The sequence below is a fragment of the Pinus tabuliformis genome, chromosome 7, assembly GCF_031772625.1.
Source record: "Pinus tabuliformis cultivar Carrire ecotype Pingquan chromosome 7, CPIR1, whole genome shotgun sequence".
NCBI lineage: Eukaryota > Viridiplantae > Streptophyta > Pinopsida > Pinales > Pinaceae > Pinus > Pinus tabuliformis.
In genome coordinates, this window is record NC_142293.1 from 2,023,421,109 (window position 1) to 2,023,493,197 (window position 72,089).

Genomic DNA, 72,089 nt, shown 5'->3' on the forward strand with positions numbered 1-72,089 from the left:
TCACCAGGGCTGTTACAGAACCCTCCCCCTTGGGGGAACATTGTCCTCGGTGTTTAATACACCTATAACCAACATGACTACTGAAAATAAAACATACTTCCCATGGAACTTTATAACACAACTTGTTGCAGTATTTACAATGAATGACCTACTCAAAAGCAAAACATCATGACAACATGACCATATAAAAACCATATTACATATTGGAGATTTATAACACAGCTCAGTATGGTATTTACAATGATATACACATATAGACATATACACATTTGCTTAACCAACAAATAAATGATATGATGTCATATCAATCAACAAGGGAATCCAGAGGCTCACACTTCCACCCTAAAAGTAATACCAAGATTCACCTCCTTCTGAGGAAGTCCACAATCCACTGCAAAGTCACATATGCATCCAATGTCCAATACTATAATCCTACACCACTTATCCTCTCAATGAACAATTATTGGCTCATTGTCCCAGGGCACACTCCCAATGTGCATCTAATTCCATCTGGCAATGCTAATGACCAAAACAAATCTATTTGTGACCTGCCCTTCTCTGCTACACAATCCCATGAGAATCCGGTCACCTCTTTCATGCAGTCAGTCACCTTCCAAGTTCTGCTGGCAACCCCATCCCAGGCAGTCCATCTCTTGGCAAGGCTTCCTCGCATCAGAAGATTCAAAGACCAAGGCATATACCTGCCTCAAAACTACCATACCAGTCATAGCATGCTCATGGAAATCAATAGACACTCTTGGGTACTAGTGCCCCACAATGGCCCTGCTCCTGAAGTGCTTTACCAACATACTACTGCATGTTCCAATTTCTTTCGTTGTTGCTACTAATTCTTGCAGTCGATTTCAACCACCCAATTGGGCATTTCATGCATTCCTGTACCAAGTACATAACTTCCATTAGATTTTAAATAAATTGAAATAAATTCACATCATACCTCATTGGTAGGTCGTCAATAAGGTGCATTTCCAACCCTGTTTGCTTCTTGTGACAAGAAGTCAAACTAGCATATTTGACCAAATCAACATATATAAAGATATCACATCAGGGTAGCTCAAGCATAATCATCATAGATCAAAATCATAAATCAACCAAAATCATAGATCATATATAATCATCATATAACATAGTCATAAATCACATGCATCGTAAAACTGAAATAAAATGTTGATACTCATGCTTTCATCAATCCTTAGCTTCTACCTTCATATTTATTCCATACGCACTCCAGCTCGGTTTCTACACCCGAAAAACACTCAGTTCCTTCTCATCAACCATGTGCATAGACACATAGTGTGCATCACAGACATAGAGCCACATCTAACACACAACACCATGCAATACATGCACCTACACTTGGCGTACAACTCATACACCTATAGCCAGTGTACAACACAGTGCATCATCTATACCCAGTGTGAAATACCACCCAATACATGTAACTACACATAGTACAACACAACGAGTACGCATGTCATAATATCACGACTACATGATGCACATACATAATATCGCATGCCCATAATACAACATGGATGACATGCACACAATACCACATGTGCACTAGTACCATATGTACAACATATACACAGTACCACCGGTACACCACACCACATGCACAACGTGTGCACAACATCACATGTACATGGCACCACCTGCACAACGTGTACACAATGCCACATGTACACTACACCACTATACAATGCATACACAATACCACATGTACATAGTACCACACGCACGACATGTACGCGACACCACATGTACACAATGCCTCATGCATGACATGTACATAGCACCACATGCACACATTGCCACTTGTACAATATGTACACAGCACCACACGCACACGGAACCACTTGTACAATCATGCACACCACACCATATGTACATAGTACCAATGTACCACATGCACGCAAAACCACTTGTGCATAGCACTGCATATCCAACATGTGCATACCACCATATGCACACCACCACATATCCATCATGCACACAATACAATATGTACACAATACCGCATATCCAACATGTACATAGCACCATCTATACCTAGTACTAAATATGCAATATTCGTACAACACTATTTATACTAACATTCAGTACATAAACAATACGTACACACGCTATATATGCACAACACCACATGTGCACACATCATAGATGCAACATGTACAACATATACAGTGTATGCACAACAATAGTACCACACGTCCAAAACCACACTGTCCTTACCAAGAAACCTTGCTTCCAATGTCTTATCCATGCTTATCATAGCATGCCATAGACCACATTGCTTTCACTTTTTTGATGTATCCTTCAACATTACCTGTCATAATATAAGCATAGGCATAATACAAGCATATAAATTCATATTCACATGACACTAACCTCATATATTTGTCATGACTACTCTTCCACTTGATTCCTTGCGAGACCAGGAACCTTTTCATGCCATTCGCCTGTATAAGCAATCATTCCTCCACAAGAATGATCCCTGACAATCCCTATCAGATAGTGACATAGATACATACATACGTACATACATAATCATTACCATAAAACAATCATCACCTTGTCAGACAACGACATACATACATTCATGTATACATATATAAACATCAACATAATCATGACCATAACATAATTACCAGATAACATAAGGTCTAGGTTAAGATAAATTCCTTTATTCATGAAACACATGCGCAACATTGAGAACAATAGTTCCCAACATAACCAAGGCACATGACTACTCAAATCCATTTACTTTACCTTTTCCTGTTACCTTTCTCATGACTATACTGCTATCGTCCATTTAACACAATGAACCCATCTAGTCCAACCGACTGCCATAGCCTTACCTTCCGCTACGCTTACTCATGAACTGAGCTTCATGTGAATCTTACATTACCTTTTGGTTACCACACAGCTCTCCCCAAGTTCCATCAACTTTCCTCTTTCCCAATCAATTCCCAAGACTTAAAACAATAAAATAGAAGACAAGAAAAAACAAAGAAGAAGACCACGAAAGCCCATAACTATATGACACTACAAAAAAGTGGCAAGACCTTGCACTAGACATAAACAAAACCACAAATCAAGCTCAAAAGACCAAAAGCACAATACTAACAACAAACACCATGACTCAATCCCCATGGTTCCCAAGGAAAGCTCAACTTGAGCCATCTTCATGATTTCATGGCAACCTATCTTGCCATGCAACTCCCTGCATCATGCTACCATACACACATAATTGTCAAAGTATAATTAAGCATAATAATAACCAGTTACCTCATCTTATTGTGCCAAGAACGTTGCTTGCAATTTAACACATCCACGCCATCTCTCAAAGGACTCCAATCCTTGAACAAATCCACCTCTAGCTAAAGACTAGCTAATATACCTCGCAAGTGCATGTTCATGACTATAGCACATATCCACATAATGTCAGACAAAATCAAGGTTAAGAAGACTTCCTGTGTGCAAAGCACTCATTCATTCGAAATTAGGGTTTCCAAACATAGCCAAAGGAATTATTTCCCAATTCCTTTCTTTTACCTTTTTACCTTGTTGGAATTCGAGGCTTACTATATGTTGTCACACCACCCAACTATTAGTTATATAGACACATCAACTATTACCTTGTTATGTTAATACCAAGCATGTTACCCTACAACTACTCACACATGTCAGCCACATGTTCCAAATATCAAGACAATCATATCTATTAATTTGAAATCAATGGTTACCAAGACCCACAATCATGTCATAATACATAGTCATTAGACATAATGATACAACTATCAACTACATTCAAGTACTTATCAATTGTCTCAATACATACATGTTAGTACAATCATCTTAAAACAAAATCATTTTAACGCATACTCATATTAAGCAATTCATCAATCATTCAACCACTTGCAAACATACCATGTTAAATAAATCAATTAGATGACATAATAGGCACCAAACACTCAAATATCAAATAGACAACATAATCAACTATGAAACACCAAGTATGATACATAAGCAAACTCATACCTTAGTGTACCTCAGGGGAGGCTATCTTGTCTGCATAATCAATCTAGTTAGTGAGATATAACTTTACAACATGTCAAGATAAATCATGATATCTATAATAGCACCTAACTAACATGTTCATATTACAAGCTCATAAGCATCCGTCGTTCATGCATAATAATCACATATGTATGATCAGTCTAAATTAGTACGACACCACATCACAAATATGTCATCTCATACCTGAGTATCGCAACCATAACCATCTCCATAGGTCAAACCAGGTTAACACAATACATATAACATCAAGATCTTCAATGCAATGAACATAACCATCACACATATGACCAATCCAAATTACAGCATCAAGATCTCAATGAAATAACTCTAATCATCAAGTTAATAACATATAACAACAATAATCTCTATATCATGCTCATCAACAACATAAAACTGAATCGTCAAGTTAACTGTCATATAACAATCAACAAGTTAACCTATAACATACTCATCAACAACATATAGCATAATCATCGGGTTATCTAATATAAAACAACAATAGCAATGCATACAACTACAGGTTACTATCATTCTTGACTATCTGACACATGTGCATATAACCACACTAATCATCTAACATATATCATGAATGTAACCATAACATCAAATACATGTTCATAAACATGATGTATATAACCTTAATGCATATAATAATCCTTAACTTACATACCTGCATGCCAAACATAGACTACCTGTATGACGATCTGCTCTTATCCCAAAGTATAATGCTACAACCTCATTATGATGATCTACATCCCTTTCTCTATCTCAACTAGCTCATTAGCATCATAACAACTAATAGCATCATGATGACCTAAATTGCATACAATGACTTCACAAGGCATGTTTGACCTATTTTACATGCATAATCATAACCAAGACCATACACGCATAATAACTGCATATACATACATAAAAAATGAGTACCAAACCATATACACATCATTACACCTAGAGTTCAGTCATCAATGCATGACCATATCAACTATACAAACCATGACCTCGTGCATGACAACAACCATTACTCCATTGTACACATTGCCACATGCAACCAAAAGTATGCATAAGCAATGCCAAACTAGCTACCAATAAGCATAATCATATGTAGTCAAACATAAGAAATCAATTCTTGTAATCAACCTACAATACTGATACATGTAATCAAAATATTCAAAAGTGTAACCTAACATACAAGGATGTAAGTAGGTATCATGAAATCAACATGTAAGCGACATATAATTCATATACAATCAGTCACATGTTCCAAAAATCAAGACATTGTGTCTATTAATTTGAAATCAGCATTCACCAATACTAACAATCCTATAAGCATACCCCCTTACAATCCATGGTCCACACTAAGGTAGAAGGAGGAAGCTACTATAATGGCCCAATCTCCAATGTCCAATTATGGAAATTGGATCTCCAAAGCTCTACTAAATTTAACCACACATGAAAAGAAAATGAATTTTATTTCTCATACATTTTGTATGAGATTAAGTCAAAACATTTCACTTATTCCACTTGTAACATAATAACTAAAATCATGCCACTTTTCCATTTCCTTAATGCAACTTTTCAACTTCCTTGCATGCAACCTTTCAAATTCCCTACATGAAACTCTTCAAATTCTTTGCATGCAAATAGGCATAGATTAGCTACATCCATATTATCATACTACAATACTATCCCATCCAAAAAATAACATTTTCTTCAAGAAATTACCATACTGTTACATTTTTCTTCAAACAACTACTATACTATTACATTTGCATGTAAGCATTTCTTCAAACACTTTACATGCAAACTAATATAGAAAACTATTTGCATACAAGTAAGCATATATCAAATACAAAAATACTATTACACATAAATATTATCCCCAACCAAAAACAACATACTCATTGGGGCATTTTATCAAATAGTTTGTATGCAATTAATCATTGAACCATTTAAGCATTTCATCAAACACTTTGCATGCAAACTAATATAGTGAATGATTCAATGCATATATCCTAAACTGTAGTAGTACAATTTATGGAAACTGAACCATATGATCAGTGGTATTTTCCCTCACTATGGTTCAAGTTTCAACTTCTGAGATTTCATAGGTGAAAATTTATAACAAAATACCAACACAATCATATTTGGTGTGAAATTCTAGGAGCATCTAGAAAGCTTGACTTCGATTGGTCATATCTCCTAAAATATAACGAATAAATTTCTGAAATTTTTGTCACAATATCAATGGGATTTACCTTCAATATGGACAAATTTTCAACTTCTAATATGTCACAAAAGAAAAGTTATAACGGATATGACAAAAAACTCTAAAATTTAACCTTTGTTCTTCATTTCACCTAAGATAGAGCCCATCTAGTCCAAGTGTTCGAACCATGCTCTGATACCACTCTGTAACAACCTCCGGGGTAAATGTGCATATAAACAACATAATAGGAACAAAAATACAATAAACATATCAGCCATCAAAATCCATATATACATCAGTACATTTGCACATGAAAATCAAGGGAATGAATTTTTCATTAATAAATGCAATGAACCAACCGATGATGGGACTACCACGTTCCACCTGACCATAGATTGGCTGAGCCAAGTCTCTCTTTAGCTAATCACCCCCGTTCCATATTCCAAGCATGAATGTGGGACTCATAGAACACATCAAAAACACCAGTCAATGTGGATGCCACCAGAGTTCTCTGCCTACACTGTGAGGAATTTGGGTGCCTCCTAGTCTCTCAGGCTTTACCGTGCATCCGCAGTTTGATCCAGGGATCACTAGGCCCTACATCGAGAAATACTCTCCAAGATTTATGGTGCATTTCATCCCAGAATCACTAGGCCCAACGGAGAGAAAATCCACCTCTTGGCTTTACCGTATATCCCGCCATTCACTGGCAAGGATTCCTAGGCCCACCAAGGCACATAATCTGGCTTTATCTCAACCCACAGTCTGGTTCAGGGGTTACTACGCCAGTGGCTTTGTGCATCCTCAGTCTGGTTCAGGGACCACTACCACCATGTGTTTGTCAATTCGAAGATCCACCCCACTCAGCTTCAAATCCAATCTAGCCATCCCCCACAAAATGCATGAGAGAACCCATATCATTAAAGCTATCAGGAAATGGCAAGGCTAGGCTGAAAATGTTGTCACGCCTGGCAAGACCCATGCCATGGTAGAAAATAAACACATTCAATCGCATGCATGCCAAATCTAGTAAGGAAAATACACATGCAAGTTGATACCTTCAATGAAGACTATTGTAGCTCCTTGGTCCTGCCTTTCCCTACTTGATCCTTGCTTCCTCTTGCCTTCTTTGCTTTTCTTGCTCCAATGCCAAAGTGCTCCAAGAAATCTCTAAGTGTCCAAGAGTATGAAAGAGAGAGAGAATAATGAGAGAGCTCCAAAACTGAATTGACCAAGTCTTTCCCACTGATCCTCATAAGCCTTTTTATTAATGAGGTATCTATTTTCTTCATTTTCTATTATTTTCCTTCAATTTCCTCCTCACATGCAACATGTGACCTTTCACCTTCCTTTTCTCCTAATTTCCATTATTTTCGTAAATAAATGTGCCAAAAATGCATGTTTGCCTCTTTAATGCCTTATCCATTGCCTTTGCCAGTTTCCTTAGCCATAAACAATCAAATGAACATCCCCTAGGATGTCTTGCCCATCATTCAGCTTGGAATACGTGTCCCATCATCCGTGGTATTTATATGTTTTTACATGGAATTTTCACCAGGGTTGTTATAAAAATCTCCTATTCTATAATGTTTTTTGCAAACTTTCTTATTGTGATTCAACAGTTCGCTCAGAAGGGGAAGATGGAGCTTTTGGGTGCAGGGCACGCTACCAGGAGGCAAGTGATTATATGTTGATCACTTGATCTGAATGGAAATTCACGCACAATGTTTAACCATGGTAATGTAACTAAAGGCTATAAATAACTCACCCGTGGTATTATCCACCCATGGTATTTTCCCACACATGGTATTTACCCATGGTAATGTAAATAAAAAAGGCTATAAATAACAAGCCTCTTTTTGTAAGAGGGTGGATTGTCTAGCACACTGTAGTTGCAACAGTTGCAACTGTCATTTTCTGATCTAATAAAAGTTGGTTCCTGATTTATTTCCTGGTTTGATTTACTTTTTTTCTTTTCCTAGTGTGGCAATTACTCAAATCTCCCCCAAATATTTGGATCAGTGGTATCAAAGTAGGTGATTCCTGCCTTGCTAAATTCTTTTTTGAAGTTTCACAAAAAAATTAATGATATGAATGGAGTTTTTGTGAGTTCTCAAAATTTCTTATTCTGGATCTACAAATCTTTCTGATTGATGACAGGCTCGATCTAATGGATTCTAATTGTTGTGATGGAGTTGTGGCTTGTGGAGAGACAAATTGAAGTTATGTTTTAGATCACGGCCAGGATTAATAATTCGCATGTAGAGCCATCTTTCGGTAACAATTGGATCGATCTATCTTCATACCAGGTGGTCATGTCTCTATAGTATTCATGTCAGAGGAGGTGGGAATCATATTCCTCCCATTCAAGTTGATAACTAGCGTTATTTCGAGTTATGATCCCTATCCTTCTTTCCTGACATTGTGTTCATTCATGTATTTCTCCTTCTCCTCAACGGAGAGATCATTTCCTCCTGTCTCTAATAGGAAGCAAGTTCACTTGAGCAAAGAAGTGATCTATATGCATCAATGTTCTAGAAAATGGGACAATATTTTGAGCCAATGCTTGATAATACATCTTGTCGACAAATCACACTGCTCCTCTCAGCCTACATATTTCCTCAGCTACATGGTATCATATCTCAAGTCATCTTCCAGTATTTTGAACTCGATGGTTAAATTGCTGCCTATGTGAATGTTTGAATTATCTCCTACATCTCCATCCTACATCCCACACAACCACAATCTCTCTGGTGGCACGGGATTTCATGAGCTATTTTCGAATAGAATAAATAAATAATTGTTTATTCCTTAATTCCTCCAAACAGTCACAGATCACAAATTCAATCTCAACTTCAAGCTCTAACTTGATCCCTAGCTTAGATACGTCGACTTGTTGTGAGAGTTGTGGCAAAAAAAAATTCCTTCGATCAAGGTTCCCCCTGTTACATTGTAGGTAGGCATTGAAATATTGACTCAGTTATTTTATGGAATGTTGGACCTGTGTTCAAGGCATAAGGCATAGTAATGATTAGTAATTGAACTCTCATGGAGACTTAGCAAAGTCTAGTACAGAGTAAATGATGCCACAAATTGGGCTTTTGGGCTTGGATATTTATTTTTCTCGAATAGGGCAACAATACGCATGAGATGCTAGTAAGAGGATCATCAATCTAGCTCTATTTCCCACCAAAATATTGTCATGAGGCCTAATAGTGTCATCCACGAGATCGAATGAATGTTGATATCCAAGAGTGTCTATGATGATTTCAACAAATGGAGAAGCAGTGTGGCTCTGGTCGTTATTCCAAAGGGGGCTCTAGTTCTGGAACTAACTAAGAAATTGTGAAAATCAGTTCTTGATTCATCTCTTTCTACCAAGTTTTTTCCCATTCACTCAATATACTATGCCATAGATCAGCTTCATCCCTAGCACCGACACTCACTTCAGGGCCCTCTACTAGCCACTACTGGTTCAATAGTGTAAGCCAAGTGAAGAATTTCATACACATAATGGTGCTCTATGGTGGCTACAATGAAATGGCTGACATTCTAGTAAATCTCATATTTATAGCCTCCAATCTCATCTCTGAGGGCTATAAATTCATGGTCCTCGCACCCAACGATGAGGCTATGGCTGAGCTCATCATGAAGTAGCTCAACAAACCTAGATCTGTCAGTAGCTTTTGCTTCTTAACATTGGAGTCTATATGGAAGATCATTGGATACAGTTTTTTCCAATCAAATGTCTCTATCTTTATCACAACTTTCTCATTACGATGGATTTTTGTCATGTTAATTGGAGCCAACTTTCCAACAATATTTTTTTTTATGCATTAATTGCAAATTGGTTGAGGAGGAGAAACAAGATTTTACATTTTGGATTTCTTATTTACTAGCGCAAATATTGTTTCATGGCACAATCTCACTAGAAAAATAGTGTATGTTGGAGCTTTGTATTATGCTTTTCTAGCAGCTAGGGTTGCCTAGGATGATAAGGCTATCTTCGCTTATTATCTCAAAGCATATTTCTATCTATGACAAAAGAACCCTAATGATGCCAAGGTAATGTCATGGTGGGTCTATCGAAGCACAACAATGGGAATCACAAATGTGAAACTTGAGTACTTGGAAGAATTGTTTACAACATCTCATTAGATGGTGAGAATCTACAAAGATACGCCACCAAATCTCTATCAGATAGATCAACAAGTGATCTCAATCTTCATTACAAGCTATCTCTATCCTCGAACCCTCGTTTATCATGGGTATGGGTAAACTAGACAAAACCCTTTTCCAATTAAGTCCATTTTCTCGGCCACACATTGTCCACCTCATAATTGTCCCACCAACATTACATGGTATCTCTATCCTCAGCTCTTCATTCATCATGGTTATTGGTCAACCACTCAAAACCATTTCCATCGAAATCCATTTTCTTAGCCACACACTATCAATATCACAGTTGGATCACAAGCATTACATGGTATCTCTATCCTCGAATATTTGTGCGTCATGGTTACAGGTCATCCACAAACCCTCGGTTATGGGTCAACCACACAAAACCCTTGTCTTCAAAAGCACTTGGTCATCTACAACTCATCTTCGACAAAGTATTCTCCTTAGGGAACTTCATGCAATGGGGACCATTGCTTCCTAAGTGGGGAGGAATGATCTGAATCGAAATTCACCCATGGTGTTGAACTATGGTAATGTAATTAAAGGCTATAAATGACTCACCTATGGTATTTACCCATGGTAATGCAACTAAAAAGGGTTAAAAATAACAAGCCTCTTTTTGTAATAGGGTAGATTGTCCAGCACAATGTAGTTACAACTGTCATTTTTTGATCTAATAAAAGTTGGTTCATGATTTATTTTCTAGTTTGGTTTACTTTAGTTCTTTTCCTAGTGCATAAATTACTCAGATCTCCCCCCCCCCCCCCCAAGATCCAGATTATCACTAAAAGTGCGTTGTGCACTTTGTTGAGAAGAGGAGGCTTGATGGAGGGCACAAGATGCAGTCACAAGACAAGGCAACTCATTATTGAATTTTAATGTGCTATGCAGTCAACTCAGAAGGATTGAGCCACAAGGATGGAGCAGGGAACACTATCAAGGCTCAAGGAAGGCTTGATTGACCAATGATGGTGTGCTATGTGCTCAACTGGGAAAGAGGGCAAGCCTGGTGCAGTTCAGAAGAAGGAGGGTTTAATGCTTAAGAGTGAGTTGTGTGTTGGAGTGGGAGGAACAGCTTATATTGGATACAAGGAATAGTCTTAATAAAAAATGGGTCTACAAATAAGCCTTAAGAGTGTGTAGTGTGCTCTCCCTAGCCTAGTGGGTAGGCTTGTGAAGTCGAAAAATTGTTTAAGTCTGGAAGATGAAACATGGGAAAACACAATGAATTAGAAGAAAAATCAAGTGCAACACATACCAAATCCTCAGTAAAACTTAGATAGAACCCAATATTGAAAAGTATACATTAAAACACCAATTCACAAACACTCTCCAATTATAACAAGCAAGGCGTGTTCAATTGCGACCAAAAGTGTCATTTTGTGACTAGAAAGCATGCTACAATTATGAAGTACATTATAAATGTTCTTAATGACCCAATGGCACTTGGGAAAGAATAATGACACGTGAAACATCTATAATAACATGAAATGACACTTGATGACTGAAAGCAACACTTGGTATGATGATAGGTAGGCTCCAAAAATTCAATGTAGCAAAATTGTGGAGGGTGTTGTAGCAACAACAACACTTGGTGACACACTAGGAAAACTTCAACTTCTCTACCTAGGAATAGATTTAAGTAATGGTTTACCCCTTTAGGAACTATTGATTCATCAATCGAATTACCTTAGATTTCCCACTCAACCTGGTTATATGTGTAGTACCCACCATTCCTTTCCTTAGTTCGACACACAAGAGATTATGCTATATCACAATTATTTCAATATAGGAAAGGGTAATATTGCGACTTTGAGATATTCAGTCTTATTTTTCAACTCTGGTGTTGACCCACTACCAACAGGCATGTTCAGTACCCTAGAAAAGTCACTACAAAAACACAAGCATCACTTCACTGCCAGCAGGCATGTTCAGTACCCCGACGAAGTTACTTGCTTCACTTCCCTGCGAAGGAAGCCTTTCTTCTTCACCCTTTATTTATTTAATGTATTTTAACTATGCTTTGGAACTTATTATTTCAATGGGGCGTAAGAGGGATCTTGACTTATTAGGATCATAAGAGGTTTTTGCTTCAGAGACAGGTGTAATTACCTTTGATATAGGTTTGCTCGTTATTGTCCTTTGTAGACAATTCTAAGCTAAGGAATTGTGTCAAAGCATCTAAAATGTTATTTAATTTTGGTTTGGATGACCAATGCTTTAGATTGTTAAAGAGATGAAAATCCTAATTATTTCTAATATAATAGAAGGGTTGATTCTTCACCTTTAACAGAATTAAGCTTTAAAATTTTTTGAAAGGTAGAATTTTAAGAGGATATATGATTCGTTAAAAATTAAAATAGAACTTTTAATTTGTCATATATAGATTATGCGTGTAAAAGTCTTTTACAACCAAACAAAACATATTTAAAGATAATAGAAAGCAACAATTAAATTATGTAGAGGAATTAACTAAAACATATAGTTCCAGTTAATTAATATCTTTAATTGATTATAACTTTGCAAGGGATTTCAAAAAGATTAATCTGCAATCTTATCTTACCCATATTTCTATTAACTTTAAATATGTGTAGAAATAAATAAAGATGGAAACATGACAAGTAACTAGAAAAACTCACAAAGATTAATCTGCAATCTTATCTTACCCATATTTCTATTAACTTTAAATATGTGTAGAAATAAATAAAGATGGAAACATGACAAGTAACTAGAAAAACTCACAGGAAAACACAAGCTACTTCAAAATGAGCCCAGGATCGTTCTATTAGTCTCAAAAATAATTCAACAAATTACAGTCACGTTCAATAGCTTATCACAAGGGTTCAACCTTGTGTTCTTCGAATAACAAAGTAATTATAGAGTTTCATTCAAAATATATGGATTTTGAATCAAAATTTATTACAAAATAACTCATCCAAACTAATTTGGATTTTTTATAAAAATAGAACTACAAAAAAGGAAATATGAACTGATTTGACATCTTTAGAAAAATTTGAGGACTGTTGCTGGTGACTAGAGTAGTAAAATTATTGTTATGCTTCTTGTTCCTAGAAATTTGTTCTTTGTCCCTAAAAACTTGATATTCTGCTACTGCAAATCTGTTGTTTCTCATTCGATGAGCTCAGACAATTTGTCCCATCTTCTTTTGTCTTGATTTTCGGAACCTTGATTATTCTTGTAGCTTCTCTTGGTTTGTGGTCGAGGTCTTCCTTTACTTATGCCATTGCTTCTTTTGATCTCTATAACAACTCTTCTTGTTCAAAAATAATCTCAATTGAAGGCCACAATTCAGTCATTGATTCATTAATATTAAGCGAAATATTTTCTTTGGCCTGAGCAATTACAGATTCATTTTCATAAGTTGATATTTTCTAAGTTAACTTATAATTTTTTTGCATCTCGTCCAAGTATGTGTTATCAGTCTTAATCTTTTGCTCATAAAGCTTATGGAGTTGCAATTTTAATTTCTCAATCTTCTGATGTCTTAGTGTCAGATCTCCCATGGCCTTTGATAAGTTTATTGCTACATCATTGGACTGTGTATCCATTGTAATAGTTGTTGTTGTAAATGTCCATGTTGTTGAAGTACATGCAGTAGATGTTGTTCCTATGGGAATGGCAGTTGAAACACTAATTTGTTGTTCTTTTCCCTTTAACAATGTCTCCATTTCAGCTTCCATTTTTTGTATCTGGATATTTTGTTCAATTATCATTTTGAACATATTTTATTTTTCTATCTCCAATTGACTAATTTCTTTGGCCTGTGGATGTTCTGTAGTAGGAAGTTTCAGTTGTTTCCTTAACGCTTAAATATCAGTATTCTTGTTCTTGATCATTTCTTCAGCTCCTATAACATAATTAGGATCATATCCTAATTTTATTACCAGATCTTCCAATGATTTAATTCAGGTATCTTTGGCCAAGGATGACATTTTATCCATCTTTAATTGTCAATGAATGTTATTCAGTGAAGCTTGCAGTTTGGAGGTTGCCATAGCTGAACTGGTCAAAGTAGAATATATCATTTCTCCATTCGGCTTATGTAGGTCAATTTGATAAGTGGCATGAATTTGTTTGGTGTCAAAAGAAAAAATTGATGTCTTATAGTCTTCTGCACTTTTAGGGACAGTATCAAGTGCAGACAGAGGTTTGTGCTAGGTAGCAGAAGTTTGTTTCCAGAATTTGGAATGTGTTGTGGCCTTCAATGCTTTATTCTTTCTTTTAATCTCTTTGTACCTAGAAAAAATGTTATGTTATTTTATACCTTTAGAAACAAATGATATAGGAGAATCTGTGGCGATTTCCTCAATCCTTAGAAAGGTATAAGTATGAGAACCTGTTAACACCATTGTTGCCTACTCATGTGTACTTAAAGGTATAAGTATGAGAACCTGTTAACACCATTGTTGCCTACTCATGTGTACTTTCTCCTTGAAATGGCTCTTCATGAGTATTGGTCTTCTTTCTTCTCTTAAAAACTGTGAACTCTGTCTCTTGAATTTCTGAAATTGTAGGAGAAAAACTTTCACTTGACCTCTTAGTCTCTTTCTCTTGAGGAACTAGAGTTTGTGAAGTTGTTTGAATAACAATTTATTTATTTTCCTCTTGCAATGTGTTCTCCTATCACTCCTCTTCATTTCATATTGTTCTACTTCTAACCTAGGTGTATGTGCGTAAGATTTAGTCCTTTGTTCAACTCTCATCTTCGAAATAATCCCCAAGGGATCATAGGACCAGGTGAAGCTAAATTTGAACTTCATTTGTTTTAATAGAGGACTGCCTCCTTTGCTGCTACTCTGGTGTTGACAATAAAAGGGCCAATTTGTGCTTTTAATTTAAATTGATATTTCTTCTTGCTAGATACAAAATTCAGATCATCCATGTTCATCATTTGTTTGACGTATTCCAATGAAAAAATCTTGATTGGTATAAATTTTGGCAACCTATAGGGAGGAAGCTCACATCCCTAGATCCTAATTTCTGTGTAATTCTGATAGAGGTACCAATATCCAATATTAGTTTTCTTAGTGAGGTGACTGATTCTTTTTATTTCAAGTGAAATTCTAGGTATAACATCACTGCTGTGAAGACACAATGCCATATGTAAAAAATTGATTTACATAATCACTGAAAGAATACTCTTCTGTGTTCTTCCTTACCAATTCTAATGAATAACAGACTGAGGATTTCACTATGCATCTAATTTATGTAGTGGAAATTTCAATCTATATGCCTAATAAAATAGAAGTAAATACATAAGGATTGTTTGATGCTTAAAAGCACCTTTAGTAGAAAACTTCAAAAACTGATCATGAATGTTGTCTGCCAAAAACTGACTATAATTGAAAATTTATGATGGTTTATCACCTGCTGAGAATACTGATAACAATCCTAGAATTACCTCATCAACCCACTGATCACTATGCTATCCTAATAGACATGAAACCATGCAAATGACTTTCCTACACATTTCTAGGAATATTGAAGAAGAGTAGGGTGGATTAGTTCTTGGTAACTCAAAATTCTTAGGTAAAAATGATTCAAATATTTTGGCTCGTTGAGAAAATGTAGAATAAAGGGTGCATAGGGGCTTGTTGGTGGTGCTAGACCCACAAACATGTCAAGGGTATCTCCCCGTTATGAAGTCCCAATTAGACCTCAAGCCGTTTGGTGTAGGAGTCCTAGCAGTGGGTCGTAAGGTAATGCCTTGACCACGATGTCGCATAGAGGCAAGTAAGATAACTCTGTCAGTAGCAAGGGTGTGATTGATCCAGTGATTCAAGGAATAAGTATGAGAGGTTTTAACACTTCAAAGGTAGAGGAAGGTGAAGGTGAGTTCCAGGTTGAAAGGGATCAGTCCCAACTCAACTAGGAACACACAACACAAAGGACATGCACAGCTTCTGGCAGAGTAGTCAACACAGATGCAGCAATCACAACCTGCAAGGTAAGATAACACGAAAATCACTCACTAATCATTCCGACACCAGTGTGACAATTGATATAACAAGGTTCAGAGAAAGGTCTGTCTGATGTTCGGCAGAGCAGTTGACACAGATGGTGACAACATTAACAACATATGCAACACATTAACAACAAGATTCATATAATTGCATACAAATCATTTCATATACAAGTATGTAAGTTAAACAACATATATCATTAAGGCAACCAGAGTAGTCCAACTACAATAACAACATATGCATGAAAATGTGCTGGCTTTTATTATATAAAAAGGTGTAAGTCACAATCATACAATACACCATGTAAACCTGCTAGCCCCATTAGTGGAACATTATAGCCACATCCTCTTGCTCCTCCAATGAGATGTACTAGCTCTGTGCAATGGAGAAGCCAAGGTGTGTTACAATATTGTCCAAGCCTTCTTCAAGATAGTCTTAGTAGAAGCTTGGCTAACCAAAAGTCTACACAATGGGTCATGAGGGACTATTTATAGCAAAGGGTGGGGTGACCCTTGACATTCCCCTTTGTGACTGTTCAACTACCCTCATGACTCTTCACCTACTCTATGACTGTTACTTCCAACTGTTGACACTCGACTTACACTTGACATGACTCAACATTACAATGCACATGTACCCATGTAAGACAACATGGCTTGAGCAAGCCTTGCAAGACATCACAAACACTCGGTCCGTTGTGGTGAGACCAACTCTTTGACATGCTTGTGATGGTGAAGCTAATGAGCTAATGCCAAACTTGGTCATCCGTGATGGTGTGCATGCACCTCATGGTGACATCTTGCTGAAGCAAACTCTTTCCTCCGTTGCAATCAGTGCATTGGTTCAGCCCCTTCATCCAACTTGTCTGCTAACATGCACATGGTATTCTTGAGTATGGTTGAACAGGAAACACACTAATGCATAGTGACAGTGCTGATCTTCAAGTGTGTGTTGGTGGTCATGCGCATCAACTTGCCGAAGTGCATGTTCAGCCCTAGTTGGACTTGCTTCTTGTCTTCGCCTTGGTCAGTGTGTTGAATGGGTTGGATTGCATGCGTGTGCTCAAGGACATGCATGTTGTTGGATCTTTTGCATGTGATCAACAACACTGCTTACCATGTTTGATCTATGTCAGCTACTAGGATGGATCCTTAACTTGTACTAGTGCAGTTTCATCCGTGAGTACATGTTGCACCCACTTTTGTTCCTATTCCTACTGCAACTCATTGAATTGTCTGCGCAGCTTCATGTTCTTCTTGAGTTGCTGCTTCAGCACATGCAACTCCTTCTTTGTTCCATCTTCTGTCTTTGCATGATCTTCATGTCGCACCATCACTTCATAGCCTAAGTCTCCAAAGTTTCTTTCGTTATCAGTGGATCTGCTTGATCTTACAACTTTGCTCCGCCTCTATGTTGTCAACAACTTCCCTCTTGCATTTGTTGTGTTCACTTCATTTACTGCATTCGGTATGATGCCTTCAGTTTCTTTTCATGATGTTGCTCGTTTTGATGATGTTGCTTGATTTCCTTATTCTTGAACAACTTGATGTCTTCATGAGTAGGCAAGCTCATAGACACTTGATCGATTGCATCCCCAAGTGTGCTTTGAACGATGTCTTCATCTCTGCTCTCATGGAAGCCATTATACATGTACTGTTGAGAGGCAAATGAACACCTACGATACCTAGAGACATGGAAACACTCATAGCAAGCAATTTGTTAGACGAAAACCAAAATGAACATGAGAACTAACTTGCAACATACGTGGGTGAATGATCATGAAGGTTGTGCAATTTTGGCCAGGAGGTCGGGAGGCCAACAGTCAAGACTGCACAAGGCACAGTCTGGGTTGTTGGGAGACTTACTGACTGTTGGAACTGTGCAATGCATAGTCCAGTCAGGCAATTGGCTGTTGGGATTGCGTAATGAGCAATCCCAGCTAGGAAGGACTACTAGACCAGGGGTAGATTTTCACAAATTTTTGGGCCAAGTAGGCACTGACCTCCAGAAATGCGCAATTTAGTCCAAGAGGCCAGTGTTGGGCCAAAATGTGAAAATCTGGAGAGGAAGGTGAGCCTTCCTTCTCCAAATTGTGAAATTCAACCTTGGTGAAGGCAGACACCGGGTCAAGGTTGCCTGGCTTGCCGACGGGCAACTAAAAGAAAGTAAGTCGATAAAATGCATGGCGACACTAAGTGATAGTAGAATTGATAAACATTGCATGCAAAACATGAATAGAAGATTGAGAAAACAGATCAACATGCATGTGGGTGAGGCCGTTCGCTGGTTGGGCAAACGTCCATGCAAAAAAGTTTCATGCATGCGACAATAGTGAGATAGATATGAAAATTGAAACAAATCTAGGAAAAGCTATAATATATGTAAACAATAGCAAGCGTTCAAAGAAAACAAGCAAACAAAACTCACGCAAGCGAATACACAAAAAGTGACAGAAATGCAGCACAAGGCATGGGAAGCGAGTGATCCAGGTGGCTCCAAAGACACACACAGGACAAAGAGGGCTTATGGAAGCTCGAAAATCAAAGTGATCAGAATGATTTCGAACTAGGACCAAAGCATAGATCTCATCGTCCTGATCGCAGTGGTGTGAATGGTTCGTCAAACCAAGTCCGTATGCGAAAGTTAGGAGCAGTCAAAGTTCAGGTTGACTTTGGTGACTCGGCAGGCTTAAGGAGGCCACAATTTGGACAAAATCTGGCCACCGGATTCCAACCAACCTAGGCCAGATTCCGGGCGAAATTGTTGCCTCGTTAAAAAGACTCCTTCAGTCCAAATTTCGGATTTTCAAAAACGACCATCTTGTTTTTTAAAACAAAATAACTAAATATATATATATATATATATATATATATATATATATATATATTGGGATGGTGGGCCACCAACCCCGCCACCCCCACATATCCAAATATTAAAATATATTAATTATGGGCCGACAAGTGATGACCACCATCGGCTCTCCCTCAACTACCAAAATATATATATATTGGGATGGCGGGCCACCAACCCCGCCACCCCCACATATCCAAATATTAAAATATATTAATTATGGGCCGACGGGCAATGACCCCCATCGGCTCTCCCTCAACTACCAAACAAAATATGAGCTAATGGGTGGGCAGCCATGACCCCGCCACCCCTAGAGCCCTTCAACCACATAACAATAAACATTTAAATGGGGTGGGTGTGGGCCACCTCCGATGGACTCGGTCCACACCCCCCCAACCTTAACCATGTACCATGTATGGAGTGCGAGGCAGCGGGAATCGAACCGCCTGGCCCACGTGGGCTGGCCCCCACCGAGCGGCCTCATGTAATGCGCCACCACCAAAATGGTACCAACGTACCAGCCACAACTAAATGTGCCCTCCATGTGTACAACAATAAAGAAAGGCGGAAATGGGGCGTGGGCAACAAAGTAAATGTGGACCCGCCGTCATACTTAAAACACAAAACCATAATGTGTTAAAATAGGGAGGGGCGGGATTTGATCCCCCAACCCCTCCTCAACGAATTTCCTTACTTGCCAACGCACCAAACGGCCACCATTGGTAGATCTGCCCGCAAAACATTACATCAACCCTTTTGCACAATGCACCAGGGGAAAATGGAGGAACCAGGAGAAGGCACAGAAAATGAGGTAGAGTTAATTTTTTAATTAATTTTTATGCAAGTGGAACCATGATTGAACAAAATTTCCAAGAGGGTGAAATTTTTGCAGTGTCCAAATTGGACAAACTCTATGTCAATCTTACACCTCTCGGCAACACGAACCCAATGGTGCAGTCAGTTTCTTGATCTGAGCAGCCGATTTGCAAAGGACCCGAAGTAGGGAATCTTTGAGGAATCTAGAGGGAATCTAAAAGATTCCTTAATCCCCATATTCTCACTTTCTCATAATTCAGAAATTTGACAGTCGATTTTGCACTATTCGACACGACAAATCTGGTGGTGCGTTCAAATTTTCCATCTTCTCATTCTATTTTTCGGTCAGTTTTCTAAGTGGAGTGCAGGTGTCATCGTTCATGTGTGAGCAGTCATTTCCATGAGATTCGACACTATGGGATTCGACGTGCGACCGGCTTCAGCAGTTTGACATCCTCTTCTTCAATGGCCCGTAGATGTGAGGTATATGCCATGTGCTCATGTACTTCTTTTTCTATGCCTTGTGCTGCACATATCCCTATTTGATGCTTGATGTGGGATCTTGTTTTCATACCTATTTCATGATTCCTACTTGATGTGATGCAGAATCATTTGTGGGATGTACTCGTTGTCATGATTCGCCATGTTTCGTTTGAGATCCCTTTGTCATCATGTTGATGGGATACTCCTGTTGTCACCATGTATGTTTCCATTGAGATCCCTTTTATGCCATGTTGGCGGGATGATCACCATGCATGAGTTTTGTGTCATACTGATAGGAGTCTTTTGACTGAGAGTTCCTGTAGTGGAACATCTCTTGGAGTGACTCCTACGTGAGGGCATTTTCCTTGTATGATAGAAACATCACCTCTTATGTACATCATCACTATTGAAAGAACTTAATGTAGCGGCCTACACCATCTTGACACTGGGGCCTGGAGACGTAGTCCCTCCTGGACAAACTCTGTTATCAACGTCTTGTTATTTCATGTGTTGATGATTGTCATGTTGCTTCTTCTTTAAAGCATGCAGATGTATTCATTTATGTTATTTTAAAAATGCAATTTAACACATCACGAAAGTAAAAGGTCTTGGAAGGGTCCTTTGTCACACCTGGACCTTGATCAAATGGTATCAAAGCAGTCTTTGTGTGGAAGTGAATTGCAGCGTGAATAATGGAACGTGCAGAGACAGAGGATGAAAAAGCGATGTACGAGACCATGCTAAAAATTTCCAAAAGGGTGGAAATAATATATGTAACTCTACAGAAAGAGACATAGGAAAAGGATCGTTTGCAACTTCAGTTGCAAGCCACGGAAGAGGCCTTGGAAGAACTGAAGCACAACAACCAAAGTTTTCAAACAGAGAACCCTGAATTGAAGATGCATCTACATGAAGAGAAAGAGGAGAAACATAGTTTGCAACGACAACTGCAAGTAAAGGACGAGGCCTTGGAAAAGCTGCAGCGTGACCCATGTGAGGTAAAATGTAACTCTCTGAATTCATGTATGTGTCCTGATGACGATTTCGTTGTTTTTGAAAATCATACCACAGAAATTGGCTCCAAACTATTGAAGATAATGGGGTATGAAGGAAAAGGCTTGGGTATTAATGGCCAAGGCATTGTCAACCCCATCAATGTAGAAGAATTACCTCATCAAGTAGGACTTGGGTATGTCAGAAGGTAAGTTGGGGAATGTGCTGAGACAGCTAGTGAACCACCAATAACAGATGAAGAGAAGCCCTCATTAGTTCGTTCCAAATCGACAAAGGAGGTAAAATATGTTAATTTCCTTTCAGTTTCGTCATCACATAGTATGATTTCTATTGGAGATTTGGAGATCCCAATTACAGGGACAAACATGAGTCTCCTTACAAGGACGAGGCATGAGGAGGAAGAATAACTTGGTGTTAATAACCAAGGCATAACTCAACCATTGGAGGTTATGCAAAGACCTCAATTTGCAGGCTCGAAGGTTTTAGATTATTTCGAGACATCATCGAAATCGTCGAGGAAAGAGAATGATGGGAACACATCCCCATCATCCCATGGAAGCACCCATTGCAGGGAAAGAGCTAAGGCAAGCTCTCATCACCATACTTACACCAGAGACAGCGAGTAAAGGTATAGCCACTCTCGACATTCGAATGTTCATTTCTATTATAATCATGTTGTTAAAGGTGAATGTAAATCATGGAATTGAAAAACATGTACCTTTTGTGGATTACATAACCATACATTTTCTAAGTGTTGGAAAAGAATAGCAGTACAAACAAAGAAGAGGCGTGAAAGACCCTCTCAACAGCAGGTAAAGAAACATGTTAAGAAGATCTAGAGGAAGAAGACCTATTGTAGTCATTGTGACAGAAGTGGCCATCAAAGATCCACATGTTGGAAGCCCCATCCAGAGCAATGCCTTAAAGAAAAAGTGCTAGTGCATGAACCAAGTGAAACGATGGTTTGACAAGCAAATCCACCACAAGTAGGTGACCCATTCACAATGATAAGTGAAAAATGGTTTCTAGATATGTTAGTGTTTAATGGTCGTTCTTTTGTAAATCATTTGTTGCATTTTAAAATGTAAAAGTGATGATGTGTTTTCCATCACTTGTTCAACAACAATGATGTTTGGTATTATTTTGAGTTGCATTTTAAACGTTGAAAGTGATGTCATGTTTCCATCACTTGTCAGATCAAAAAGAGTGAAGGTGTCAGCTCATTGCTTAAGGCTCTGAAGACCAAAATTGAAGGAGATGGAAGCGAGACCTTTTGAGGATGCTTGTGATGCAGACAAGGTATAGAGAAGTTGCAGATTATTTTTCATGCTTTTGGAGGACCAAAAGCTCCTCAGTGGGGAGGATTGATCCAAGTTGCTCCAGAGACACACAAAGAACAAAGAGGGCTTATGGAAGCTCGAAAATCAAAGTGATTAGAATGATTTCAAACTAGGACCAAAGAGTAGATCTCGTCATCCTGATTGTGGTGGTGTGAACGGTTCCTCAAATCGAGTCCGTATGCGAAAGTTAGGAGCAATAAAAGTTTAGGTTGACTTTCGTGACTAGGCAGGCTTAAGGAGGTCGCAATTTGGACAAAATTCGGCCAACCTAGGCTAGATTTCGGGTGAAAGTGTTGCCTCGTTAAAAATACTCCTTCATTCCAAATTTCGGATTTTAAAAAACGACCATCTTGTTTTAAAATATATATATATATATATAATATTTGGGTGGCGGGCCACCAACCCCGCCACCCCCACATATCCAAATATTAAAATATATTAATTATGGGCCGATGGGCCATGACCCCCGCCGGCCCTCCCTCAACTACCAAACAAAAATATCAGTTAAGGGGTGGGCGCCTTGACCCCGCCACCCCCAGAGCCCTTCAACCACATAATAATAAACATTTAAATGGGGTGGGTGTGGGCCACCTCTGGTGGACCCGGCCCACACCCCCTCCCAACCTTAACCATGTACCGTGTATGGAGTGCGAGGCCAGCAGGGATCGAACCCGCCCGAACCACGTGGGCCAGCCCCCACCGGCGGCCTCATGTAATGCACCACCACCAAAATGGTACCAACATACCAACCACAAATAAATGCACCCTTCATGCGTACAACCAAAAAAAAGGCTGATATGGGGTGCGGGCAACAAAAAAAATGTGGACCCGTCACCCAATTTAAAACACAAAACCATAATATGTTAAAATAGGGAGGGGCGGAATTTGATCCCTTGACCCCTCCTCAATGATTTTCCTTACTTGCCAATGCACCAAACGGCCACCATTGGTAGATTCCCCCGCAAAACATTATATCAACCTTTTTTCACAATACGCCGGGGGCAGATGGAGGAATCAAGAGTGGGCACGGAAAATTAGGCAAAGTTAATTTTTTAATTAATTTTTATGCAGGTGGAATCACGACTAAGCAAAATTTCCAGGAGGGTGAAATTTTTGCAGTGTACAAATTGGACAAACTTTATGTCGATCTTACACCTCTCGGTGACATGAACCTGATGGTGCAGTTAGTTTCCTGATTTGAATAGCCGATTTTCAGAGGAACCGGAGGAGGGAATCTTTGAGGAATCTAGGGGGAATCTAAAAGATTCCTTAAGCCCCAGACTCTCACTTTCTCAAAATTTAGAAATTTGACAGTCGATTTTTCACTATTCGACGCCACAAATCTAATGGTGCATTCAAATTTTCCATTTGCTCATTCTATTTTTCAGCCACTTTTCTAAGTGGAGTGCAGGTGTCAACATTCATGTGTGAGAAGTCATTTCCATGAGATTCGACGCTATGGGATTTGATGTGCGACAAGCTTCAGCAGTTTGACATCCTCTTCTTCAGATGGCCCCTGGATGTGAGGTATATACAATGTGTTCATGTATTTCTTTTTATGTGCCTTGTGTTGCACAGATCCCTACTTGATGCTTGATGTGGGATCTTGTTTTCATACTTATTTCATGATTCCTACTTGATGTGATGCGGAATCATTTGTGGGATGTACTTGTTGTCATGATTCTTCATGTTTCGTTTGAGATCCCTTTGTCATCATGTTGATGGGATACTCCTGTTGTCACCATGTATGTTTGCATTGAGATCCCTTTTATGCTGTGTTGGCGGGATGATCATCATGCATGAGTTTTGTGTCATACTGATAGGATTCTTTTGACTGAGAGTTCCTGTAATGGAACATCTCTTGGATCCATTCCTGCGTGAGGTCATTTTCCTTGTATGATAGCAACATCACCTCTTATGTACATCATCGCTATTGACAGCACTTAATGTAGCGGCCTACACCATCTTGACACCAGGGCCCGGAGACGTAGTCTCTCTTGGACGAACTCCGTTATCGACGTCTTGTTATTTCATGTGTTGATGATTGTCATGTTGCTTCTTCTTTACAACATGCATATGTATTCATTTATTTTCTTTTAAAAATGAAATTTAACACATCACGAAAGTAAAAGGTCTTGGAAGGGTCCTTTGTCACACCCGAACCTCGATTAGCGAGCTTACCCCAAAACAATTGAGTTGAATGTGTTGACTTCTCCTAGATGTGATGTGGGATGATATATATACAAGGTTCAGGTGAGGAATGAGCTCTGTAGAGTCTAGTTTATGAGTTTTGATAACATCGAGGTTATGACGCACATGCCACAAATCTAGGGGAAGTGACGCTTGGAGGGAGGTTTCTGAATTGTTCATTGCATGTAACATCCAACTACTAAACATGCATCCTTGAAACAAGGGATGCCTTTGCATGCCGTCTTGGGAGAGATAGACCATGCATGGAAGTTTGTTTTGCTCAGCCTCAGAGGGAACCGGTCAACTCAGCTGCACACGCAAGAGACTGCTTGACTGCTGGAGAAAAATGTGCATTCCTGACTGCAAGCTGTGTTGACTGCCCAAGGGGATTGCACAACTTCTGGGGATTTGTGCAAATCCTAGGCTAAATGGCCTGTTGATGGGAAATATTGTGCAAATCATGCTGGGAGGGTTGGCTGGCAAGATTGTGCAATCCTAGAGCCCATCAGGCTATTACAGGAATTGCGCCAATCCTAACGCACATCAGGCTATTAGAGGGAATTATGCAATTCATGGAGGGAAGGCTGGTTGACCTCCAGAAATGCGCAAATTTCAATGGGAAGTTGTTGAGCCTGTAGCTGGACCAAGTATGGATGAGCATCCAATGAGGGAAATGGATCAACTATGATCGACAGGCTACATTTGTGCGAGGAAAACACTGAAGCTTGAGTACTTGATGAAGCAAGACAAAGTATTGTGTAAGGTTGGTAGGGAGGCTCCAAAACAGGCAAAGAAAAATTTTGGAGGGTGGTTGTAGCCGCTACAACATTTGCTAACACACTGGTAGAATTCCAACTCTATGCATAGACCTTCTTCGTGAAAAATGAGTCTAACACCTAAGAAAGTATTGTTCAGTTCTAAGCTCATCTTGGCTTCACACTAGCTTGATGTAAGATATAGCATCTGCCAGACTCTTGGTCGATTGACGAACATTCCAAGCCAAGGCAACACAGTTGTTTTGATTAGGGTTGGGGGGTATATAAGTGCACAAGCAGTATAGTCTCCAGAGTCTTAGTTTCATCTCTGGTGTTGCTCCACTGCTAGCAGGCCTGGACAATACCTCGGTGGAGTCACATAGGAACACAAGCATGGCTCTGCTGCTAGCGAGCCTGGTCACTACCCCGGCGGAGTTACTTGCATCACCTCCCTGCGCAGGAAGCCTTTCTCTTCTTTTGCCTTATCCATTTTTCATTTTGAATTTTTTGACTTTTCATTTTTTCATTTTTCATTTTCACTGTGCATAACACTTATTCATTTCAGAGGTGGAAGAGGGATCCTGAGTCATTGAGAGCAGAAGAGGTTTTTCCAGCAGATAAGTAATTTAATGTATCTCTGACGTGCTTGTTAAGGTTTTCCCCATCACCTTACTCTACTTGATTGAGGTGACAAGGGTTAACCTAAAAAACAATTGACTAGAGAAGGTGACACTAGTTAGCGCGCAAGCGTTGTGTTTACACCAAGCTACACTTCGAAGAGTACGCATTTTCCTTCGATGTATCATGGACTGAGAGTAACAAGTTCATCATACAGAGGAAAGATGACAGATAACCAAGTAGTGATAGTTGTACAAACCCTCTTGTACTTTACCCAACTCGTGTCATGAGTCACACATAGTTTCATGCAAACTAACCTATGAATGAAACAAGCGAACGAACTAGCAATCAACAAATCAAAGTAAGAGTAGAAGCAAAAAATGAAAGTGAAGCAAGTAAACAAACAAGCAAACAAACAAATAAGAAAACAAAGCATGTAAGAAAACAAGCATGCAAGCAAAAAACTGAAAGCAAACACTACTCCTACTCCTACACTAACGGTGAATGGGCCCGATCACGTGAAGTGATACTTCCAATGCAGCCAGTGCATTGGTAGACCCATGTGGGTGAAGGCTTGGTTTGTGAGTAACCTAGTCGTGCAGACCAACATATAAGAAAGATATACATTGAATATAACCATAATTCGTGTTTCAAAGTGCCCACAAGACATAAGTGAGTGCATGTGCATGACGAACAATTCGTGGACTTATCATGGTGTTGTGTGACACTACGTGCAACTTTGAAGAAAAAGCACACTCTTGACTGAGACATGCAAGAAAATGAAAGAAACAAAGATAACTTACGTCACGAACGAGTGCTTGCAATTTAAGACTCCTCCAATGCATGAGAAATGGGATCATGCAGTTCGAGTGGAGGAAGTGTGATCTGTGAGTGAGATGGATCTTCAATGCATACAAATGAGTGATGAGGAGCCTTGAGTGTTTGAACAATTTCTCGATCGGAAGTGAAACCAACCTCAAGACAGCGAGGGCCTAACATAACCATTAGCTCAGGCTGAAGTGCCTCGACATTCTGTGGGGTTTCGACTTCGTTAACAGATGCATCTTCGTAGACCAGTGGCTTAGACGGATTAACAACGAGTGAACCAACATCGTGATCAGATGATGAGGTGAAGAGATCACGACAACCAAGATCAGAAAATTCAGGATGTCGGTCGACATCCTCATGATTTGATGAATCACATAGAGGGGTAAATGAGAAGGAAGGATGTTCACCCTCTGTGTTTTTGGAAAGAGCATATGAAAAAAGTAGATTTTCAATGAATGATTGGTCCTCTCCATTGTTAGATGATGGGCTAACATACGGTGTGTCCTGCGAAAGATCAACAATGCGTGCATCCGTGGATGAAGACACACATGCAAAATCATGGATGGAAAGTTCACCAACGATGTTAGGAAAGAATAGAGGGGGCTTGGACAGATGGGAGTCATCCTTCGCCGAGTCTTGATGCTCCAGCTCCCACTCATACTCTTCATGAATGACATTGCATGTTGGTTGTGCAACACCGGATCCGTCAATGGGTTGTTCTTCATTCACAACAAGTGAAGAGTCCGGAATGGATGAACATAAAACAACATCATCCAGAGGAACACCTGGGTGCGAAGATAGAGGTCGAAAAAAAAGAATGCATATGAGAACTCGAAGGAATCACAACCAAATCTGCACGAAAATTGTGTGGAGTGATGTTGGGAGGGCTTGAAGATTGAACACATGTGTGAACATGATCCTCAACATCACAGAGTGATGGTAGAACTGTTGAATGAAAGGGAGGTGGACAATCCGTTGAGACAGTGCCTTCTGCCATATGGGATTGTGTGGTTCCTTCAACGAAGAAGGTTGAGCAAGGCTTGACATCAAGCTTTCTCTTGGGACAGTCAGATTTCTTAAGACAATACTCGAACCGGTCCCAGAGATAAGTGAACTTCATCTGGCTCCTCTAAGCTTGAAACTCTAAGTCATGAAAGCACTACCAAAAATAAATAACGGATTCATGTGAAGCCCTCCATTGTTGTAACAGTTTCCGGTCAAGATGGTCTAGATCAAAATGATGGAACATGTCTTCAATAAGATCACAGAAGTGCTCACATAAGTGCACGATGTCATCCAATAGGCTGAGCACCCAATGAAATGGGGATTTGTGAAGTGTAAATGCAAGTAGCAGATTGGCCTGTTCATCAGTAAACTCATCTTCTTCATAAATCATGGAAATAAAGTTATGTAAGTGCTTAGGCCAGGCCACTTCACCTTCACCATCATATGTGTGAGTGGGCAAGAGATTGAAAAGCTTCCTCGAGATGGAGACATCTTCACGATTCGAAAAACACCTCAGGGGAAGAAGAATGCAAGACTCCATGAAAGATATGCAAAGGTTCATAACTGGATGAGAGGACATTTTTTGTCATCAGGCCCTCCTTCTAGTGCCAGAAATGTTGACAGTGTTGGACCAGCCAACATGTCAAGGGGATCTCCCTGGTAAGAAGTCCCAATTAGACCTCAGACCATTTGGTGTAGGAGTCCCAGAAGTGGGTCGTAAGGCATTTCCTTGACCGCGATGTCACACATAGGCAAGTAAGATAACTTTGTCAGTAGCAATGGTGTGACTGATGCAGTGAGTCAAGGAATGAGTATGAGAGGTTCCAACACTTCAAAGGGAGAGGAAGGCGAAGGTGAGTTCCGGGTTGAAAGGGATCAGTCCCAACTTGGCTAGGAACACACAACACAAAGGACATGCATAGCTTTCGGCAGAGCAGTTGACACAGATGCAACAGTCACAATATGTAAGGTAAGATAACATGAAAAACACTCATGGATCAGTCTGAGACGAGTGTGATGGTTGATATAACAAGGTTCAGAGAAATTTTTATCTGATGTCAGGCAGAGTAGTCGACACGAACAGTGACAGAATTAACAACATATGCAACACATTAACAACAAGATTCATATAATTGCATACAAATCAGTTCATATACAAGTACGTAAGTTAAACAAAATATATCATTAAGGCAATTGGAGCAGTCCAACTACAATAACAAAATATGCATGAAAATGTTTTGGCTTTTATTATATAAAGAGTGTAAGTCACAATCGTACAATGCACCATGTAAACCTGCTAGCCCCATCAGTGGAACATTACAGCCACATCCGCCTACTCCTCCAAAGAAATGTACTAGCCCTGTGCAGTGGAGAAGCCAAGGCGCGTTACAATATTGTCCAAGCCTTCTTCAAGATAGTCTTAGTAGAAGCTTGGCTGGCCAAAAGCCTATACAATAAGTTATGAGGGACTATTTATAGCAAAGGGTGGGCTGACCTTGACAATCCCCTTTGTGACAGTTCAACTACCCTCATGACTCTTCACCTACTCTATGACTGTTACATCCAACTATTGACACTCGACTTACACTTGACATGGCTCAACATTACAATGCACATGTACCCATGTGAGACAACATGGCTTGAGCAAGCCTTGCAAGACATCACTCACACTCAGTCTGTTGTGGTGAGACCAACTCTTTGACATGCTTGTGATGGTGAAGCTAGTGAGCTGATGCCAAACTTGGTCATCCGTGATGGTGTGCATGCACCTCATGGTGACATCTTGCTAAAGTGAACTCTTTCCTCCATTGCAACCGATGCATTGGTTGGGCCCCTTCATCCAACTTGTCTGCTAACATGTGCATGGTCTTCTTAGGTACGGTTGAACTGGCAACACACTGATGCATAGTGTCTGTGTTGATCTTCAAGTGTATGTTGGTGGTCATGCACATTAACTTGTCGAAGTTCATGTTCAAACCCAATTGGTCTTACCTATTGTCTTCACCTTGGTGAGTGTGTTGAATGGGTTGGATTGCATGCGTGCGCTCAACAACATGCATGATGTTGGATCCTTTACATGAAATCAACAACACTGCTCACCATGTTTGCTCTGTGTCATCTACTGGGATGGATCCTTAACTTGTACTAACGCAGTTTCATCCATGGATGCATGTTGCGCCCACGACTGTTCATGTTCCTGTTGCAACTCATTGGACTGTCTGTGTAGCTTCATGTTCTTCCTAAGTTCCTGCTTTAGCACATGCAACTCCTTCTTTGTTCCATCTTTAGCCTTCACATGATCTTCATGTTGTGTCATCACTTCATAGCCTGAGTCTCCAAAGTTTCTTTCATTATCAGTGGATCTACTTGATCTTGCAACTTGCTCCGCCTCTATGTTGTCAGCAACCTCCCTCTTGCATTTGTTTCATTCACTTCATTCGCTGCATTCGGTATGCTGCCTTCAGCTGTTGTTCATGATGTTTCTCATTGTGATGTTGCTACTTGATTTCCTTCTCCACGAACAACTTGATGTCTTCGTGAGTAGGCAAGCTCATAGACACTTGATCGACTGCATCCCCATGCGTGCTCTGAATGGTGTCTTCATCTCTGCTCTCATGGAAGCCATTTTACCTATACTGCTAAGAGGCAGATGAACTCCTGCGATACCTGGATACATGGAAACACTCATAGCAAGAAATATGTTAGTCAAAAACCAAAATGAACATGAGAACTGACTTGCAACATACATGGGTGAATGATCATGAAGGTTGTGGAATTAAGGCTAGGAGGTCGGGAGGTCGACTATCAAGACTACACAAGGAAGAGTCTGGGCTAGTGGGAGACTTACTGATTGTTGGGAGTGCACAATGCACAGTCCAGTCGGGCAGTTGGTTGTTGGGATTGCGCAATGAGAAATCCCAGCTAGGAAGGACTACTGGCACAGGGGCAGATTTGCGCAAATTTTTGGGCCAAGCGGGCATTGACCTGTAGAAATGCGCAATTCAGTCCAAGAGGCCAGTGTTGGGCTAGAATGAAAAAATCTGGAGAGGAAGGTGAGCCTTCCTTCTCCAGGTTGCGCAATGCAGCCTTGGTGAAGGCGGAGACCAGGCCAAGGTTGGCTCGACTTGCTGACGGGAAACTGAAAGAATGTAAGTCGATGAAATGCATGGTTACACTAAGTGATAGTAGAAGTGATAAACAGTGCATGCAAAACATGAAAGGAAGATTGAGAAAATAGATCAACATGGATGTGGGTGAGGTCATTTGCCGGTTTGGTGAACGTCCGTGCAAAATAGTTTCATGCATGTGATAGCAGTGTGTTAGGCCCCTATACTACTAGTGTAACCCCTTATTATATTGATGTACCCATGTAGTGCCCATATTGTTACTATTATTCCCCATAGAAGCCCACTATTGTTATTATTGTGCCCTTACGTTATTATTGTTATGTCAACTCTGATTATATTATGACCCCTTAGACTCCTACATATAGAAAGGAGGTCTTTTCATTTGTATCATCCAAGAATTGCTCATTTGTGTAATGTAAAGGAGGTTGCCCCCTCGAAGAGGCTGAATTCTAAGGCGTTGATCTCTCTTTTCTATCTTTTTGTGAGCTGGTTTCATAACATTTGGTATCAGAGCTTTGGATTCTAGGGTTTCACTGCTCCAAACAGGTCATCGTGGAATTTTCGCTATAACTTTTTTTCTGCGACGTTTCAAAAGTTGCAAAAAAAAACCATTTGAGACGAAATCGTGCTGAACCTCGGGTCTGAATTTTAGAGCTTTTCGTGCTATATTTGCGGAGATATGATCTGAGGAATTTGGTCTTTTAGCAGACTCCTGAATTACATTCCAAACAGGTGACCTGGGGAAAATCGTCATAACTTTCTCTCTGGGGATTGGATTGAAATTTCATAAGAAGGTACAGAAATAGGATGGACTGTATTTTCTTTTATGCATTTTTTAGATCCAAAGGTCGAAACAGTGACTCGTGGCATGTCGTACAAGTTCGCTCTACTGAACTAGTCTATAATCAAGTCACTGTGGGATATTTCACATAAATCTTCCTTGGAGAATCCAATTTGGGTCAGACTTGTGGCATTGGAAAGAGGGCACAGAGGGCTACTGCAAATCAAAAATTCAGAACTAGATGATTGGAAAGTACAGAGATACATCAGAGGCAACATCGAGCTCCTACAAAGTGAAAAAATGTGTGTAGATTTTCTTAAATTTTTGCTTAAGCTTGGTTTGAAAATTTATTTTGAAGGAATTCAAAGGGAATAGTAGAGCATTATTATCGGTAACTTATGCCCCGAGGAAAGAAAATGCAAACACCTAGTAAGGAACCTGAAAGCTCTAGCATGACTCATGAAGAAGAGGAAGAAATGCTACATGATATATCAAAATTACAAGAACAAGTGCAACAAATGTCATTGTCACAAAAGCTAACAGAAGCTAAGATAAATGGCGTGGAAGCTAATATGAATGGCATGGAAGCTAAGATGGACAACTTGAAGATAGATTTGAACACAAATTTGAAGACAGGCATGGCAGATTTGAAGACAGATTTGACAAATTTTCTACAAGAAATACTTACCAATGGTGAAAAGGTAGTAAAGGAAACTCATGATGCGAACAAGAGAAATGTTAATCATGATTTCTTAGACTCTAATGTGGGATCGAAAACCCACCATGTTCCAAAAATCGATATGAGGAAGTTTGATGGCAAGGATCCCGCAACATGGATATTACAAATGGAGCAATTTTTCGATCTCAATAATGTGCAAAACACACAAAAGGTACGTATTGCAACTTTATATTTGGAACCAAATCAGTTTGTATGGTATCAATGGCTTTGCTCTCGTAAACAAATTATCACTTGGGCAATTTTTACGGAAGAATTGATAGCGCATTATGAGGATACAAAAAGCAACACTTTTTTTAGCCAATTTATAAGTCTCAAACAAAAGGGTTCAATAATGGAGCACATTGAGGAGTTCCAAAAATTGAACATAAGGGTAAAAGATATTCCAGAGGAGCATAGGATTGATGTGTTCATAGGGACTTTAAAGGATAATATCCAACATGATGTTCGCCTTTGGGAACCTGATTCATTATAGAAGGCATTCAGGTTAGCAAGAAAAATGGAAAGCAAAATTAGGGCAACCAGGAAGCATACCACTCACAACTATAAAGATGGAAGTGTGGTTGCTCCTAGTCTTCCACAACCTATAAGGTTGACACCACAACAATTGGAAGAAAAAAGAGCAAAATGGCTTTGTTACAGTTGTGATAGCAAATGCACTAAAGGTCATAAGTGTGTTGAGAAGAAATTATTTTACATAGAATATGAAGAGGAGGAAGAAAAGGATCAAGAAACATCAAAAGAAGAAGATATACGCCAGGACCCCACCCCAGAGAAAGAAGAAATGAATCATACCATATCTTGTAAAGCATTGGCAAGAATTACCACTCCTCAAACTCTCAAGATAGAAGGACATATCAAGAAGAAAAAGGTGCAAGAAGTGAAAGATCACATCGAGAAAGAAGAAATGAATCCAACCATATCTTGTAATTCATTTGTCGAAATTACCACTCCTCAAACTATCAAGATAGAAGGACATATCAAGAAGAAAATGTTCAAGAAGTGAAAGATCACATTCAGCATCAAGAAATGAATCCGACCATATCTTGTAAAGGATTGGAAGATATTACCACTCCTCAAACTCTAGAGATAGAAGGACATATCAAGAAGAAAAAGGTTCAAGCAGTGAAAGATCACATCAAGCATCAACATCAAGTTCTCCAACTTTTAAAGGATAACGCCACTTCGGTACAAAATCGAATGAAATAACAGGTAGATCAACATTGTAGTGAAAAATGTTTTGATGTAGGTGATTGGGTGTTTTTACTGCTACATCTCAAGCAAGCTATTTATGAGAAGGAAATGTTGGCAATACTATATGCACTTAAAAAATGGCGACCTTATCGAATGGGAGAACACTTCAAGGTAAAAATGGATCATGATATTCTTAAATACTTTTTAGAACAACTATTATCTTTAGAAGAACAGAAAACATGTGTCGCAAATATGTTGGGTTATGACTTTGACATCATCTATAGAAAATGGAAGCAAAATTTTGTTGCAGATGCACTCTCAAGAAAGGATGAGGATGTGGAAGCATTGTTTTGTGCTATTTATATTATCCAACCAGATTGGATAAACGAAGCAAGGGATGAATGGAATAAGGACGAAGAAGTATGTCCACTTATTCAAAAGTTGCAAAAGATGCCAATTCAAACAATATTGCCAGAAATTGAAGAGGAATGAAAAATCATATTGGAACCTAGAGCAGTGACAGAAACAAGAACCTGACAGCTATGAAATCAATCAATTTCAGAGTATCTCATCAAGTGGAAGAACTTACCCACTGAAGATTCCACATCGGAGGACAAGAAGTTTATACAAAAGCATCAAGAACTACTCAAGCGTTGAGGACAACACTTTTTGAAGGAGAGGGGCATGTTAGGCCCCTATACTACTAGTGTAACCCCTTATTCTTATTACTACAACCCCCTTATTATATTGATGTACCCATGTAGTGCCCATATTGTTACTATTATGCCCCATAGAAGCCCACTATTGTTATTATTGTGCCCTTACATTATTATTGTTATGTCAGCTCTGATTATATTATGACCCCTTAGACTCCTATATACAGAAAGGAGGTCTTTTCATTTGTATCATCCAAGAATTGCTCATTTGTGTAATGTAAAGGAGGTTTCCCCCTCGAAGAGGCTGAATTCTAAGGCGTTGATCTCTCCTTTCTATCTTTTTGTGAGCTGGTTTCATAACACAGTGAGATAGCAACAAAAATTGAAACAGAGCTAGGACAAGCTAGAATATATGTAAATGACAGCAAGCGCTCAAATAAATCAAGCAAACAGCACTCACGCAAGCGAGTACACAAAAAGCAACAGAAATGCAACACAAGGCATGGGAAGCGAGCTTACCCCAAAACAGTTGAGTTGAATGTGCCGACTACTCCTAAATGTGATGTGGGATGACAAAGATACAAGGTTGATGTGAGGAATGAGATTTGTAGCGTCTGGTTGATGAGTTTTGATAACATCGAGGTTGTGGTGCACATGCGAAAAATCTAAGGGAAGCAACACTTGGAGGGAGGTTTATGAATTGTTTGTTGCATGTAACCTCCAACTACTAAACATATATCCCTGAAACAAGGGATGTCTTTGCATGCTTCCTTGGGAGAGACAACCCATGCATGCAAGTCTATTTTCCTCAGCCCCGGAGGGAATCAATCAACTCAATTGCACATGCAAGAGACTGCTTGACTGCTGGAGAAAAATGCACATTCCTGACTGTAAGTTGGGCTAACTGCCCAAGGGGATTGTGCAATTTCTGGGCCTAGCAACTGATTGTTTCCAAGATTTGAGCAAATCCTAGACTGAACAGCCTGTTGATGGGAAAAATTCCGCAAATCCTATTGGGAGGATTGGCTGGTAGGATTGCGTAATCCTGGAGCCCATTAGGCTATCAGATGGAATTTCACAATTCCTGGAGGGAAGGCTGGTTGCCCTCCAGAAATGCACAAATTTCATTAGGAAGCTGCTCAGCGTGCAGCTAGACCAAGTCTGGATGAGCATCTTGTGAGGGAAATGGATCAACTATGATCGACAGGCTGCCTTTGTGCGAGGAAAACATTGAAGCTTGAGTACTTGATGAAGCAAGACAAAGTGTTGTGTAAGGTTGGTAGGGAGGGTCCAAAACATGCTAAGGAAAAATTTTGGAGGGTGGTTTTAGCCACTACAATGGGGCTATAGGATTGACCTAATGAATTTGACATATCAATTCGAGAGTAATGGTGAATAAGGCTTCGTTTTTTTGGGAAATTACAACCTTTTGACTCGATAGATACCTTAAACGACACCAGGTAACAAATTCAAGGAAGAAGTGGGTCTGGGGAAAGATGAATTGGGGTAGGAAAGAGTCACATACGTTCAATTCATCGCTGGCATCTAAAAACTTCTGGTTTGCCTAGTTGTGGAGTTCATAAAGATTAAACTCACGCTGGGTTTCAGAGATTTTATATTGTTTATCAACCAGGGAAAGTTCACCTAAATTAACTACATGAGGCAGCATTGGGCTTTTTGCAACTAACTTAGGCTTTCTTTTGGATGACGACATGATGAATTAGGAATTTATAGGTAGGAATATCAAATTACCAGGAAATTGTTGATTACTAGTGTAGCAAATGACTGTGAGCTGATAAAATTTGAATTGCACCTGCACTGTTGCAGTAAAATGGGAGAAAAGGAGTATGAAGGGTGGTGAAATGTTTTAAAGGGATTTTGAATGAGTTAACCGTTTTTAGGCACATCTAGTTAATTCACTAGGCGTTAGTGGGAAGGATTAAATGGGCTAACGGTTAATTAGTTGTTAGTGGGAGGAATTTATTAGCGTAATGGTTATACGTTATGGGCGAATGAGGGAGTTATAGATGGAAGAGTGTGAGTGGAGGTTGAAAGCGGCGGTAGGAGTGGAGCAGATGAGAAAATGGTTTTCGAGGGGGGCGGGCAGTTAGTTCATGGTTTTCGAGGGGGGGGGGGGGGGACGAAATGATTAAGGGGGTGCCACATACCCATGGGCGATATTAACAAAACTTCTTTATGGACCCCCCTGTTAAACTTCGATAGAGCAGGGGCCGTCTGAATTTCGTCCGTCGCCATTGATCCAGGGAGGGATGATCGCCGCCATTTATTCTTGCTCGACCTTTGTCGAAAGCGACAAGAGGTCAAATCAAATGCACTTTATTTACAACTTAATTAATCCTTGATTAATTAATATAAAAAGGATTTAAACATTTATCTAAATAGAATCTACGGTGGCATTTAAGCTAGCGCACCTACATTATGAATTATGCATCTCTATTTTTTTCATATCTATCTATCTATCTATAGATATATATATATATATATATATATATATATATATATATATATATATATATATATATATATATATATCCTATTTTATTCTTTTCTTTGTATTTTCATTTTTTATTTCTTTTTTTTATATTTTCTTTTCTTTTCTATATTCTTTTCCATTTTTTTCTTTCTTTCTTTCTTTTTTCAACATAAAGGAAAATGGAAAACATAACGTGGTAAAAATAACTTAAAACATTGGCTCCATCTGGGGACTGCTCCCCCCCCACGGGATGTAGAGAACTTGCATATCCATGTGCCTTCTCTTCAGGCTATGGAGTCTTTGTTGTGAAAATTATACTTGATAGCGAAACTAAAAGAAATCCAGAAATTTACAATGAACCATGGCTGCAAGTATCTAATATTGAATGTAGTGTTTGAGCTATTGGAAATTGACTGGCAATGAAGAATATTGTCCTTCCATGTTGCGCAAGATAAAAGTGTTGTTACCCTTTACTTCTGCAATGTTGAATGTCCCCGACCACAAATTGTCAAATTTGCCATGCTTGCCTCTTTCCTCTCTTCTGATATCCCATCTTAAAACTAGATCACCTTATCTGAAGTCTCTTTATCTAGCCTTTCTATCAAATAAAATTTTCATTTTATTTTGATATTTACAAAGCTTGAATTGAACTTCATCTCTATCTTGATTTAACTCAATGATCTGATTGATTCTCTTCGAAAAATCATCAACTTCTGGTATGATTCCTGGAAAAAAATTGCTACTGAAAATGCTAGTTGTGTAGGAAAAGTTGCTTTAGTTCCATATATAAGTTGGAAAGGGGATTTTCTAGTAGATATTTTGGGTGATACTCTGTTTGCCCAAACTGCATATTTGAGATGACTATCCCAACTCCCTTTATGATTTTCCAATACTTTCTTAATGACCTTAACCAAACTCTTATTTGATGATTCTGCTAATCCATTACCTCGAGGGAAATATGTTGTAGAATGATGCAAGGAAATCTAATATTTCTAACAAAACTCTATCATTTTGATGTTGCTGAAAGCCTGTGCATTATTTATAACTATTTGTTGTGGGCAGCCAAATCTAGATAATATATATTCTTTAATGAATTTGATTACCAATGTGTCTGAATTTATTCTACCCATTTGGTGAAGTAATTGGTGGCAGTTAATATCCATCTATGTTGATTTCTAGAAGCTGGAACTATTTCACCTATAAAATCTAATCCCCATTGTAAAAATGGAGCTTCGATTAAAACTGGAACAAAGGGAAGTGTTGCTAGCCTATGTTTTCCAGCAAATCTCTGACATGGGATACAACTCCTTACCTTTGCTCCAACCTGTGCAAATAATTTGGGCCAATAGAAACCTGCTCTGAGAATTTTATATGCAGTTGTCTTTCGATCATAATGTCCTCCACAAATGCCTTCATGGAACTGTTCAATGACTCCTTCAGTTTCACTTTCAATTAGGCATAATAAAAGGATATTCAAAGGGTCCTTCCAATACAAATTGACATTTATGATATAGTATTTTATAGTCTTGATTCTAAGAGATCTGGATTGGTTCCTAGTAAATTTTGGTGGGTACTTCAAATCTCGAAGAAATTTCATTGTCACTGTACCAATCTAAATGTAAAAATGTGTCATCAATACGTAGAGGAATAGGAACAGGATCTGAATTGGAAGAAGTTTCTTATGGATTATTCTCACTTGAACTTTGAGAATTTTCTTGTGGATTCTCCTCATTTGATATTTGAGAAGGTTCTTTTGGATTCTTCTCATTTGACATTTGAGAAGGTTCTCGTGGATTCTTCTCAGCTAAGGTCTGCAAAATGGTGTTGATACCAAGTATCTTACAATTTGATTTAGCCAAGAGTTTGTCTAAACCCTGTCCTTTCACCAATTTGGTAGGCTTGATATCGAGATCAAATTCAAGTATCTTGGCTATCCACCTTCCTCTCTTTCCATATGTACCAGGTTGTGTTAAAATAGTTTTGAATATATTATTGATGACATAAGCAATAATAGGAGAATGCAATACATAGGTTCTGAATGCTTTTAGGGCTTGGACAAGGGCATATGCTTACTTCTCTATGATGTCATATCTCAACTCATCATCTCCCATTACTTTGTTGAAAAAGGAAATGGGTTGCTCATATCCATCATCATTCTTCTGTAGTAAAATATCAACTAAGGTAGTGTCAGAGGCAAAGGAAAAGATACTAAAGGGTTTTGAGTAGTCTGGACTAGCTAGTACAGGGGCTTCTAAAATAGCCTTCTTAATCTGTGAAAAAGAATATCTAACATGTGTTGTCCATTTGACTTTAGGGTCATGTTGTAGTGGCTACAACCACCCTCAAAAATTTTTGCTTACAACCAATTTCAGAGCCTCCCTTGAGAGTTTCACTTGATGGCTACACACGCTCGGGTTCACTCCGTGAGCTCGTGTGAGACCTTGCATCCACCTTACTTGTGCATTTCATTCAAGTTTCTGCATGTTGGTGTCTAAGTCATGCTTGTGACCATGATCTAGTTATGCTCAAAGTCTTCACTTCGTGTGCACTTGTTGTGTCCACTATGAAAGCATCAATCACACTCACACACAGAGTCACATTCACTGTCGCACAAGCGTCGTCACGGTAGATCAACGATCAATCACGAGTTTCGTGCTTGCCGCTTGCACCATTGGTCAGTCACGTTGAACATGTGTGTCTGGATGGTTTGAATCATCTCGTTGTCGATTCATGTGAGTGTGTGTTTGCATGATCACCTATGCATCTTTCGACCGTTCACACACTTACTCATTTTTTGCTTAAGTTCTGGTAACCAGACTCCCCTCTATTAGTCAGACCACCACCTCGCCATCAACTCAATCGGCTATCACCCAAAGCAGCACAGAAGCACTATGAAAGTCTTTCCAAGCTACGCTGATCGCAAGCAATTCAATCAGATCTCATCCTGGCCACCCAGACAGTCGAATCTGACAGCCACCCTAGTACTGACTCCCCTCCAAAATTGTGCAGAGGCTACTAACCTTGCCCACTCGGCTGACTGAGGAAATTGCATAGACAGGTCGAACAGACACAAAGTACCCATTTTTGTCTCCCTCAGAAAATTGCGCAATTTTCCCAGTCAGTCTTCCTGACAGTCGACCGGCTGCTCATCCAAGAAATTGTGCAGTTTTCATGAGAAGGCCTTCTACTGCCCAACAGTCCACTCAGCACAGAAATTGCACAGAGATGATCAGCAGGTCAGTCTCCCAGCCTCAGTGCATTTCTCCTCGCCAACAGCTCCTAGCAGCAAACTACTAGTTCCTCCCAGGAATTGCGCAGTTTCTGCTGCCAATGACCCAACAACCAATTGTTGGTTCCCTCTGGGAATTGCGCAGTTTTGGCTGCTAGTGACCTAGTAGCCGACTGCCAGTTCCCTCTAGGAATTGCACAATTTTGGTTGCCAGGCTCCCAGGTAGTTCCTCCCAAAAACTGCGTAATCTCTGCCTGCTGACCCTCCTTGCATCCAGACCTATTCCTCAGAAAATTGCACAAATTTGGTGATGAGCACGATTATTGTAGCAAGAATGCTGCAACTCCTGGGGCTACCAACTTTACTTTATCAATTCGGGGTTCGTATAAACTTGGAGGTGACATTGTTGTATACACAAGTAAATGTGATGGGTTTGCTCTTTGTCACTGCTAAGGTGGCGATAGACCACTAAGGTTTTTCAAACCAAACCTCTATGGATTCAGAAGAAGCTTGATTACCAATGAGGAAAAGAGAAGTCTACACTAAGAGAAATCTTGTCTACTGTAGTAAGGAAAAAGACTAAAATCAAATGCTAAAACACACCACTTTTCTAGCTAACTTCTAAGAGGACTTGCTTCAAAATAATTCTAAGTTAACATGGATGCAATCCTACTGTCCTGGGCATGCAAATTAAAACATCAAAAATTCTACTATTGTGCATGTAAATGAATAAAATAAATTTGTTTTTCTTTTTGTCCTTTTTTTTATGTGAAAGTGTGAAAGCTAATCTCTTTTGGTGATGTGGCAGGTGGCTTAGGGATGATGGTGAATGGTCAGAAGGCTTGGGATACCGGTAGGGGTCCTTTTCTAGCTTCCTAAAGGCTTTTTCCTCAATTCAACCTCAAAACATGCCACTACAGGTAAACCTACAGGACGTCCTAATGCATTCTACAGGATGTCCTGAAAACCTACAGGATCCACTTTGTTTCTACAGGATACAACCAAGAGAAAAAGGAGGGATGTTGAAGGTGATGAAAGGCTTAGGGGAGGTAGTTTGTGGATGGAATGAGGCAAGGAAGTGCCTAGGACCACTTCAGAACTCAAAAGCAGATTGTGAGATGGATGGATTTTCTCAACAAGATTGGAGAACTATTCTTGTGAAATTATGAAATTAGTAAGGGTTTTAGTGAAGGAAAGGAATGATCATGGGTGGATGAAGTTGGAATGAGGTTGCTGATCATGAAATCTCTATGTACTTTTGAAACACTTGCATTGCATCAAACATTGACATTTACCCAAAATCATGTAAACAAGAAGGAATTCAATTAACTAGGGAAAACAGAATTTCATGAGATAGTTGCCTACTTCATGCATGAGGAAAACTTGTAGAATGAGCTGAAACATTGATGAGATATAATGTAATACTAAAGATAGAAGAAATGATAACTAAATCCTACTCTTGCAAACTGATCAAATGCTGGCGTAAGTACAAAAAAACCCTAAATTCCGTGAAAAAGTAGAATTCTGTCTTTTTGGGGTTGCATAGGAGTTCTTTCCTCAAACCATGATCCTTGAAGGAAGGAGTGAGGCAAAAACCACCTACCGATAGCTTTTTTATGATCCTTTATCTATTCTAAGCTATTGTTGAAGTAAAGCACAAATGGAAGCAAACTAATCAAACCTACTACTACTTGCAATGAAATAATTCTAAAGACAATTCAACTATGAAATCAACTAAACATACAAATACAAGAAGAGGAGCCTTTGCTGCTAGGGTTGGGCCCTAACCTAAGAGCTTCAGCCCTCTGAGTTAACTCAATGCTGGATCAAAGAAACGCTCATTCTCATTATCAAAACAAAAAATTACATAGCAATGTCTTCCACAAGTCTTGAACTCGAAAATGACTAGTGTTTTTAAAGAAAAATTCAAATCCTAATGAGGCTCTAGGCCTCTTTATTTATTTTTTTACACTGAAGTCTCCAATGAATTCCTTAAATCTAGGGAGGCTCGACTCTGAAACTCGAGATAAAATAGCTCTTTAATTGTCACTTGCTCGGCTGCCTTTTGATCTCTATGACTTGGCTGCTTGTACTCCGAGCTGGTGTGATTGATGGAGGAATATTCGAATGAGTCAGGAGCAAATGAGGTGGATTTACCTCCTACAATCTCTCCTCCTTGTATCATTCGAGTTTCAGCCTTTAATAAGCCAAAATTTCCATGATTTTCCCTCAAAAAGCTACAATTAATGCACATTAGTCCACTAGGCATAATATCTCACTTTGACTCATCTCATTAAACAAAATACAATCAAAATATGTTATAAATTGTGAGAAGACTTGATTTAACTAAGCTAGGAGGTGGATTAAGGTCCATATAGTTACCTAATGATGAGGCTCATCATTTGATCTTCTAGCCCCTTCTGCCCACTCGTTCCAGAAACTGTGCAGATCATGCCTACCTTGCCTTCCTACAGCCTGGTGAAGCTGTGATACACCATGAAGACATCCATCACCTAGTAGCATTGTAGCTCGACATCCACTCCAGCAGCAACACAAATGTACTAGCACTATCATGTTGAGTCATGTCGCCCACATCTCTACTATGTGCTATGTTGTCAATCAATGTAATGTAACGTGGAATTCCAAGAGACCATTTATTGTACAAAGAGTCATGTAGAGTCGAAAAGTCATGGAAGTCAAACAATCATGAGGGTAGTCAAATAGCCACAAGGGTTAGTTTCACCCTTGGCTATAAATAACCCCCTCATTTGTACATGAAAGGACTTTTCACCTCAACTACTCCCACATAGCCAAGAGAGTCTGTAATCTTTTCTTTGAGGAGTAAGTAGTGGATCCAACGCCCCCACACGGGGTTAGTGATGTATGGTGTAACAATGTGTCTTGGAACTTTCGCTTAATTTAGAAGCCTGCTAACATGCCAGCACGTTTTCACACATGTATTGCAATTGTTGTAAGACTAAACTTTAACAGTTGTGATGCATGTTGCTTTAACCTATGTTCTACATCTGAACTATTTCACTTGTTGTAATACATAATCTATTAAGGGAAATGTGTTGTATCTGTTGTTAACACTGTCTCACCCGTGTAGACTACTCTCTTGGACATCAGATAGACATTTCACATAAAACTTGTTCTAACAACCATTGCACTCATGTGGACTCATCCACTAAGTGTTGTACGTGTTATCTTACCTTGTGTGTTATGACTTTCGCATCTGTGTCGATTGCTCCTCTTAAAGATGTGCATGTCTTGTTGTGTTTTGTGTTCCTAGCTGAGTTGGGACTTCATCCCAACCAACTTGGGACTCACTCCCACCCTCTCCCTCTACAGTGAAAGAACCATTGACACAAGTGACACTTACACTCACCAGGCATGCGAACCTCACTTCTCATAGGAAAAGTAGACCACTCTCATGTGCTGACAAGCAAGAGTTGAGGAAAATCCTTAAGATAATGGCAACCAGGCCATCATATCGAATGGGACTCCCACACCAAACAGTATGAGGTATAGTTGGGACTTCATAATGTGGTGATCCCCTAAATGTTGGTGGGTCCAGCACCGTTAACATTTCTAGCGCTAGAAGGAGGGAAGCCAGTTGTATATGGCTGAAATTCCCCTCACACTCATTCATCAACCATTTGGTCAAGGCAATAACTCACACTCCGTCTCGCCTACATGCGACTTTGTAGTTGGTTACTCCTAACCTCCCATAATTGAACACGAGATTCCATATCAACATCTTCGCTCCATTTGTCCCATCACTCACCAATTTGGGAAAGCAGTCAGACTGATCCTAGGCATACAACATCTTCCATATGCATCAAAGAAGTAAAAAACCACTCCCACCAAAGTTGTTGTATCATTGGTGGAAGAAGCAGTCCTTGCCACACTTGAAGGTCTGGCAGAAGCTATTGAAGACGGAGAGGAAGCTCCAGCCTTCCGGCAAGGCGAACAAGACACTCTTGTGATCTTGGGATCAGACTCTGGTATAGGAGGTGGAGGGGAAGGCAGTAGAGGAGGCAGAGGTGGAGACGAACCAACCGACTCAGAGCTAGAACCATCAGACTCCGAAGGAGAGGAAGAGGACGAAGAAGAAGAAGAGATGGCTAACCAAAATCTTGAATGGATGACTCAGGGACCATTGGCTCTCCTAGTTGTTCTGCACAAGATGCCGAAGTGAGTAGAGAGAATGAACATCAAGTTCAACCCTGACAGCACGATGAAGGCTGAAGACCACTTAGACAACTTCTACCTACAGTTGTAGACCCTTGAGGTACGTTATGACGACGTAGCATGTAGATTGTTCCCATGTACCTGAGATGGTGCATGACTGCTTGGTATCATAGCCTTCCACCCAACTTGATACAGAATTGGGGTGCTTTCAAATGTATGTTCCTTGAAAACTTTGCTGATGACAAGACCCTAGCCATGCTACTCAAAGAATTGGGAAGCCTTAAGATGGAGGGAAAAGAGAAAGTGAAAGATTTATGTTAGAGCTCAAATCTGCCTTAGGCTGAAGGAAAGCAAAATTCAAGGTAACATCAAACCAAGCTCAGCCTCATAGCTAGCCCTATGAGGACAGGAGAGGGCTCTCTCCGGGACACACTCAGTAAAAATCAGCAATAGGGTCTGAGATGACTCAAAATGAATATTGATTTTAGGCTAGTAAATAGATATGGAAGTGACATTTTAATGGATGACAGAATTTTCAGGGATGTATGGGACAAGGACACCATGAGCAGAGATTTAACCAAAGGCACAGGATATTTCATAAGGCGAGATAGGCATGAAGTTTAGCAATCAAATTGAATTTAAATGGGGTGAAAAGACTGTTTAAGAAAGCTGAAAAGGGCATTAACGTATGAATCCTTTCTAGGAAGAAGAGAACACATAAAGTCTGAACACTTCCTCAAGGTAGAGCAATGATTGAATTTTACCTTTCTCACTTAAAAGTATTCAGCTGGAAACGATCATGAATGAATGGCGAAACATAACAAAGACATATGAAACATAAAGGAAGAAACACATGCTAAATTCATACCGCAAGGATCTTATAAATCAGAGCTGCACCATTTTTATTAATTCTCTACTAACACTGTACAATGGAAGCGTTGGGCTTTTCCTCCACACTTCTCTCAGAACTCAGAACCCCTGACACATAATTTTTCATACAATAAATAGACTCAGGAATGGGAAAACAGATCGATTGAGAATAGGGGCCGTTTCACCTAAAATCATGAGAATAGGAAAAGTCTGCTCTAAAAAGGAGCAGCGTTACATTTTGTTTGTTGATGACCAATTAAAAGACAGAATCTGGAGCGTAGACCCTTTGAATTGCAACTGCAGTTAAAAATAGACCATTGGTTCCTATCTTTCTGCTGCGGTGACTTTTCACCTTACGCTGGCCTTTTGAACAAAAACTAATTTTTCAATAAAAATGGTTTTCCACTAAAATTTTGCCTTTAATGAACGCACCCAGCTGCAATTTGCTAAGCTCAACACGTGTCTTCATTTTGCAGAAATTACTTGTATCACTGGTCTGAGAGAGCTGGTCTAATGAAAGCGTAACAATGACCACCCTGCACACCTCCACTGTTAACCGAAACACTATGAAGAGTATATAAATTGTGCACACTTCTATCTGCATCTGGAGAGATATATTTGCCATTGTCTCTGTTTAAGTCAAGTGAAGTATAAATTCATATCGATCATTTATCTTGACCATTGTGTCTCGCATGAAATCATATTCAACGCTTCAACTGAAGTTGTAGTACGGGAGGAAAACCAAGGAAAAGAACACCTTTTCTTGCCTCCTAAAGTCCATACTGCTCTGCATGATATTTGTTATCACCATCAAGTTGTTCAACTTCAACATACTTATCAAATGAAGCATAGACATCTCGGCAACCTTTAACATCAAGCTGTAGATCATAGAATGATTCCTTCCTTGTAGATTTATAATCCACATTTATGCACTCGATGTAGTTCATATGATGTCCTTCAAATAGATGCTTTATTGTATCCTCAACAGCTGTGCCCTTCATTTTATCTTCGAACTTCTCGCAGAGTACTTGGTTTAGCTCCTGCAAATCCTCTGTTGTCGCTTGCTCCACTTCCATGCTACAGAGAGGCATAGAGAAGCCTACATCATGCTTCTTTAGAAAAGCTCGAAGCCCACGAGTGGATCTTGTGAGATATGCAGCACATGTATTCTCCATTTTTGCATTTAAACTACCTCCCACAAACATGACTATTTCGTTTTGATAGGAACTCACTATCTATTACACTACCACGAGCAGCAGATAATGCCACAGTAGAAATAAGAGATGATGGTAACATAGATTGTGGGTACACCCACGAGTGCAATGCTTTCCAAAAGGAAATCTCCTTCTGTTGGGAGAACTGTGAGCAAGAATTATAGTTTGTATTTGTTATATACCTAGGGGGGATAATATGGGGTACCAAGAGAGGTACCCAAGGTAATAATGTAATAATGGGATGGGCCATAGTAATAAATAAGGTGGTTAACCCACATCATGTAAGGGACTACAAGTAGTTAGTAATAATGTAATGGGCCCATGGTATTAGTTGATGGTATGAGGGGACCATGGTAATGACCCATGGTATTGTATGTATGAGGCCTATATAGAGGCTAGAGACTCCACATGGAGATAGTGAAGTATTATTGTATGAACAGGCATATGGCTGGTGGAGTGTTCTCCTTCTTTAAGGAGTGAACGTATGGTGTTGCCCTACCTTAAGGGTTTGATATCAATAAAGAATCATTTCATATTATTTCTGGGTTTATTTGCATTATCTTATATTTTCATATCTGATCTATAATATTCTTGGGTTAGATCCACAACAATTGGTATCAGAGCTCTTTCTTGGGCACAAAAGTGGAGATTTTTTTTTATTTTTTGCAGGGTTTCGGGGGCGGCGACTTTGCAGGTCAGATCTGTACATTTCGGTGCAAGATCTGTAAAATATAATTACAGATCTGGATTATTTGTGCAAAAATAGTCGAATTCAAAAAAAAAAAATCAGCTGAATCGGAGTCCGGATGAAGGAGATATCGCTGATTTAAAAATCAGTGGGGTTGCAGACAATTTTCAGGGCAGCGAGTTTGCGGCGCAGATCTAGACGTCTTGGCACAAGATCTGCAAGATCTAATTGTAGATCTGGAATCTTTGTGAAAAAACACCTAATTTCAAAAAAAAAAATCAGTTGAATCGGAGTCCGGATGAGGGAGATATCGCTGATTTAAAATCAGCTCTTTTTTCAGAAATTCTGGGTGACGGCAGGAGAGTAGCAGCGCAGATCTGGAATTCTAGTGCCTGGATCAGGATTTCTATCACATGGACAGATGCAAAATAATTGTTCCGTTTCTAAAAACAGGTCATAATAGGGATTCTGAGCAATATTGACAGAATTGTGACAAATTCAAATTTTCACCATTTTTTTTCAAAACCCTCTTCATGGCTTTTAGCAAGGTTCTATTATTTACAGGAAAAGATGATGGTCCTACTATTGAAGAATACATAAAACAACAGAAGTGGGTATGGAAAAACCATTGGAAATGGTGGGTAGTGGCGCAATTTGAAGATGAGGCAATCACATGGTGGGGATTACTTAACCAAACGAAGTGTTTGAACCTGCCCGATGAAGAATTTGAAAAATTACTTTTAGACAGATGGTCTCATGCCAGAAAACAAGAGAAAGAGAAACATGTGGGGCTATTTCCTACTGTTATATCCTTATTGCAGGTTCATGGATTGATTCAGAAAGAGAAGGTCATTGTTTCTATAAATCCTAGTTGCAAGCATAATTTTCTTAATGTTAATTTGGCAAAACAATTGCAAGTCCCAACAAAACATATTGAAAATACACAGGTTGATGATAAGGATGTTCAAATTTATAACGATTTGAAACTTTCTATGGATAAGTTTGTGTTTCATGGTGATTTTTATGCTTCAGATATGGATAACATGGATGTTGTTTTGGGATACCCTTGGATGGAATCAGTGGGTACTATAAATATCAATGTGCAGAAGAAATTCCTGAAGCTCTGGTATAAAAAGAAGAAAATTACATTACAGGATATTTCCATCCATAAACAGGTAGAGCACATGGAGGCTGAAGCAGAAGATGTTCCACGGGCTGACATATCAGATGATGAGCCTTTGATGATCAACAATCAAACACAAACAGAGGCTGAAGAAGAAAAGGTTACAGGTGATGATACATCAGAGGAGGGCTCAGTGGTTGAAGTCATATTGAAAAAGAAGACACCACAACAGCCACCACAGCAGGGTGAAGTAAAGAAAAATCCATCGTGGGTTAAAACTTCAACATATCATCACCCACATCACCCCGCAAGACAACCATCAAGATGGCAACCAATTAGCCACATGGACAACAACCCCCGCATGACAGATCGAGAGAAGCGAAGATCCACCTACTACACATCCACACAGAAGAGCTACCACGGTCAACTTCCATCTCAAGCGAGCGAGGCACCAGCGAGATCGAGGGTTCACCTTTCTCTTGGATGGCTAGATGCACGTGCATGGTACCAGTGGACTACTCTTTTGAGTAGATCTTATTATTTGTGTTCTTCCCATGTTTCGGGGATGAAACATGCTTAGGGGGGTGGAATGTTATATACCTAGGGGGGATAATATGGGGTACCAAGGGAGGTACCCAAGGTAATAATGTAATAATGGGATGGGCCATAGTAATAAATAAGGTGGTTAACCCACATCATGTAAGGGACCACAAGTAGTTAGTAATAATGTAATGGGCCCATGGTATTAGTTGATGGTATGAGGGAACCATGGTAATGACCCATGGTATTGTATGTATGAGGCCTATATAGAGGCTAGAGACTCCACATGGAGATAGTGAAGTATTATTGTATGAACAGGCATATGGCTTGTGGAGTGTTCTCCTTCCTTAAGGAGTGAATGTATGGTGTTGCCCTACCTTAAGGGTTTGATATCAATAAAGAATCATTTCATATTATTTCTGGGTTTATTTGCATTATCTTATATTTTCATATCTGATCTATAATATTCTTGGGTTAGATCCACAACGGGTACACCCACGAGTGCAATGCTTTCCAAAACGAAATCTCCTTCTGTTGGGAGAACTGTGAGCAAGATTTATAGTTTGTATGTACTTTATCATGTGAACAATCAAACTGAAACATGAATTCTTTCATCCCCATGTACTTACTAGTATTATTCAACATATGGCACCAATTAAGTGAAGAGGAAGAAATTAGGCGCATATTAACTTTCAAGCTCAAATCCAAAGGTACTCTATCTCCAGCTATTGGCAAATCATGTCCAAAACTGTTAGCATGCAAGGATGATCCTAAATTTCCCAATAAACCTGGAGAGTCATGAGGTTGAGTGACAACAGTTGAGGCCTTATTATTTTCCAATCCCTTAAATGCCTTGGCCATATCAACAGTCGTTCTTGAAGACAAAGCAGGAGAACTCGAAGAGAGCTCAGCAACATTACGAAAGTTGTTATATTCTTGACACTCAACCTTTAGTTCAACGTTCTTATTTGCATATGCACTATTTATTACCAGATGAAGTGTGATTTCCATTCCTTCTCCAAATAAATTTTGATGAAAGCTTCACATCAGATGGTGTGGAACATTGGTTGGTCTCTTTTATCTGTTTCTGAAACAAAGGAGCATCCTTAAACTTGTCTTTAGAGCTAAGTATTTTAAGCCTATCACCAGGCTTTGTAACAGGATAAATATCAGCAACACGAGTATCGATGTATCTGGGCAGCTTGGGCAACTCAACTTTCTTAGGCCCAGAAACCATTGCATCATTGGACTTCTCTCCAGCAAGTAGAGCACCAGATGCTTCGTTCGACATCATACGCAAACGTTTAAACTGTTCTCCAATCTACTATTTTATCATGGACCACATCTGCATAGGCAACTCGGCGTTTGAATGCCCGCAAAGCAGACATGAAACGAAGATCGCCTCAGTCATTCACCATGCGATGAAGCAATGGTAATTTCCCCTCACATTGTCCGTGAGAAACAGGTAGCGACCTGATCTCCCATAAAACCGGCTTGTAGCAGAAAATTTGAGTCATTTCGGAAATTTGAGGAAGAAATGGTGAAAAATTTCTTTGGAGGCTCTGTGCGCCGCGCACACAACCCAATGTGCCGTGCGGGTTGTATGCGCCGCGCGGGCTGTATGCGCCGCGCGAGATGTATGCGCCGCACCCATGCAATTTTGCACTGCGGAAAAGGTCCCTATGTGCCGCGTGCGCCCAGTGCGTCGTGCCACTCAGCCTATGCGCCGCGCTACCTTAAACTCACACAGTCGGCCTCTTCCAAACACTATTTGCTCTTGAAGTTTCAAACTTGACCTTTCTCTTGAATTTTTCGAATGGCACTTTATCATTTAATGAAACTTCTGTCCTTTGGCTTTCTCACTGACTTTCTGAGTTTTGAGCTGATGAACTTGGTTGTTTTTTACAGGGATATTGGCGTTGATGTTTGGCAAAGGAAAACCAGAGCCTGCTTTGAAAACTCCATGGCGGAAAAAATACATGATTATTACAAAAAATGAATTCGACAATTTCTTATTCAAAACAGAGTTTTGAACAAGAAATGTCCTCAAATGTGTTTGATGATGAACTTTTGAACTAAGAACCTCTTCGAAAACCATCCTCATGGCCTGCGGGCATTATTCGACATGTTTGAAGACCAACCACTAGACCTAGACTCTGAAAATAACTCTTTTTGACCAAAATAGCATACTGACTATGAATGACTGAAATGAACTTTGATGAACATAGAGAAATTTTGACTAGCCCAGGCAGGTACAAGCATGAGGGAAACAAGAACACCAAACCCTTCTGTCAGACAATGGCATGCCCCCTAGCGAAATGCAACGAAGTGAGTCGAGAGAGACACCTAAAAATGAAATGCAGAAAGAGTTTTGATCTCTGACGGAGGACTGACAAGACCGACTCTAACAATTTCAATCATAGGTTTACACGTATTTTGAACAAGTTTGCAACAGACACTAAACCTCATGACTCCATCACTATTGACTATTACACGTCTACACTGCCTACCAGCATCGCGCAGTTTGTCAAGCGAGCTGCGAAACCAACACTCCTGGAAAGTTGCGAAGAGGCTATTGATGTTGAAAAAGACTTGCGCGCAATCGGAGCCATCAAGGATGACAAATCAACAAAGGAATCTAAGGAAGCCCCAAGCAATGACGAGCAAGGGTAGAGACAAGGAAGCAACCGATATTGAGACCCTTACTCTCCTTGTCAAGAACTTGACCACGGAAGTGTCCGAGCTCAAGCAACGTTAAACAGACACATTTGCAAGCAGTCGTCTGCCCAAACAGAGATAAGAAAATAGTTCATCAACCGATTCATCAAGCAATAACCAGTTTGCTTCAAAAACTACGCAGAAGCCTATGTTCTAACTCGAACAATGCGCAGATCCTAAGTTATGTTCCTTCCATGAAGAACATCACCAACGAGAACTCTTGTTCATATTGGAAGCAAGTCGTTAGCTCTGTCTACAGTCATACAGTTGACGCGGAAATCCATATGAAAGAGCAGCCGGAAGCCACTGACGATGACGAAGAGGTTGTACCTGATGAAACGTCAAGTTATGGGCATGTGGTGAATGCATATTAGTGCTCGCAAGTAATGTCAGAGACGAACATCGAGAAGCAGCCCCAAAAGAAAAATGATCATTACAATATTAGGAGTAAAGAAGCTCCCCCTACACTTGGGGAAATGCAATATAAGGTGAGATAGATGATAAAGAAGGTCGATCCACCAGCCACCCCAAGGCAAAAAACACAAAGCAAGTTCGGGAAGATAGCGGCGGATAAGACTACATCCACGAGAAGCAAGTTGCAAAACACCCTGCCGAACAACACGGACATTCATTCCACCCCGAAAACCTCGGTAAGTCTTCCACCTTTGGACTACAACATTGTTGAAGACATGAAGAAAACTCAAGCAAACATCAGTTTCTTTGAGTTAGCTAAGGTATAGAGTCAGCAAGATATCTGACTGCACACAATGGGACAGACAGCAATGGACAACGCAACCTTCACTAGCAAGGGAGCAAACACACCTCCCAGATCACTATCCATTGTGCTCAACACACTCCAGATGGAAGAAGAAAACTCGGGGTGCCCTCCATTCCTACTTTCGTTTGAAGTTTTTAACTACAATGTCCACAACTACTTGGTTGATTCTGGAGCGGAAGCCAACGTCAAGTTTTTCTCCATTGCTAAGAAGATCAATGCGCAATGGAGCGAAACATCCGCAAGAATCATCCAACTCGATCGAACATCGGTACCAGCCATTGGTTAGCTGCAAGATGTGATCATCCGACTATCGCATGACAATCGAGTCCACCAATGCATCAACATAGTTGTTGTGGACATACTAGAAGCATATGGTCTATTACTCAACAGAGACTGGTCCAGCAAGTTAGATGGATATTTTTCTACAGACTGGTCTCACATGTGGCTTCCGTAAAAGGGAAAATGCAACCAAATCTGAGTGTTATCCGAGAGGTATATGAAACACAATGTCACTCCCCTTAACGGCGAGAACAAACCATTGGCCTTCACAAAACTCATGTTTGGAAACTGCCTCATTGAAACGACATTGGAGTGTTATCCTGCACGACCAGCTCCAACCTCATCAGAGACATAGTTAGGACTCCTTCCTTGCCCAATTGATGGTAATGAAACTTCTACAGTTCATTGTACCGATAGTAGCAGTAGTAGCCACAACAATATTAGCATGCCAAACGGTCTGTGTACAAATCGGTTGTGGGCCATGGATTTTGACAGATCAAAGACACATGATGGCTTAAGGACCAGTTGTATCTCAGTCATCCAAAACAACAGACAATGCATGATCTCAAGCTGCTTGAAGTTCGAGTGCACAAACAACACTGCTAAGTATGAAGCACTCGTGCTGAGCTTACAAAGGACCACCACTACGAACAAACAGAGAAACCTGGAAACCTATCATGATCCAAAGATAACCAATCTCAATACAAGCTACACACTGCAGCAGCGACAAGTCTTTGACTGCTTGACTGAACAGTACCAAAATGGGTCTGCACAGGAAGATGATGACCTGAGTACACACTACACATGAGCAATCCAACACGGGATTCCAAGTAAAGGAGGAGATAAGATATTACAGTGAACACCAGGTAACACACACATGTTGTTTGCACTCCTTATACAAAAAAAATTGACTAACATTTTGGATGGTTGGATTACTTGCAAAGTTCGTCATCACACTTGGTTTTCTAATTTAAATTCCACATGCAAAAAATCCAGGAAAATATGCTTATGCATTTATTTCAGAAACTTGAACCGTTCCCGGAATAAAAACAACTACCCTGTGGCATCATCCGAGCCCATGTTGCACACAGTAGCTGAAACAGTGGTGTTGTCTTCACTTGAAGATCTTTTGGAATGCCACCAGGTTCTGGTAGCGGAGCTCGGTGGACTTGCACTCGTCTACGAGAAGCTTGGCCCACACACGTATCACTTGCAATCACTTGACAAGAGTATTGAGAACCTTCCCTTCAATGACCAAGATCTCAAGCATTACCTTCAATAGGTCGGGTTGCACCCGTGCCATGTACATAGTTTGCTTGCTACTTGTTGTTTTCATCTTGTTTGCCTTGCTTATTATATTTGTTTTTGCTTTGTTTGATTCTACGTACTATTTTTGTTCATGTTAATTTTGTTGGTTTCATATATTGCTATTTTTGTTTCCAGAAATAAGTGCTACCAACTACTATGTTCTGGCTTCTGAAGAGAGTATGTGGCTGAAATTTGAAGAAAATTGTGACACTATAGCACTTGGCTAGTCATGTGTCCATCTTCTCTTTTCTTGGTTGTAACCTTCGGCCAATGAAGTCTTGACATAAAATATGAACCGTCTGCAAGGAAATTTTTGGTCCAACCATGAACTTTTGTCCACACTAGGAAGCCCCATGCCTGTACTCAGCCTTCTGCTTTGTGTGTTCAAGCTCATCCAACTAGTAGAAACGGAGAAGGGGAAAATCTAAACAAGCAAACCTATGTCAAAGGTATTACATGCTTCTTTGAAGGAAAAAAATATTCTTCTCTCAATAATTCGGGGTCCCTACCCCAAAAAATAAATAAGTGCCTATGCACATTCCTCTTGAAAAAATACAAAGGCGAAAGAAGAGAAAGGCTTCCTGCGCAAAGAGGTGAAGCATGCAACTCGACCCAGATACTAACTAGGCTCCCTGGTAGTGGAGCAATGTGTGTGTTCCTGCGTGACTCCACCAGAGTACTGTCCAGGCCTACTAGCAATGGAGCAACACCATAGATGAAAACTTATACTCTAAAAATCTTCAACTCGCGAGCTAAACTACCCTTCCCGAATTCAAAACATTGAGATTAAGCTCAACCTTTGATTGTGTATGACTGAGTTGGCAAAGGGTGAACCATGTACGTCCATGGGGTAAGTGGGGAAGATGAAGTAGCCTGCACATTGATTCAAAACTCCCCGAAAGACCAATGCCCTATGCTAGCAATGAACTAAAACAGAGAAGCTGGAGTTCTACCAGTGTGTCACCAAGTGTTGTAGCCTCTAAAATTTTGGCCTGCACCCAATTTCGGAGCCTCCCTTGAGAGTTTCACTTGATGACTACACACGCTCGCGTTCACTCCGTGAGCTCGTGTGAGTCCTTCCATCCGCCTTTCTTGTGCATTTCATTCAAGTTTCTTCATGTTGGTGTCTAATTCATGCTTGCGACCATGTTATGGTTATGCTCAAAGTCTTCGCTTCGTGTGTACTTGTTGTGTCCGCTATGAAAGCATCAGTCGCACTCACAAACAAAGTTACATTCATTGTCGTACGAGCACCGTCACGATCAATCAATGATCAATCACGAGTGTCGCGCTTGTCGCTTGCACCGATGGTCAGTCATGATGAACATGTGTGTCTGGATGGTTTGAGTCATCTCGTCGTCGAGTCATGTGAGTGTGTGTTTGCATGATCACCTATTCATCTTTCAATCGTTCACACACTTAGTCATTTTTTGCTTAAGTTATGATGACCAGACTCTGCTCTGATAGTTGGACCACCACCTTGCCATCAACTCAATCGACTGTTACCCAAAGCAGCGCAAAAGCACTAAGAAAGTCTTTCCAAGCTGCGTTAATCGTAAGCAATTCAATTAGATCTCGTGTTGGCCACCTAGACAGTTGGACCCAACATCTACCATGGGATTGGCTCCCCTCCAAAATTGCACAGAGGCTACTGACCTTGCCCGCTCAACTGACTGAGGAAATTGTGCAGACAGGTTGGACAGACACCAAGTGCCCGTCCCTGTCTCCCTCATAAAATTACGCAGTTTTCCCAATCAGTCATCTCGATAGTTGACCAACTGCTCATCCAAGAAATTATGCAGTTTTCATGAGCAGGCCTTCTACTGCCCAACAGTCTGCTCAACTTAGAAATTGCACAGAGATGATCAAAAATTCAGCCTCCCAACCTCACTGCAGTTCTCCTCTCCAGCAGCTCCTAGCAGCAGACTGCCAGTTCCTCCCAGGAATTGCGCAGTTTCTACTGCCAATGACCTAGCAGCCAACTGCCAGTTCCCTCTGGGAATTACACAGTTTTGGCTGCCAGTGACCCAGCAGCCAACTGCCAGTTCCCTCTAGGAATTGCACAGTTTTGGCTGCTAGGCTCCCGAACAGTTCCTCCCAAAAACTGCACAATCTCTGCCTGCTGACCCTCCTTGCATCCCGACCTGTTCCTCCAGAAAATTGTGCAAATTTGGCCTTCCAGCCCCTGTTGCCCGCTCGTTCTGGAAACTGCACAGATTCTGTCTACCTTGCCTTCCTGTAGCCTGTACTGTCCCTCCAAAAATTTGTGCAATTTTTCCTTCCAGCCAAGCCAGACCTCGCAGACAGTCACTGTCGACTTGGATTGCCCATCTTCATCACAGTGACTCTTGCGCAGTTTTCATCAGCAGTGCCCAGAGCCATCACCCCGCTTCACAACCTTGTTTCCTCTCCTGGTCACCTACATCCAAAATGATCATGTGTCATGGTAGACTAAGAATTTTATAGATTTAATGTCGTCTCCTCATGAGTGAATGTAGACACAGGTACACTAACAAACATGGTGCGACAATGAAAGGGATGAACAAAGGGAGCACATGCACAAGGAAAAGTTCACCAACGGAGGAACGAACGATGCATGAAAAGAGAGGTGCTCGTGAACGGTTGATCATGCAAAGATGTGGTCATGGATGAACGGACAAACATGCACCTTCGCGAACATATGAGCCTATCAAGCTTCCCAGCATGCAAGCAAGGAACAACATGCCAAAGCTTCATCAAGCGAACCAAAGACCATCAAAGACTCCACGCACTTCGCCATGCAGAGGTGAAGCTATGATACACCATGAAAACATCCACCACCCAGTAGCACTGTAGCTCGACATGCACTCCAGCAGCAACACGAATGTACCAACATTTTCATGTCGAGTCATGTCGCCCACATCTCTACTATGGGCTATGTTGTCAATCAATGTAATGTAACATGGAAGTCCAAGAGAGCACTTGTTGTACAAAGAGTCATGTAGAGTTGAAAATTCATGGAAGTCAAACAGTCATGAGGGTAGTTGAACAACCACAAGGGTCAGTTTCACCCTTGGCTATAAATACCCCCTCATTTGTACATGAAAGGACTTTTCACCTCAGCTCCTCCCACATAGCCAAGAGAGTATATAATCTTTTCTTTGAGGAGTAAGTAGTGGATCCAACGCCCCGCACTCGTGATTAGTGATGTATGGTGTAACGGTGTGTCTTGGAACTTTAGCTTAATTTAGAAGCCTGATAACATGCCAACATGTTTTCACACATGTATTGTAATTGTTGTAAGACTAATCTTTAACACTTGTGATGCATGTTGCTTTAACCTATGTTCTAGATCTGAACTATTTCACTTGTTGTAATACATAATCTATTAATAGAAATGTGTTGTATATGTTGTTAACATTGTCTCACCCGTGTATACTACTCTCTCAGACATCAGACAGACCTTTCACATAAATATTGTTGTAACAACCGTTGCACTTGTGTGGACTCATTCGCTGAGTGTTGTACATGTTATCTTACCTTATGTGTTGTGATTGCCGCATCTTTGTGGACTGCTCCTTCGGAAGATGTGCACATCCTGTTGTGTTTTGTGTTCCTAGTCGAGTTGGGACTCACTCCCACCCTCTCCTTCTACAGTGAAATAACCATTGACACAAGTGAGACTTACACTCACCAGGCACGTGAACCTCACTTCTCAAAGGCAAAGTAGACCACTCCCCTGTGCTGACAAGAAAGAGTTAAGGCAAATCCTTAAGACAATGGCAATCGGGCCATCATACCGGATGGGACTCCCACACCAAATGGTATGAGCTCTAGTTGGGACTTCATACTGGGGTGATCCCAGCACCGTCAATAAATCCTTCTTAAGCATGTCAGTAATATCTTTCACAATCTCAACATAATTAGGTATAAATATTCTTAAGAAATTTAATTTTCCTAAAAATGCTTGAATTTCCTTTTCGTTTCTAGGTAAATCGATTACCTAAATTGCTGAGACTCTTTTTGGATCAATTACAACTCCTTCCTTTGAAATTATATGTCCCAACGACTTCCCTTCTTTCTTGGAAAAAAACGACTTTTATGGATTAAGAGAACTCCCATATTTCCTGCATCTTTCAAAATCTTTTCTCAAGTGCTTCAAGTGTTTCTCATCAGAATAAGAAAATACAGTTAGATCATCAAGATAAATGACAATGAATTTATTGATCTTACCAAAAAAAATGCAAGATCCATTTCTCTTTGAAATGTAGCACTTGCATTAATCAAACAAATGGAATTCTTGCATACACGAATGTACCCCAAGGAGTTGTAAGTATTGTCTTTTCTATCTTTTGGACTAACCGAATCTGGTTATATCCATAAAAGCCATCTAACATTGAAATTCTATTTGAACCTAAAACTCTCTAAAGTAGTTGACCATCTTTGGTAATGGATAATTATCTTTTAAAGACAATTTGTTGAGATTCCTAAAGCCAACACAATCTTATTTCACCATTTTTCTTCCTAATGGGTACTAAATTTGCTATACTTTCAGAGTATCTTAAGGGAACAATGATTTTTGCATCCAATAATTTTTTAATTTCCTTTTCAATGGTTGGAAGCAATACTGGTTTTATTCTTCTTAATTTTTTCTGAAATGGTTTAGCCTCATGTTTGAGAGGAATTTTATGTTCTATAATGGTTCTGTCATAAGTTTTCAATTCTTCATAATTTTTTGGTAAATCTCCTTGAGAGAATCTGTAGAAAAGGGGTGCAAAGGGGCTAGTTGTAGGCTTGACCTGGAGAATTTGACATATTGACTGGGGAGTAATGATGAATAAGACTTCATTGTTTTTGGAAATTACAACCTTCTGACAGGGGAGATACCTTAAATGACATCAGGTAACAAATTCAGGGAAGAAGTGGGTCTGGGGAAAGATGAATTGGGGTAGGACAGAGTCCCATATGTTCAATTCACGTTGGCATCTAAAAACTTTTGGTTTGCCCAATTGTGGAGTTCATAAATATCAAACTCACACTAGGTTTAAAAGATTTTATGTTGTTTATCAACCATGGAAAGTTCTTCTAAATTAACTATAGGAGGCAACATTAGGCTTTCTACAACTAACTTAGACTTTCCTTTGGATGACGACATGATGAATTAGGAATTTACAGGTAGGAATATCGAATTACCAGGAAATTGTTGATTACTAGTTTAGCGAATGACTGTGAGTTGATAAAATTTGAATTGCACTTGTGCTACTGCAAGAAAATGGGAGAAAAGAAGTATGAAGGATGCTAAAATGTTTTAAAGGGATTTTGAACGAATTAGCCATTTTTAGGCACGTCTAGTTAATTCACTAGGTCTTAGCGAGAAGGATTAAATGGTGTAACAGTTAATTAGTTGTTGGTGGAAGGAATTTATTAGCATAACGGTTATATGCTATGGGTGAATGAGGGAGTGACAGATGGTAGAGTATGAGTGGAGGTTGAAAGCGACGGTGGGAGTGGAGCAGACGAGAAAGAGATTTTCGGGGGGGGCAGTGGGGGGCGCAGGTTGTTAATGGTTTTTGAGAGGGGTGCTGAAATGATTGAGTGGCCGCCACTTACCCATGGGCAGTATTAACAAAACTTCTTTTCAGACTCCCCCCCCCCTTGCTAAACTTTGATAGCGCAGGGGGGGCCTGAACTTCATCCCCTATCGTTGATCCAAGTGGGCGGGGATGATTTCCACCATTTATTCTTGCTTGATCTATATCGAAAGCAACAAGATGTCAAATAAAATGCACTTTATTTACAACTTAATTACTCCTTGATTAATTAATATAAAAAGGATTTAAACATCAATCTAAATATAATCTATATATATATATAATCCCATTTTATTGTTTTCTTTGTATTTTCATTTTTATTTCTTTCTTTTGTATTTTCTTTTCTTTTCTATATTTTATTTTTATTTTTTCAACATAAAGGAAAATGGAAAATATAACATGGTAAAAATAAGTTACAACACTCACTATATATTTTCCCCTTATCCTTTCTCTACTTGATTGGATAAGCATGTAAAACACCAAGTAGATTCAACACCAAGTTGAGGAGTGGAGATGCTAGAATAGATGTGGGTATCATAGGCTCACTCAAGGTTCTCTTCTTGAATGTATTGTATTTTCCATCTGGACCTTATTTGACCTAAGGCATATTCCCAAACAAAGAAGGAGAACTAATAGATAACCAAGCATTGTAGTTGTCACATCCCTTATCTATTTCTCCACATAGTCCTTTAAGTCCATACACACACCCTCACACAAGGTCTTATTTATATACAATGACCAAGACAATAGGAAAATAAAATATAGGACAAATCACGATGTGAAAAACAAAGGGTAGACAACAGAGAACAAAGAGAAAAGAATGTACAAATGAACACAAATTTGAGTTGCTAGTGAAAATAGTGTTTGAGATCTTAGCCATTAACGGGAAGAGTGTCAGTCCTCCCATCTAAATATTTCAACTTGAAATCGTTATTGGCTGAGATTTTCTTCGATGGAAAAGGGGCCTATCCACAAAGATTGAAACATTGTGTGTTTTCCTTTCACTTTGTGGGGTTTATCCCACTTCAATACTAAGTCACCCACATCAAAATTCTTAGTCCCTTCAGATTTCTTATTGAATTAACACTTGATACGATTTTGGTGCACGATAAATATTTCTTTGCCTTTGAGCATTTCTTCCTCAAGTTTGAGCAAGGTATCTATCCTACTTTGAACTAGGAGACATGGATTTTGTCAAGCCAAGAGGTAAATCCTCAAATGAAATTGTGTTTTTGCATTAATATTGCTCATGGATATATACAAGGAGGGAGAGACTCTTGGGATTCACCTCCCATTGTCTCTTCATATTCCTATTCTCCATTGTTTACTATTTACATATATTCACCCAATCCCAATGATTAGCTATCAACATTCCGCCACTTAATCTGAAGGGATGCTGGTGAGCCCAAGCATCATTCTGAACCTTTCGAACTTTTCTCTGCCAAGCTCCTTGGTGAAGATGTCTGTAATTTGCTCATTAGTGGAACAATGGCGTAGATGGATTGTATTGGCCTCAACATGATGTCGAATCAGATGGTATTTTGTATTGATGCGCTTCGTTCGGTCATGGAATTTTGGGTTCTTGGCCAAATTTATTGCAGAGGTGTTGTCAATCATGAGTGGAGTTGAATGCATGTGTTTCACCTGAAAATATTCTAGAATTTTCCTAAGCCACACAATTTCTTTTGTTGCCTCATCTGTTGATTATGCCTCTCTTGTGGAATCTGTTAGAACTGATTGTTTGTGTGATCTCCAGGAGACAAATCCTGATCCAAGGCTCATAGCATAACCTGAAGTACATACCCCAGTTTCTTTGTCTCCATCGAAGTTTGAATTAGAGCATCCAATCAAGCCAAATTTGCCTACTTGTGTATACTTGAGTCCAAAATCTTGAGTTCCATTCAAGTATTTTAGAACTCTTTTTGCAGCAGACCAATGTCCCTCGCAAGGCTTTTGCATAAACTTGGAGAGGATTCGAACAACAAATGAAATGTTCGATCTCGTAGTAGTTAGGTAGTTGAGACTTCCTACAAGTTGTATATACTTTGTTGCATCCTCAAAATATTTTCCTTCAATGGATGTGAGCTTAAATTTTTGTTCCATTGGAGTAGTCAAAGGATTGAACTCAGCTATGCCAAACTTATTCAACAAATCTCCAATGTACTTCTTCTAAGAGAGGAATATAAAATTCAAATGTTGAGTTACTTCAATACCAATATAGTAGTGAACATAGCCCAAGTCAGTCATTTCAAAACCTTTCTTTAATTCATTCTTTATGGATGCAATGTAGCTATCATTGTTCCCTTTCATCAAAAGATCATGTACATATACCACAAGATATACAATTGTTTTTCCAACTTTCTTGACAAAGAAATTTGCATCATCAAGATCATAATGCTTGAAGTTGAGTTTCAGAAGATGCTCAGTTAACTTTTCATACCAGGCTCACGGTGCTTACTTGAGGCCATATAAGGATTTCAAAAGCTTGAAAACCTTGTGTTCTTGGCCCTTCACAAAAAATCCTTCTGGCTGGGACATAAAAACATTCTCTTTCATATATCCATTCAAGAAAGTAGTTTTTACATCCATTTGATGGACTTTCCAACCGTTGTGATCTGCCAAGGAAAAGAGTGTCCGGATGGTATCCCATTTTGTTGTGGGGGAAAAGTCTCCTCATAATCGACCCCTTCCTTCTGTGCAAAACCTTTTGCCACAAGCCTGGCTTTGTGCTGGTCAAGTGAGCCAACAGCTTTATACTGGTTCTTGTAGACCCACTTGCATCCAATTGGTTTGGTTCCCAATGGAGGATCAACCAACTTCCAAGTGCCATTCGGTATCAAGGCAGCATACTCCTTTTGTATCGCTTCTTTCCATTCATCGTGAGAAGAAACTTATTTGAAGGAATTTGGTTCAAAATCCGTAGAAAAATTCAGTTCACAATCATAAGAAACATCCATATCGATAGGTGAATCAGAATCGTCTACATCACCTCCATTTTTCCTTGTTGAATTTCTCGTTCCTGCCTTTCCAACCTCATCAAGATTAACACTTTCAAGTGTCTTTGTCATCCATTTTGGAGGACCTTTCTAATATGGCCCAGGCTGCTCAGTTGACTGAGTTGGGACTGAATCAAGATTGAGTCTCCCAAGTTTGTCAATCACATCACTCAAAGTATCATTAGTGGCTGGAGCTTCATGTGGGGGAGAGAGTGCTTCAGAAGAAGATTCCACAGATTGATCTAGTATAGGAATCCCCCCTTCAAGATGTGGAATCTGATTATCAAATTCTTGAAATTATTTTGTATGTTTGAATCTGTGCAAGCGATCAAACTTTCGCTCAACAACATTGTTAGCTTTGGAAGATTCAAGAAATATTACATCTCTAGATACAACAAACTTCTTATTATCTTCATCATAGAGACAATATGCTTTGGAGGTATTTGAATGCCCCAAGAAGATACACTTACGACTCCTTGCACCAAGTTTGTTTCTTTGTTCCTTTGGTATCAAGGCATAATGGGTGGAACCAAAGAACCTGAGATGCTTTACCGAAGGAATGTGGCCATACCACATTTCATAAGGAGTCTTGTTTCTAATAGAATTAGATGGACATATATTCTTTACATACACAGCACGTAGAACTGCATCAACCCAAAACATCAATTTTACATTCTTGAAAAACATCATGAAACGTACCATATTTAAGATTATCCTGTTCATTCTTTCAAATACTCTGTTCTATTGGGGATTATAAGGCACAATTGTTTGTTGTTTGATCCCATGCTGGCGAATATAATTTTCAAATTCATTTGAAGTGTATTATTTTCCATTATCACTGCGAATAGAGCCAATATGAGATTGTGCATCATTTCAATCCATGTATGAAAGTTCTTGAATGTTTGAAAAGCATCAGATTTGTTCTTCAATAAATAAACCCAACACATTTTGGGGTAGTCATCAATAAATGTAATTATATATTTATTTCCATTTGTAGAAGGAATAGACATTGGGCCACATAAGTTTGAATGAATAAGTTCAATTTTTCTATGTGCTCTGGAATGTGAATCATGAAAAGACTGTTTGCTATGCTTTCCTAGAATACAAGCATCACATTGCTTAAGTTTCCTAGGAATTGTAGGCAAACCAATAACACCATTTTTCTTCAATATACAAAGGTTGTAATAATTCAAGTGTCCAAATATAGCATGCCATAAAAGACTTGATGGAAATGTACCTTCATCATAATGAGAACTGTATGAGAATTTTTGTGCACGAACAGAGGTACCTTGCAACTTCATAATTCTTTCTTCTTCTATCCCCGTCATGACAAGTAAGTGATCTAATGCTTTTATTAACTCAACCTTGCCATCAAACATATGAATGGAGTTTCCTTTTTGGCGGATGTGGACCAAGGACAACAAGTTTCTCCTCAGCTCTGGGAGATATAAAACATCAGGTATAAGAAAGTTTGGAAGGCCAGGCAATTTGATCTTGATTGTGCGAAGCCCTAATGGCTTGAGTTTTCATTTGTCTGCAAAGTATACTTCTCCATCAACATTTTCAATAAATTCTTCAAAAAAATCTCTTCTAAAGGTCATGTGGAAAGTTGGTCCTGAATCAAGCAATCAATCATTTTTCCAAGAAGCAAGTGAAACATTAAAAAAGTCTTCAGTTACTCCAATATTACAATGTGCCACAACATAGTGAGCAGATTCAAGTGCTTTACCTTTTTCTTTATCATTGGTTTTACCTTGGGCTTGATTTCTTTCCTGCTCAATTCTGTCCCAAGGCAACTTACATGTAGATGCATCATGTCCATCTCTATTGCAACGTATGCAATGAATATCATACTTTTCTCCTTGAGAGTGTCTGCCCCCCCCGCCTCTGCAATTTCTTCTTCCTCTTCCTCTTCGATCACCTCTTCCTCTAGAAGAATCTTGAGCATGATTCTTCTCTCTATGTGCAAGACATACTGCTTCTTCAGAAGATTGAGGAGTTGTCTTCTTCCCAAAATCCTTCTCTCTCTCAGCAAACTTCTTCACAAGTGAGTCAAAGGTTATCTCTTTGAGGTTTCCACTTGCTTGCAATGACTCAAGATAATGCCTTGAAAATATTTATGAGAGGAATGTCTAGTTGAACATCAGTGGTTTTGATATCATGCATAATAGATCTTACTTCTACTAAAGCAAGAGGATCACCATTTTTCAATTCAAGACTAAACAATTTAATCATCAATTAGACAACTTAAAGTTCAGAGTGTGAGTCATAGAGTCCCTTCAACTTTTGTAAGGCTTCAAAAGCATTTGAAAATGGTGAAATATGACAACTCACCTCTTCATTTACAGATGTTGCAATCAAGGCATAGGCCTTGTTGTTCATATTTTCCCAAATGGAGATCTCCTTATTTGAGGTTGGATTTGTCAGTTCATTATCTCCTTCTCCTACACAAACTCCTTTCCACAATTCATTGAAAATGAGAGTGTGTTTTATCTTCCACGACCATTCTGGATAGTTCTCTTTCCCAGAGAGAACTACTCAAACTATAGAGATAAATAAATGCATTTAAAAATATGTGTATTGCAAAAAAATTGCACTTTTGGTGGAAAACTTTGTTTAACATTGGAAAAAAAATTGTGAGAAATATATCAGGGTTATTACTGGGGGAGGTGTTGTATGTGGAAGGGGTTATGTAAGGGAGGTATTAACTAGATAGGTGGATGGACAGTTCGATATACATATGGCAAGAAGATGTAATATACAAAGGAGTGGATGGTATGGGGAGGAGTGGTAATGCACCAACAAAGGCAAAAGTATGGTATTGTTGGAGTGGTATGGAAGTGTGATGTCGCAGGGAGGAGTGGTAATGAATCAACAAAGGCGGAAGTATGGTATGCGTTATTAACTGTGGACCAATGATATTTAATGGCTAGTGTTATTAACTGTGGAGCAATTACATAGCATTATTAATGGCTAGAGTTATTAACTATGGACCAAGAGTATTTAATGGCTAGCGTTGTATTGTACAAGCAGTGGTATTAAAGGTCGACTGTATAATAGCAATGGATAGGCAGGAGCGAGTTGTATTACCACAGAGGGAGGTATTAAAGGAGCATTTTGGGGCAGTTTGGAACACAGTGTTAATCGAGAGTGTAACACGGAAGTATGGGCAACATTAGTATATGCGGCAGCGTGGAGGTATGGCGCATATGGCAGATCCGACCGTGTTAAAAAAAACGCATTGAATAATACAGTTTTGTAACACCAATGCAAGAGCTTATTTAAAAAACTGGAAGTGGGTATGGAGTGGTATTACACTAGACCGGGGCCGCACAGGGTGTATGGGGCGTATTATAAGTGCATATGACAGTATTCACAGATATAAAAACCGCAACATTCAACACATTCACATGTTGCAACAAAATGCACAGTGGTATTTAAAATTATTCTAACACACAAAACTTTCACGACTTGTAGAGAATTGTAACCAGATGAACCTCATTACCCAGTGAAGCGCTCAAATTTCCCATATCATCATTGCACCATCTCCCATGCAGAGGAACAAATAATATGGTAGACTGCATAAATGGGAAGACTGCAGAAATTGCAGAAGTGGGTTACAAGGGCAAGAAAGCTAAAAATAGAGCTGGCTCTGGTAGCATGTCAGGCCAGGAGGTAACTCGTCAAATGAAATTGTGTTTTTGCATTAAGATTGCTCATGGAAATATATGAGGGAGAGACTCTTGGGCTTGACCTCCCAGTGTCTCTTCATATTCCTATTCTCCATTATCTAGTATTTATATTATTTACATATATTCACCCAATCCCAATGATTAGGTGTCAACAGTTTCCTTAAGGTAGTATGGAGAGGTTTTAAGTGTTATGAAACCAACTCACAAAAAGATAGAAAAGATAGATCAACGCCTTATAAATAATCCTCTTCGAGGGGGCAACCTCCTTTACATTACACAAATGAACAATTCTTGGATGATACAAATGACAATACCTCCTTTCTATATATAGGAGTCTAAGGGGTCATAATGTAATCAGAGCCGACATAACAATAATAATGTAAGGGCACAACAATAACAATAGTGGGCTTTTATGGGGCATAATAATAATAATATGGGGACTACATGGGCACAATGATATAATAAGGGGGTTGCACTAATAACAATAAGGGGTTACACTAGTAGTATAGGGACCTAACATGCCTTTCTCCTTCAAAAAGTGTCGTCCTCAACACTTGATTAGTTCTGGATGCTTTTGTATAAAATTCTCGTCATCCCATCTGGAATCTTCAGCGGGTAAGTTCTTCCACTTGATGAGATACTCTGATATTTATCGATTTCGTAATTGTCGGGTTCTTGTTTCTATGACTGCTTCAGGTTCCAATATGATTTTTCCTTCCTTGTCAAGTTCCGACAATATTGTTTGAATTGGGAGCTTGTCACTTATAAACTTCTTTAAGCATGAAACATGGAAAATTGGGGGCACTCGGGAAGATGCAAGAAGCTCCAATTTGTATGCCATAGTACCAATATTTTGCAGCACCTTGTAAAGACCATAGTACTTTGGAGATAATTTATTATCCTTCTTAGCTTGCTTGAGGGACATTTGTTTGTATGGTTGTATTCGTAAAAATACCCAGTTGCCTATATCAAAACTTCTTTCACTGCGATGTTGATTTTCCTATTGTTTCATTCGATTATGTGCCAACGTGAGGTTATCCTTTAAGAGTTAGAGAAATTTTTGTTGTTGAGTGTCTCCTTTAACACCTTCATGAGATACAATACGACCCAAGTATTCCACCTCTTGTACTCCAAAGAAACATTTGGAGGTTTTTGCATATAGTTTTTTCTCATCCAATAGTCCGAGCACTCTATCAACATGTTGAACATCATCCTTCCAAGACTTGTTGTAGATTAGTATATCATCAAAAAATACTAACACAAATTTTCTAAGGAAGGTTTTGAAAATGGAATTCATCAAACCTTGGAATGTAGAAGGTGCATTGGTAAGGCCAAAATGCATGACCAAAAATTCATAATGACGCTCATGAGTTCTAAATGTTGTTTTTGGAATGACTTCAGTCTTCATTCTGATTTGATGATATCTTGCATGAAGGTCCAACTTGCTGAGGTAAATTTCTTGATGCAATTCATCCAATGAGAGGAATGGGAAATTTATCTTTAATAGTGAGCTTGTTGAGCTCTTTATAATCCAAACACCTGCTCCATGATCCATCCTTCTTGTGCACCAATACTAATAGAGCAGAGAAAGAACTTTGACTAGGTTGAATTATACCAGCCTCTAGCATTTCTGCAACCATATGTTCAATTTCACTCTTTTGTGCAAAGGGATATCTGTAAGGCCTGATGTTTGGAGGAACACTTATTGGAAAATGAATAGCATGATCATGATCACAAATAAGTGGGAGGCCTTTGGGAGTCTCAAATACCTTGGAATGATTGTCCAAGACTTTTTGGAGATCTGGACAAATAGATTATTTCGATGTGGGAACCTCTACTGAACATAATTGTGCAATTACGCCTCTTTGTTCTTTCTTTAGAAACATTGTCATTCCGTTAGAGATGATTGTCTTCCCAGTTTCTCTATGATACCCCTTAATTCAACTTCCTTTCCTTCTGAAGAAAATTTCATGAAAAGTTTTTGAAAATTAAAAGCTATTGTACCCAAGGATTGTAGCCATTGGACTCCTAGTACAACATCAACACCACCCATTGGAATGGAAAGTAGTGGGCTATTCAATACATATTCTCCCATGGATAGCTTGACATTATGGCACTTTCCAGAGCAATTTATGGTTCCTCCACTTGCAACCATCACTTGACACTCTGGTGCTGGATATAGGAAGCAATTCAATTCCTTGGCTATCTTACAATGAATAAAATTATGGGTACTGCCTGAATCAATCAACACTATTACCTTTTTCTTCTTGATATGTCCTTCTATCTTGATAGTTTGAGTGGTAATTCCAGCCAATGCATTACAAGATATTGTCGGATTAATTTCTTGATGCTCGATGTGATATTTCGCTTCTTGAACCTTTTTCTTCTTGATATGTCCTTTTATATTGAGAGTTTGAGGAGTGATAATTCTTGCCAATGCTTTACAAGATATGGTCGGGTTCATTTCTTCTTTCTTTGGGGTTGGTTCCTGGTGTATATCCTCTTCTTTTGACGTTTCTTGATCCTTTTCTTCCTCCTCTTCACAATCAATGTAAAATAATTTCTTCTCAGCACACTTATGACCTTTAATATATTTGTTATCACAATTGTAACAAAGCCCTTTTGCTCTTTTTTCTTCCAATTGTTGTGGTGTCAACCTTGTAGGTTGTGGAAGGCTAGGAGAAACAACACTTCCATGTTTATAGTTGTGAGGGGTAGACATACTTGTTGCCATAATTTTGTTTTCCACTTTTCTTTCCAACCCGAATGCCTTCTCCAATGAATCAGGTTCCCAAAGGCGAACCTCATGTTGAATGTTATCCTTTAAAGTCCCTATGGAGACATCGATCCTCTGCTTCTCTAGAATATCATTTTCCCTTATATTCAAATTTTGAAAGTCCTCAATAGGCTCTACCATTGAACACTTTTGTTTGAGATTTATCAATTGGCTAAAGAAGGTGTTGTGCTTTGTATCCTCATAATGTGCTATCATTTCCTCTGTGAAAATTGACCACGTAACAAGTGGTTTACGAGACAAAAACCCTTTATACCATAAAAATTGATCCGGTTCTAAATACGAAGATGCAATATGTACCTTTTGTAACAGCTGCACCTCATGTAGATCAAAATATTGTTCCATCTGTAGTATCCAATTTACCGAATCCTTGCCATCAAACTTCCTCATATCGGCTTTTCTTGATTTTAGGATCTTGATCTTGAAATGATTGTAACTCTGTAATTTCAGATCTCCAAGTTCTGAAATTGCGTCTTGCAGTAGCTCTCTAAGTCCTCTTTCTAGCCCCTCAAGTATGATCAAGATTGGATTCTGCAAGGAAGCGTTATGTCAAATCTTCCAAGATGACCTGATTATAGACTGGTTCAGTAGATAGAATTTGTACGAAGTGCCACGTGTCACTGTTTCATCCTTAGGACTTGAAACCAATACACAGAAAACTACAGTCCGTCCTCTTTCTGAAACTTCTTAAGAAATTTCAATTTGATGCTCAGATAGAAAGTTATGACAATTTTCCCAAGGTCACATGTTTAGGATGTAATTCAGGAGCCTGCAGAAACCCTAAATGTCTTGGACTGTATCTCCAAAAATATAGCGAACCAAGATCTGAAATTCAGACTTGAGTTTCAAAATGATTAGGTCAAATGGGTATTTTTTTTTAGATTCTGAAACTTCGTAACGAAAAAGTTATAGCGAAACCTCCACAATAACCAGTTTGGAGTAGCGAAACCCTAGAATCCAAAGCTCTGATACCAAATGTTATGAAACCGACTCACAAAAAGGTAGAAAAGATATATCAACGCCTTAGAAATAAACCTCTTCAAGGGGGAAACCTCCTTTACATTACACAAATTAACAATTCTTGGATGATACAAATGACAATACCTCCTTTCTATATATAGGAGTCTAAGGGGTCATAATGTAATCAGAGCTGACATAAAAATAATAATGTAAGGGCACAATAATAACAATAGTAGGCTTCTATGGGGCATAATAATAACAATATGGGGACTACATGGGAACAACAATATAATAAGGGGGTTGCACTAATAACAATAAGGGGTTACACTAGTAGTATAGGGACCTAACATTAAGAGAGGGTTTAGGAATTACACAGTCAACCCATAGTGCATTCACCAAAGCATTGTGCTAGCTCCTTTGTTCAGAGAAGACAATATTCTTGATAATGCAGATGAGGTTTTTATTAATCAATTATTCTAATTCATTTCCTTATGGGTAATACTTTGATGCATGCTTCAAAACAATATATTTTTCTAATGCAAACTCATAAAGTTTCAATGAAGAAAAGTAAGTTGCATTATCAAAGATAAGTGACGTTGGAATGTCAAACCTAGTTATGGTATTCTACTTCAAAAATGGACGACTTCCTGGTTGTTGACTTGCCTTAAAGGAACCGCTTCAACCCACTATGTGAAATAATTTTTTGTTGTTAGAATGTATCAGTGTTGCTTCAACAAATGTGGGAAGATCTAACTAATAACATCTAGTCCCTATTGTTGGAAAGGTCCCTCAACTACTATTGGTAGCAATGGGGCGATTGACTTTAGTTCTAGACCAGAACATCTTTGGCATGTTGGGCACTTCCAGGAATAAGCATGGGCATCATTAAATAAAGTGGGCCAATAATAACCACCCCTCATTACTTTGTGCACAATTGTATCACCCGCAAAGTTTCCACCTTTGGTCCATCGTGCAAATCCTTTAATACCCTTTCTGTATCCTGAGGCTTTAGGCATCTTAGCAAGACACCATTATGATGCTTTCGGAAAAGCACTCCATGTATGATCTAGTAAGATAGAGCTTTAAGATGAATTTCCCTATTTTGTTTATTTAATAAATGTGTGAGCACGGTGCCATGCTCTAGATATTGTCGTATATTAGAATACCAAGGTGTGGTTGAACTTATCAGAGGAACTTTCTCAATATTGTATATTTCTATTTCATGTTCCCATCCTGAAAGATCTTCTTCTATATAATCCCTTGCTTCTGTTGCGAATCGAAAAAGGCCATGACCCTTAACAGTATGAACTAGCTTGAACTTGAGATCATATTCCTGTAAGTAGGATTTCACCCTTCTCTCAACCAAATCTTGTTGCACAAAGAGAATTTTGACTGCTAGATGAGGCACATATATAATTGTGTGAGCTTTGAGGAGATAAGGCCTAAAATGCTTAACCACCTTATATGCATAGGCATGTTTATCAATGGTGGGGTAGTTCAACTTTGACCCTTGTAAACCAACACTCATAAAAGATATAGGCCATTCATTTCCTTCATTATCCTTTTATGTTAACGTGACCATGATAGATGAATCAGAAGTGAAAGTATATAACAAGAAATCCTATCCAAAATCTAGATTATATAATGCAGGAGCGTTGACATTAGCTTGCTTAATACGGGCAAAAGCATCTTTACCCCTTTTATCCAATTTATAAATAACATATTTCTTTATCATCTCTTGTAGGGGTTTGACAATCTTTGCATAATCAGAGATG